The 65000-nt window shown below is 37.4% G+C and overlaps 2 protein-coding genes and 1 long non-coding RNA gene across 3 annotated transcripts; 1 reads left to right on the forward strand and 2 right to left on the reverse strand.

Annotated features, from left to right (window-relative positions):
- Window positions 1-15727: 15727 nt before the first annotated feature.
- LOC135211514 (probable glutamate receptor) lies at window positions 15728-38691 on the reverse strand. The gene is made up of 10 exons (XM_064244819.1): window positions 38638-38691; window positions 38238-38314; window positions 35949-36131; window positions 34113-34203; window positions 31932-32238; window positions 31006-31223; window positions 30289-30469; window positions 21501-21600; window positions 20005-20134; window positions 15728-15943 (listed from the first exon to the last, which is right to left on the reverse strand). The coding sequence occupies exons 1-10, from the start codon at window positions 38689-38691 to the stop codon at window positions 15728-15730; spliced, it is 1557 nt and encodes a 518-aa protein (XP_064100889.1).
- Window positions 26685-28081, forward strand: LOC135211741 (uncharacterized). The gene is made up of 2 exons (XR_010313741.1): window positions 26685-27367; window positions 27905-28081. It is a non-coding gene; the product is annotated as an uncharacterized LOC135211741 (long non-coding RNA).
- Window positions 38692-45960: 7269 nt separating the features above from the next.
- Window positions 45961-54398, reverse strand: LOC135211742 (integumentary mucin C.1-like). Its single transcript, XM_064244981.1, has 6 exons — window positions 54238-54398; window positions 53832-54060; window positions 51201-51263; window positions 50443-50583; window positions 47350-47478; window positions 45961-46636 (listed from the first exon to the last, which is right to left on the reverse strand). The coding sequence occupies exons 1-6, from the start codon at window positions 54301-54303 to the stop codon at window positions 46317-46319; spliced, it is 948 nt and encodes a 315-aa protein (XP_064101051.1). The 5' UTR covers window positions 54304-54398; the 3' UTR covers window positions 45961-46316.
- Window positions 54399-65000: the final 10602 nt, after the last annotated feature.

Raw genomic sequence — 65000 nt, forward strand, 5'->3', positions numbered from 1 at the left:
TTAGGGGTAATGTTAGTTTAATGTTCCTTTAAGTTCCGATTGTTTTCTCATCCTTGAATATTCCTATTGTGTATTCATTTTCCTTATGCTAGTTTTTTTTGGCATGGAAATTTTTGTCATTGATGGTGGAAAACCCATAATAGACATTGGTAATCATTGAAGTACTACTTTTAAAGTTGAGTTCATGATTAGCCATATTTCATAATTTAATGTTTTGCTAATACTTATTATGAAGTGTTTTTTTTTTTTTTATTAACTGTATGCTTACCCATCATTATTATGGATCTTAGTGATTTGATGGATAAGACTATTAAGCTTGGTATGAAAACTGCTGAAGCTGAGGAATTCATAGCAAAGCAACAGGATAGAGAGGATAGAGTAGCTGAGAGAGGAGAAAAGGTTTCAGTTAGAGTTGGCAGAAAAGGAGAAAAGGTTGCAGTTAGAGTTGGCAGAAAAGGAGGAAAGGTTGCAGTTAGAGTTGGCAGAAAGGAGAAAGATAGGATATTTAAATTGGAATGTCTTAAGAGAGAAAGGGAGGAGAAGGAGGAACACAGGAAACATGAGTTAGCCAAAGCAGAGTTGAGAAATAGTGGTGCTATAGTTGGTGTAGGTAGCGAGAATGTAATATCTTTGCCAAAAATTCCCCCCTTTGATGAGAAAACTGATGAAATTGATGTGTACATGAATAGATTTGAGAAATTAGCTGGATTTCATAAATGGGAGCAGGAAGACTATGGTATTATGTTAGGCAACAATTATTAACGGGAAGAAATTTAGAGGGATTTATTAAAACTAATGAAAGCTTTGTGCAGTATTCATATAGATTAAGACAGAATTTTGATAAGTGGTTGCAATTAGCTGATGTTAATAAATCTTATGATGATGTCTGTGATTTTATGATTATGGATCAATTGTTGGCTAACAGTTCAAGGGATTTGCGAACATTTCTTTTAGAAAGGGTTTGTAAACATTCTCATGAAATGGCGTTAGCTGCTGATAGGTATCTGATTGCTCACGGAATTAATAAATGTAGAAATTTTAAATTTCTGATAAATGTTCAAAGTTAGGAATGCAACCTAAATCTGATAAAGTAGTTGATAATCTTAAAACATTGCAGTGCCACCTATGTAAAGAAATTGGGCATATTAAACCCAATTGTCCAAATAATCCTGTTAATTTTGCTCAGTCTATATCTTCTAATAAAAATATTCCTAAGATCAGTATCGCTCTAGCTAGTGAAGAAAAACCCAAGAATGCTATTGTGGATGAGAAAGGAAGAGTTTTTAACAAAACAGTAGAGGTCTTGTTTGATACTGGGTGTAATACTGTTGTTCTTAACGAAACTTTGATTCCAACACCTTATCTCAGTAAGGCTAAAACTGTGAAGGTGAATAATTTCATGGGTGTTCCAATATATCTGCCCAAAATTAGACGTTACATTAGAAGTAAATTTTTTTCCGGTAGAGTAAATGCTATCGTAGCACCAATTAAATGTTCTGATGTTGGGTTAATACCTGGATTGAAACATCACATACAGGCAGGAATAGAATTGTTGAGTAAAATACCTGTGCCAGATAACGAATTAGATGTAAATAAGTTAAATGTTAATGTGGTTACAAGAGAACAGAGTCTTAGGAAAACTATATTAAAACCTTTGTCTGATGTCTTGTCTGAAGTTCAAGTAAATCCAGTAGATTTTAGTAATAAACAGTGGACATGTGATTCTCTGAAGTAAATTAGGAAAAGCTTGAAGGAGGAGGAAGAATTAACTTGCAAAGGGAGAGTTGTTAAGTATGTAGTAAATAATAACGTGATTTATCGTAAATGTGTGCAAAGTAAAAATCGGCTAGATGTTGGTAAAATGCAAATTGTAGTTCCTCTAAAGTATAGAGAGATAGTTATGAAACTTGCACATGAATCACTTATTTCTGGTCATTTTTCTTCTAGGGAAACTATTGACAAAGTGCTTGGTAAATTTTATTGGCTGAGGGCTAGTGCAGAGATTGATAGATATTGTAAGTCTTGTCATAAATGTCAGAAATTTGGGAAAAGAGTAAAGAAAGTGTCTTTGTGTAAAATGCCTATAGTTTCTGAACCATTCAGTAGAGTGGCTATTTATATTGTGGGTCAGATTGTTCCAGCCTCAAGTCGTGGTCACAAGTATATTCTTACAATAATTTATTTAGCTACACGCTACCCTGAAGCTGTACCTCTCAGAAATATTGATACTGTTACTATAGCTGAAAGTTTAGTGAAGTATTTTGTAGAGTTGGGGTACCAAAAGAAATACTAAGCGACAGGGGAACTCAGTTTAAGTCAGATCTCATGGCAGAAATACATAGATTATTATCAATTAGAGCTTTATTCACAAGCCCATATCATGCTGCATGTAATGAACTGTAGAACGGATGAATGGTGTACTTAAAAATATGTTAAAGAAAGTTTGTAGAGATCATCCAACAGAATGGGACCGGCATATTCCTGTTGTTCGTTTCGCTTATCGTGAAATTCCCAACGATACTCTAGTTTAGCCCATTTGAACTTTTGTATGGACGTAGTGTCCGTGGCCCTTTAACAATCCTTCATGAATTGGTTGCTGGTAACAATGCTGATGATGAAATCAAAACTACTTACCGGTATGTTTTAGATCTGCGTTCTCGATTGCAAGAGATAGCCCAGATTACAGTTAGTAATGCTGTAATAAAATCACGTAAATATAAAGAGTAATTTGATCGTAAAGCAATGCCAAGAAAGATTGTGGAGGGAGATGAAGTTCTAATTATGATGCCAAATAATACAAACAAATTTATAATGCAGTAGAAAGGACCGTATGTGATTAATCGTTGCCATAGTAATGGGGTTTACTATTTTGTAAAAGTAGGAAATAATCTTAAACTGTATCATGCCAATATGTTAAAGTACTTTAGAAGGAAGATTGTAAACGTTATTCAAAAACCAGTAGAAGAGGTCAAAACTTCAAATGGTTTGTTTGGTAATGTTAACCTTGAGGTTGTTAATGTTGGAGAACCTGTTTCAGATCTATGTGATATAGAATATCTGGAGGTTGATAAAACCAGTGATCAAATAAGTAAAGATCTTAAAAATTCTCAAACTGGTGAACTTGTTAATGTTTTTGATAAGTTTCATGATGGAATTAGTGATAGACCTGGAGTTACTAGATAGTATATGGAACATATTAAATTGACCTCTAATATTACAGTTCGTGCTAAACCTTATCCTGTTCCAATTAATTTAACTGATTAATTTAGCAATCAGGTTGATCAAATGCTCTAATTGGATATAATTGAACGATCTAATTCTCCATATTGTTCCCCAGTTGTCTTCGCTAAGAAGCAAGATGGATCTTTGAGATTGTGTGTTGACTTTCGAAGTCTTAATGAAATAACCGTATTTGATGCCGAACCACTGCCACGTATGAATGAATCTTTACATAAGCTTGCTAATAAAGTCTTATTTTACAGAGCTTGATTTGTCAAAAGGATACTGGCAGGTACCCTTAACTTTAGAAAGCAGAAAGTATACTGCATTTGCAACAAAGCATGGTTTGATGCAATTCAAGAAGATGCCGTTTGGACTTAGCACAGCTTGTTCAACTTTTGTTAGACTTATGAGAAAAGTCTTGGCTGGTTTGGAAAATACTACATGTTATTTTGATAATGTCTTTATTTATGGTAATAATTGGTCAGATCATATAGTTCATCTTAAAAATGTTTTGTTAAGATTAAGAGAACATGGATTAACAGTTGGCCCTAAGAAATGCTTTTTTGCTTATAAGAAAATTAAGTATTTAGGATATTCTCTTGGTAACAATTCTTTAACACCTCTTGATAATAGAATTGCCGATATAGTAAATCTTCCCCTTCCAGAAACAAAGAAACAATTAAGATCTTTTGTTGGACTTGTAGGATTTTATAAGTTCATTCCACATTTCTCTGTTCTTTCTGCACCATTAACAACTATGCTTAAGAAAGGGAGTTCCAATATTCTGAATTGGACTGATGAACAAATTAAAAGTTTGAATAATTTGAAAGCTTCTCTAACTAAATCTCCTATTTTGTTATTGCCAGATTTTAATAAGACCTTGTATCTTCGAACGGATGCATCCATGGATGGTATTGGTGCAGTTTTATTGCAAGAAAGTGATAATGTTCTTATGCCTGTGTCATATGCTGGAAAGAAATTTTCAGATGCAGAAAGAAGTTACTCTACAATTGATAAAGAGTGTTACGCTATTGTATGGTCTATTTTAAAATTTAAGGAATATCTGTATGGGAAAGAATTCATCCTGCAAAAAGATCATCTTCCATTAACTTACCTAAATTCCATGAGGAATAAGAATGATCGCTTAATGCGATGGGTTCTTAGCCTGCAACCTTATAATTTCCTGGTTGAGTATATCAAGGGGTCGGATAGTATCTGTTCCGACATGCATAGCCGATTTATATAATATTTTGAATATTTTAGTTTTATTTAGAGATTCTAGTTTTTCTTGGTATACATACATACATACATACATACATACATACATATACATATATACATACATACATACATACATGCATATATATAGTGTAAGAACGTATGAATACAGTTACGAATCAGTGGCTTTCTGTGCTTTTATAGGAATGGCCATTAATACACACAAGCAATATCTAAATCGGTGTTTGAATGCACTCATAAGAAATATTCTTCATCTGTTATGAGTGCTATTTTTATACTCTCTTTTCTTCTGTTTGCGTTGCGCACTTACGGGTTCTTTATTCTCTCTTCTTCTTCTGGTTCTTTTCGTGGCTACGGGTAATGGTTGGAAGGTTATTTGTTATATGGGCTAACTTCCAATTACCACTTGCGATGAGTTTCTATGCCCTTAGGAACATTGTAGAATAATTTCTTTTCTTCCATGTCTCTCAGGAGGTCTTTCTTTACATGAATACGTTTCTACGGATTCTGGGCAAGTTAAACACCACTTAATCAATTTGTTTATAATTAGAATAAAGTATAAGTTCACAACACAACACTACACTCCACTAGAACAGAGGGAGAAGGGACACAGCCTCCCCGTATAAGGTCTGGTTCTTAACTGATTTTCTCTAGGAGCTCAAATGAAGTCTGGACCTAGCTGATTCAATTAGCTCCTCCTTAACTACTCACTAAGACACATCCTACTCCTTCTTGATTGGCTTTCCTTACTTCCGGTGCCACCCCTAGATTAGTCTGATTAGTTTTGCTCCTAGAGGTTAACCACCCACTGAAGGTGTCAAAGTTCAGATATTCCACTGAGGTTTACATTTTTATGTTTTGGAAAGTGACTGCCAATGTTTTGGCTCGTTTTCGAAACTGCTATTCGTGCAGTCTTATGCTGCACACATCTACCACCTTCTACTACCTTAACTTCTGGTAGATCCTTTCATTACTCTACCTTCACTATATATATTTCTACTCGTTTGTTTTCCTAACTAATTGTCCCTATCTAACTTACAAGACAGACTTGTTGTTTCCTGACAACACTCGGCCACCTACTGGCAGTGACCACAATGCCTAAAATTAATTAAAATGATCACATATAAAAAATACAATGTTGAAAGTAATCAAAAATGGTTATATATACAACAATGCTAGTATATCAGTTACTTGAAGGCAAATTATTCAGTAAAGTCTTAATGGTGTTGAGCTTGTTAACAACCAACATTCTGACAATACATATAAAAGCAACTATGGTGAGCACTAACAAAACAATATTTATCATGGACATGATGAATGGACATGGAAATGTCAGTCTTGTACATATGGAAAAATTGATTAGCTGCTTCAAGTTTATCAAATGATTCTAACTCAAGTTTGGACAATTTGAAATCCTTGACATTATCAAAATGACTGATGTCTAGATAAATTTAAGGTGTAAGAAGCAAAAATGGTAGGCTTGTAGTACAAATAATTCAAAATAACTACTTCACAAGATGTCACAAAGGATTTGATGTTATTAAACATTATCTGAGATTGATTATTCCTACAAGTGACCTTAGCTGTTACTTGATGCTGTGAAAATACTACCATTTCATCATACAAAATTTGAGCTTTGAAATCAGGACTGTAAGGGATATGTAATAAATACATTTAAAAGAACAGATAATTACATATCTGTAAATAGAACCCATGACCTGAGGGGTTATTGGTGAATTAGGAGCGTCCTACGTGACAATCTCAAATCTAGATCACGCTGCGCAATGCTTGCAGTAGCCTGGTTTACGTTTGTTTGGAAACATCATCAATTCATGAATCTGTTAACTGATCACAACACCTTCCATGGAAGCGGTTGACCTGTTAACCTGCGCTGGAAACTTGTGACTTCCGAGCCAGCGGACTACTTATTTCTTTTTGTATAAATCGCTGAGATAGCTAGTGTTTCGCTATCGACACGATGCTTTGAATTGTTAGTTCTATTTCAGTTATCAAACGGAGCGGTCTTCTGACCAAACCATCTCTCTTGTGATGGAGTTGAGAAATAACGCTGTTTTAAGTTATCAACTTCCTCCGTTTGAATCATCTCCCTTATTCTAAGAAGAATCAACTTTACTAAGATACAACGTAGGAGAGAAGAAAAGTAGAACCAGCAATGCTTACGAACAACAGTCGTAGGAAAAGACAAACCATCTTTCGCCAAAGCAGAAGAACATAATAATGGTGGCAAGCGGAGACCAACTTACACAAGAACCATATAAGCCTACCGAAGAATTTAAATCATCGAAGCCCAGCTATAAGTCAATAATAAACTGAGGAAACGGGATCTTCAATCAACGCAACTGTAAACATCCTATGTAGATGAAGATATGTCCTTCATCAAGAAGAATTCAAGCATCAACATCGACGTTTGAGTGACTGTCATCACATATCTCCAAGAATCAAAACCAGACGCGAAGCAGCATCGAACATCAACGGAAAGAAGAAACAAACATAGGAAACAACGCGCGATCACAAGCAAGGACGTGGAGATTAGGCCAAGAGGTAGCGACGCGAGAGAAAGAGAGGGAGGCTGTGACGTCATCACGACATTGACTTCTTCTGACGCTAGAGAAAGAGAGAGAGGCTGTGACGTCATCGGAACGCCAACAATCTTTCCCCATATAAACCAGAGCTAAGTAGAACCTTTATCTATTCAGGTTTTTTCTCAGTGAAGTGTTGTTCATCAAGAGTCGACCGTCCAGTATTCTGGGGGTGAGTTACTCAGTCTTAATCTTCATTCATTACAGGAATCAATCTTCAACTACGAGTTCTCGCCCGCAGATTCTTTTTCTCGTTGTTGCTAATCGCTTTTTCTTCCAGGAGTTCTCCGAATAATATCTTTATCAAATTATCTGTATTAATATTATCTTTTTTGGGGGATTTTCCTATTATTTGCAACACATTTTTACTGTATATTGCATATGCGTTTACGTAGTGGTCGAGTGTACTCTTATAGATATTTTGATAGAATCGCAAGGAATAGGAGTGATAAGAAAAAAGCAAAAGTTAACATGGCAACTACTGCGGCTGGCAACCCGAATGTTGTGACGCTCGTCAGCGCGAGGTCAGCAATTGTCCCTTTTCAAGGTCGGGTCAATGGGTTCCTGCCTCAAAACGTTGAGGCATGGATCTCATCTGTAGACGCTCATTTAAATGCAAAAAGCATCACAGACCCATCTGTACAATTACAGGAAGCCAAAAGCTTCATAGACTTTGCTAAAGGAGACGCAAGTGCATATCTAAGAGGTGTTTCTTTCCAAGAGGCGGTTACATGGGACGAGTTCAAAGGTAGGTTACGTGCTGTGTATGGCGGTGAAGAGGCTTTAGACGTAGTACTAGCTTTAAGGAACATCCTTAACCAAGCCTCTATGACTCAGCTTAATGTTGTCGAGTGGGCGGCGCTAATTGCCGACCGGCTAAATGAATATCAAGTAAATTTAAGTAACTCCGGGTGGGTTACAAGTTCCAAAATCGCCGTGAAAGATTTTATACGTCTCATTTACCTCACGAGCATAACAGTCATGTTGCCTGAAGCTTTAGTGCGGTGTTTTGACAAAAAGCTGCAGCCCAACAATACAGAATTAGATGTGTATAAACAGATCAAAAAACACATGTCTAAATGTACTGACCTTGATCCCTCGCTTACTCAAGTTTTTGCAAAAAATGAGAATAAACCACAACAAGTAAACGTGGTCAATGATAATCAAGTTGCAGGGATGGTTTGTTATAACTGTAAACGACCAGGTCACATGATTTCAGACTGTCGGACGCGTTTATGTTCAATACACAATAGTTCCACTCATTCATATAATCGTTGCTTCTCGCGGAATCAACAGCAGAATCCTAAAAACACGCAAACAGTTGCCAATGAAAACAAAAAGAAGGGTCCTCAGTACTATAAGAAGAAACAAACGAACAGTAATGCTGCTCAACAGCAGAAACAAACAAATCGTGCTTCAAGTAACTCGGTTCCTGGGCCGTCTAACCAGAACTTGCAAGGTCAGGCGAATTTTCAAGGAGTGCAAAACAAAGCAAATACCACGTAGTAAGCTCCAGGGGAGGAGAGGACGATGTTGGGTCATTAACATCAACATTCTTTGTATCAAATAATCAATTTAATCATTTATCAAATCATTGTGAGGCAATCGATTTTCCTATGAAACACACGGCCGAATCCAAAAAATCTGTGCAGGTTCCCGTAGATTTGCAACAAATTCATGCAATTATAAGTCAAGATAAGTTACGCCCAACCTTACATGCAGTAAATTTGGACCAAAAGTCATTTACCTTATTCTTTGATTCTGGTAGTCCACGTAATATCATGGATTTGCGGACTCATCATTTGATTTTTTCGAACTTCCCTATAGAGAAGTCCGGAGTAAGACTCTCAGGTATAGGAAATAATGAATTAAATGTGGTAGGAGTAACTCATGTTCAGTACAAGGTCGGTAAGTGCACGTTTTCCGATACCTTTATCGTTGTACAAAACATTAATATGTATCCCGCTGTAATTATCGGATACCCATCTATGGGCACTCAAAACATTACCTTAGCCCCTGCAAAACACGGCGTGTATATCAAAGGAAAATTCTATAAGTCTTCTAATACCCTAAAATCAGTTTTAGATAATAAGGAGACAGAAAATAGAGTAGTAACATATATCAAAGAACCAATCACTTGTCTCATGAACCAAGAAATAATCCATGCGACCCAACAGAATTCTCGCTCACCCGTAATATCAGCTTGCACGCAAACTCTCGAGCCGAACGTAACATCGAACATATTAGTGCGTGTAAAGAAAACCTTGCCGGGATCTGAAATGTTAATCCTTTCCGACACTCTGAAAACACACGGATTATCCGTCACACAAGCCATTTATACAGTCGGCTCACAACAACAATGTAACATTGAAGTCTGTAATCATTTGAATACCACTTTAGTAATCCACTAAAATCAACATATCTTGAATGTGGAAGGTTATAAACATCGCATTCTTACCGTAGCTGAGATCAATCACGCTCAATCAGTTGCGGATGAACCCCTTTTGCAATCTATAAAAAATAAAATCAATAAAGGCATTCAAGAAGAAGAAATTCAGCAGAAATTTTTGAATCTTTTAACTGAATATCATCATGTTTTTTCCACTACGGATGGAACCTTAGGAAAAACAGATGTCATCGAGCATCAAATAAGGTTAAAAGACAAACAGAAAGTTATCTATGTACCTTCGTACAGACTTCCTATGAAATTCCAGAATGAGATAAATGAGGAAGTAGGTAAAATGCTAAAAGAAGGAGTCATTAGGAAATCAAACAGCCCTTATAATTTTCCGTTAATAGTTGTACCGAAAAAAGATCGAACTTGGAGGATATGCGTAGACTTTCGTCGCTTAAATGAGGAAACAATCCCTAACCGATTCCCAGTGCCATGTACTGACGATATTCTATCTTTACTAGGTCAGAACAAATATTTTACCAGTTTGGACTTACTCAAAGGCTTCCATCAGATTCCGTTGGAAAAAGAGAGTATCCCATACACTGCCTTCAGCACAGCCAGGGGACATTATGAATTTTTGCGTATGCCTTTTGGTTTACGTTGTGCTCCCATAACTTTTACTAGAATGATAAACATTGTGTTTGGAGACTTGTTAGGAGATATCCTACATGCCTATATGGACGACCTTGTAATCTTTTCTAATACCTTAGAAGAACATCTACGTAAATTAGAGTTAGTGCTACAAAGACTAAGGCAGCATAACCTAAGGGTAAAGATAAGTAAGTGTGAATTTTTTAAAAAACAGAACTAGTTAGTCTATTTAGGTTTCACGGTGTCTAGTCAAGGTCTTAAAGTAGTCCATGATAAGGTATCGGTTATCCGTAACTTTCCGATACCTACTAACGTCAAGGGATTACAGCAATTTCTAGGATGTAGCGGGTATTACAGGAGGTTCATTAGGAACTACTCCATCATAGCCGCTCCCCTAACCGATCTTATAAAGAAGGGCGTAGATTTCATATGGTCTGAAAAACATCAACAGGCGTTCGATACTTTGAAAGATGAACTGTGTAGTTCCCCTATCTTGAAATTTCCCTGACTTCGGTAAGGAATTCTTTATTGCAACAGACGCCTCAGTATAAGCAGCAGAATTATATAATCAAAGATAATATCCTGTGTAGATCCGTGACGAGGAAAACCCGCAACACACCACAGTTGAATAACGACCAGGTGGTGGTACCGATTTCACTCATACCCACTGTCTTAAGATGGTTGCATGCATATCCACTGCATGGACACCCGGGTTTTTCCATCATGTTACAGAAAGCCAAATCCTTATTTTATTGGCATACGATGCTTACAGATATAAAAAAGCACATAGCTAATTGTCGCATTTGTCAAGAATACAAAGGGCACACAAAGACACCTGTCAGCCTAGGGGCTTATCCCGTGCCAAATCAATCCTTTGAAAGAGTACACTTAGATTTATTAACAGGGTTTTACGAGTCAGACAGAGGAAATAAGCACCTCCTAGTAATCATAGATGCCTTGACTCGATATATTGAACTGATAGCGCTTAAAACAAAAACTGCAGTCGAGTGCGCTAGGAAGTTTTACGAGTGCTACATTTGTAAACATGGAATTCCACACGTGATCATATCAGACTCTGGCGGAGAATTCAATAATCACTTCCTTAACTCCTTGTGTGAATTCCTTTGCATAAAGAAAATCAATACCATGATCTATCACCCAGAGTCTAACGGGCTTTTGGAAAGGGCAAATCGTAAGGTTTTAAACATTTTAAGGGTCACCTTAGGGGGGATGGACCCCAACTGGGACATTGCTATACCTGCGGTACTAAGCACTCTTAATCACTCATATCATGTATCTATTAAAATGTCACCGCACGAGGCACTGTACGGTACCCCAGCTAGAACGCCTTTCCATGTGTTAACGCCTACAACCAATTTATCAAATCCTCTAAAGGATGTTATGGATGCAAGCATAAGTCGATATAATATACTTCGTAAGAATTTAGAAGAATCACAAATTATAATGAAAAGAAATCATGATAAAATAGCTAAGCCAACTAGAACATATGCCGTGGGCGATAAAGTATACATACAAGTATACGTACGTAAGGTTTTAAATTACAAACTGACACCTAAGTTTGAAGGCCCGTTTAACATTTTAGAAACATTAACGGCCAATAGATTTAGGGTTCAAAACGTATCCCAACCCACTGATATGAGAATCGTTCCATTGGCACATATCCGAAATTAAAAAGAAGGGTAGATGAAAGTGAGGGAAATTTTTGTATTTATGAAACTTGTATAATAACTTATATATATATATATATATATATATATATATATATATATATATATATATATATATATATATATATATATATCACATTTGTATGTAAACATATTCTTTAACATGAGTTATTACATATATTTTACTCATTACAGGTTTCCAAAATGAATCTGTTATTGTTAAGTGTGATATTGTTCGTTCAGACATCTTTGTCGTGTGGGAAGAGCGCTAAAACGAAAGAATTAGAGTTTAATCATGGCACTATTATAGAAAGAACAGAAGACGTTTTCATTACAGCAAGTAATATAGTCATAGAAGTAGACATGCAGGCGATATTCTTGCCTGAGGATGACGTCCTTAACCTAAAGAATGACCTGTTGAGGTTTGATGTTTCGATAAGGGAAATGCACCAACATTATTTTCATGCTAACTCAGAGATTTCGCTAGCTCAAACCCTAAGCGTCGCGGAAATGTTATCTTACGACTTGCAGAATAAAACCGCTGAGGCAGAGGAACTTGCTCGGGACCTGCTGATGTGGTCTGTGCGGCACAATACTCTCGAACGTCGCAACCTGCTTATTTTTGCTGGACTAAACATCTTGGGATCCGTTGCAAGTTTGGGCTTAGGAATTTCAAATTGCCTTAAGATAAATAATCAAAATAAAAGAATTGAGTTTTTGCAACACAAAACCGAATTAGCTTTGTCCGAACTGCGTAGCCAGTTATCCTCAATCAATCAAATAATGAGTTTGGTGAACGAACATTCTAGTAATATCGATCAGATTATGGAAGTTCAACACTTGCTGGCTACGTTAGCTTATTATAGTTCGAAAATAGATCATATCCGTACCAAAATATCACATTTTATTGAGAAATCAAAGGACTATGTAGAAGCTATTATGTTAGCAACAAAGGGTGTGTTATCTCCACACCTTATGCCTATTAAAGATCTGACTTTAACTTTGGAGAACGGACGGGAGAAATTAGGTATATTCCTTTATTAGACGCCCATAAAATAGAGTTTTATTATAGCTTAATATCGGTAAGCGTTGAAAATTACAGGATTATGATCACTATCCCCTTTGATTCTTCCGATGCCTGGCAATCATACAAAATAGCACCGTTTCCAACTTTCATGACGAATAACTCAAGTCCAGTAATATCCAATTTGACGGGACATGTTCTGATTTCCCCTGATAGGAAATCATATACAGTCATTAAAGACTTAGATAAATTCACTCACTGTTCAGAAGCCATGAATAATAAAGTTTGTACAGCTGACTCTTTTGAATTCCATCCTATATCAATGGATTCATGTGAGTTAGGTATAGTGCTAAACGGTTCTCTCTCCCATACACGCGAAGGTTGTCTGAAGAAACTTTATCCCTTTGACGGTAATAAGTTCAATTACAGAATGAACAACGGCTCCTGGATCCGATACGACAAGGAAGGTTTTCAAGTGTCATGTCCGGACGGGACCACCGCCCATTCCCAAGTCTTTGTCGCAGCTGATGGTTGTACAGGGACATTTACAAACTACACAGTCAGAGGGGTCAACACGATAATATGTGAGAGGACCTACTTCGCGAACTACACCTGGAAGACTACAATTATCCCATCACTACCTCTCCCATACAACGCGCGGGTGGCTCATCGTTTGATGCAACTGGCCGAGATGGACCACGCGTCACCGACTTATGGAGGAGGAGAAAATCTTCGTTACTACGTGCTGCTAGCCGTGTTTTGCGTTACGGCAATGTTTATTATCGCCGTTAACATCTTTGCTTGGCGTAGGATGAGGCAAACACAGAAGGATCTTCAAGGGAACGTTTTGCCGCGTCCAGACGACACTCCTGTTGCGTTAAAAGCGTATACGTTCAGGGCCATCTGAAACTGGCCATTTCACCTGGTTCCTAGGAAAATTGTCTGGAATTGTGTTGTGTGTGAAAAGCGGTCTGTACGCTGGCAATATGTAGGACAAGAAAGACTCCAAGCCTTTGCATTTTGAACAGTTAAAAGTATCTTTCGGGCACCTAATAGAATATTGTAGCCCAATATATATATATTAATATACATAAAAGTATTTCTCGGGCACCTAATAAAATATTGAAGCCCTATATATTAAACTATTGGTGCGTGTACGTACCAGGAATCTATATCTGTGCACAATTATATATTACAAAGAGTGACAAGTACTCTTTAACAATTATCCATGATCATGTTATGTATATTACTGGGTAACCGCTATTCTCAATCGGGTTACCTATTACTATAATCTTTATGTATACATGTTCACCTTTTAATTTATTTTTGGTACCTAATAATCATTATTATCAAACATGGATCTATATTTTCCATGCATTTTTCTTTATTTATGAATATGTCCAAACAGGATATGTAACAAAACCTTTTTATGCACTTAATCACTTATTATGGTTATGTCTAAATATATGTTACGAGCACACTCCTAAGAAACCATGTTTAAAGTAACTTTTGTTATTCAAGGCTTGAATGGTAGCTGTCCGAGCCTAATGTAATAAATACATTTAAAAGAACAGATAATTACATATCTGTAAATAGAACCCATGACCTGAGGGCTCATTGGTGAATTAGGAGCGTCCTACGTGACAATCTCAAATCTAGATCACGCTGCGCAATGCTTGCAGTAGCCTGGTTTACGTTTGTTTGAAAACATCATCAATTCATGAATCTGTTAACTGATCACAACACCTTCCATGGGAAGCGGTTGACCTGTTAACCTGCGCCGGAAACTTGTGACTTCCGAGCCAGCGGACTACTTATTTCTTTTTGTATAAATCGCTGAGATAGCTAGTGTTTCGCTATCGACACGATGCTTTGAATTGTTAGTTCTATTTCAGTTATCAAACGGAGCGGTCTTCTGACCAAACCATCTCTCTTGTGATGGAGTTGAGAAATAAAGCTGTTTTAAGTTATCAACTTCCTCCGTTTGAATCATCTCCCTTATTCTAAGAAGAATCAACTTTACTAAGATACAACGTAGGAGAGAAGAAAAGTAGAACCAGCAATGCTTACGAACAACAGTCGTAGGAAAAGACAAACAATCTTTCGCCAAAGCGGAAGAGCATAATAGATATACTCAGTTATTCTCACCATTTCTGTCCTTAATCAAATCATCTATGCAATACAATTTAAGTAGCTCATAAAAACTTTGTATATAACAAACAAACTTATTGGCTTCAAGCATGATACAATTATCAAAATCTTTGTCACTTAGTCTCACCAACAGAAGTGAATTTTGTTGCAACACAAAATGTACTATGTCTTGATTCAAAGCAATTGACTTGTTGTTTACTAGCATTGGAAAAGGGTAAATGGATATCAGGTTATTAACTTCATTATTGTTGAATGGTATCACCAACACAATGTGATCAGAAACTCTTTTCACAGTTATTAAACTATAGTAAGTAAGAACATCTCGCACAAGCGGTTTGAAGTGATGATCTAACATACATTTTTCAATTACAAGGTGTAACTCCCTAGGACTGATGAGGTATGGTGATAAAATGTTTTTAGCGGCTAACATTACTGCATTCAAAAGTTCCTTATGATTTAACATGAGGGTCTCAGTTTCGAACATTAACTGAGTCTCGAATTTCGACCTTTTCAATTCGTTTATCTCTGTTGTAATGTTCTGAGCCATACTGTTAACAAAGTCCTTTAGTTTAATAATCAAATCTTGGTTCTTGTTAGTTGCATCAATGACTTTAGTCATGATTGTACCTCGTTCTGCGGCCCACATTTCTAATTTTTCTATCCTAGCCCTATCTTTATCTACATCACCATCAGTAGCTACACCAAACAAAGTGTTTAAGGCTGTACCTATAAATGGCAAAAGTGAACGCTTCTTAATTCACTTGGATAACACCTGACTGATACCCTCTCTAAGCTTTAACAAAACAGAATTATTCTGGTTAGTAGTCATGACACTTTCGATTTTACTCATTAATTCTGTAAGTTCTTGTTGTTGTTGATCGACATTGGTGATATTAATAGTTACAACCGCTATGTCGTGTGCAAGAGGGAGATGCAGATATCGCTCACCATGAGCCATACTGAAATCCATTTCCTGCAAAATACATTCTAAGCAGTAAACCTTATACAGCAATGTTATTGACCTGTTGCACTTGGTCCTATCTTTTCCTTAAATTGTATCTCGGAGTCACTAATGCTGATGAAGTATGGGAATAATTTACGTTACTGTTTTCCTTACTACTTGACTCCTTTAAATCTTCAAAATTCTTTAAATGTTCTTCTGACCAAATGTCAGAATGTACTACTTTAATATGGATCCAATGTGCAACAGTTTCATTTAAAGTTTATTCATGCATTAGCTTAAATTTATTTAACTTTAATCTTTCTATTACTCTATATGGACCTTGGAATTTAGGACTTAAAGTACTTTAACATTAGGTCCTTCAACTTTGTGATTAAACACATATACTTGTTGTCCTATTTTTACCTCTGGGACTGTTGATTTCTGGTTGTAATACTTACTAGACTTTTGATGTAACTCCTTCAATCGAGCCCTTGTACCTTTTACTGTCTCGAAAGTCCGTCTTATTTTCCACGCAACGTAGTCTTCGTAATTATAAGTATGTCTGAGTGGAGCTGCATCGTCTAACAAGGTATTTGGCATTCTTTACTGATAACCATATAACAGAAAGTGTGGGGTTTCCCCAATAGATTCATTTACAGTGTTATTAATGGTGAAGTGTACGTCTTCAAGAATTAAGTCCCAATCTTCAGTCTGTAGAGTCACTAAAGTTTCCAGTACATCTTTATTTTACGATTTGTTCTCTCAACTGCTCCATTAGAGCTTGGTTTATAAGCTGTAACCTGACACTTGTTAATTTCATAAAACTCACACAATTTCTTTAAAATGTCACTAGTAAATTCTCCTGCATTATCAGATAATAATGTTTGAGGGCATTAATGTCTAGTAATTATTCTAGATTTCAGAGCTTCTGCTACAGTAGTTGCTTCTCTGTTTCTGACTGGAATGATCTAAACATATCTAGTCAAGTAATCTATGAAAACTAATATCTGACGGTTACCTCTAGTTTTGTTTGGAAATGGACCTACAAAATCCATTGAAACTACTTGAAACGGAGTTAATTCTAATGGATATTTCTCAAGCGGGGCTTTAGCATTTACGTTACCCTTGTGTGCGTTACAGATATGACAATTTTCGACAAATCGTTTAGCATCTTCATTGCAATTAGGCCAAAAATAGTTTCTAGTGACTGTTCTACATGTTTTCTTTATTCCAGGATGTCCTGACAACTTGTAAGAGTGTGTTAGTTCCAATACTTCTTTGGTTAGTGAGTTAGGTACATACAAACGTGAACAAGCATTCGGTTCATCTGATGTTTTATATAGAATTCCATTAATTAACTGAAATTCAGACTGCTCATCCTCATTTTGCATTAATTTACCCACTATTTTTCTAATGTTAGCATTTTTTTGCTGTTCGATCTGAACTCTTTCTAAATCTAGATCTATGATCTGACAACTAAAGCAGAAGGTATTAGTAGTGATTTGTTTCTCGTTTTCTTCCTGCGATCTCGACAAGGCATCTGCTATAGTGTTATATCTTCCTGGGATATATCTAAACTCTGGGGCAAATTCTAATACACTTATGACCATCTGTTAAACTTCATATTATTTGTGAAAGCTCTTTTCTTGAATAGGTCACAAATGGGTTTGTGATCTGTAAGGAGCCTCCTATGGTCACAGGATTACAGGGGGTTGGGGTGCCCCAATGCCCCTACGGACGGGCGCCCATGTTTAAAATATTATTTCATACCGGATTTTTTTTTTTCTCTCTCTCTCTATCTCTCTTTATCCTCTGAAATCGCCTTAACATGAACTTTACGAAATTCATGCTGAAATCTCCGCAAATATACTTGTACCTAAATAATTACCATCCTTCATTTATATTTTACCACTCATTCCACTGGGGCTGGATACCGAATATTGCGCTTATGGTAATATATAAAGCTTTACAGAGAAGGAAACGAACGCCAGAAACGTTTAAATTTCAAGTTAAAGTACTGGAAAAATTATATTTTCAAGTACAAAATGTGATAATGATTTAAAATAGAAATATCAAATATCAGTGACATTCAAAAACTGTAGTGTAACTCATTATACTCTATCAAAATTCTAAATTTCTGTAGATTCCAGTAAATACTGAGTATGTAGTACAATAGCAATAATTATACCTAACGTAGCGTTTAGATTAATTTATGCTTCATTGTAAAAGAAAACGATTCCTAAACGTGATAAGAAAATGAAATTTAATGGGTGACTAAGTTATTACGTTTATATTGAAAACTTAAATCTTATTTCATTTTCAAACTCTAACACGAGTTTTGTAACAAGGTATATAGGTTATTAATAGTGCAAGTATGCCTAATGTAATTCCATGTTTACATAACTAGATTATGTGCCTTATCACTTAGCTTCTATGACTGAACTAGCATGCGGAAAAAAGGGTTACCCAATTAAAAGAAAGGACGCAGTCTAAAGGGAACTATAATTATTTTTTCTTCTCTCATGGCAAAAGATTCCAACAGGATGGGAAAATACCAAAGGTAAGAAATAGTTAAAAACACAAATCATGAAATTTATTCACTTACAATACTTATATCAAATATTTATCATAAATTAACAAGAAAATCAACGAGACATGTTGACTAGATTCATTAATCTAAGGTGAAAATGTTCTTTCCTTGATTTAACATTTAGATATGGCTGATTCAAATTGAATGTTTACAACTTAGTTCCTAATACAGTGTAGGATATATCAAGAATTCTAAACGGAAATGGACCTTAGAACATCAAGCTAATATTGAAATTGCGGATTTCGTTTCTTACCTAATAATTTCCCAAAAGCACTTCACACACGAAAACTATCAGTGCTGGAAAATAGCCGATTCCCATCAATGTAAACATCCCCTGAAAGAAAACAAATCACAATGTATATTTGTATGCGTATCTGGTGTATGTATATATATATATATATATATATATATTATATATATATATATATATATATATATACATGTGTGTGTGTTTGTGTGTGTGTAGGTTTTATTTTAGGATAAATTTGAGTACCATTGGATCTGAAATTAAAACAAAAGCACCGAGAAATCAAATAAATAAATGTCAATTAAAGCTAAAAACTATAATTAAAATTGTGTACTGGTAATTTTCTACCATTTTATCACAGAGAACGCTTCTCCCATTCGCAATTCTTCTTATTCGCGATTTTGTAAGTCATACATCTCTCCTTATTTCTCTTTCAGTTACTTCCCTGTCTCTCCTACTCCTACTAATAGAACCTTGAAAAATTCCCCCTTATTTTAGTCTTAACTCTGAAGAAACAATCTTATTCATCAGAATTCTGTGTAGATTATGAAACTTCTCGTAAACAAAAGCTGTAAATAAAAACAGTTCGTTTAATCTACTTGGTAAACTTTCCAGTGCAACTGCACCAATACTTTTTTTTTTTTTTTTTCATTTGTCCATCCGCCTGTGGTGGTCGCGCATGGTAACACTGCGTTCTGGGCTTTAAATAGTTACGCTATGTGTAAGTTTTAGGTAAATAAAAGGATATCTTAGTGTACATTTACAACTGAAGAGTGTTTTAATAATTTACTGTATGCGAATTACACCGTTAATATTCGAAATAGGATGTTATTTAAAGCCCGGGACGCAGTGTTACCATGCGCAAACAGCACAGGCGGACGGACAGATGGAAAAAAACAGAGTATGGACAAGGTTCTTTGGACCTTGCTGTAGACCTATAATTTGTCACGTATACTAGACTGATAGATAATCATCATTGTGAAATTATTCTACATAAAAGATAATGAAAGTAATTAAATGTGTAAGTTAATTAGCTGAATAAATAGATTGAAAAGATACTAATATATCCTTATTCAATTGATTTATATAATTCAATTATAAGATTCGTTCTGTGATAACACTAGACAAAAATTGTATAACAGCCATCAAGAAAATGAACTAAGATCAGCGTGGCTCTAACTATTAAATAATGCTGGCAGTGGAATCACAACAATTATACCTGCTAAAATACCATGAGGCAAATGCAGATCTTACCCACAGATTTGAAAGAGCCAATGGTTCGTCGATGGTGATTTTCGATGGGGATTGTTTGCAAGCGTCAGCAAAAGGAATTGTTTTCTGCAACCAGTGTACGTACAAACCTGATTCCACTACCTGAGAAATCCTGTAACAACAAAAATGTCAGGTGAAATGTTTATATTTACAACGCTACAACGAAATACCCATACTAACAGAATTACTTTGCGTTTTATTATAATGCTTGTTCAGTAAGATGCACATACAGATGTCTTTATGCAGATGGTAGGTACAATCAGGCAGGGTAAATAAGAAACTAAGCTGTTCCGAACTGTTGCAGCATGTAACACGGGATTTAAAAGCACGCTTCATATCCCAGAACAACATACACTTTGCACATTATATAAACAACCCTATCTCTGTAAGCATGCGGATCCATAAATGTCTTTCAGAGATTAAATACCTAAAAGAAAGCAAGTCATACATCTAAAATGTCGAGATGTTAGCCTACAGGTTCCGAAAAATGGCATATGTTCATTCTATAGTGAAAGCCATAAGACAAAGCCGAGTCTTTGTATCTATGTCAATATACTGTTACATCCCATAGAGACACATCTTGGTAAAGTCACTTCGTCCTCCGAAGAAGGAGCTATAATTCACAACAAACATGACTTGAAGGAGGACTCAGAAGCTAATTGAACATAAAACTTGATTCTTTACGGAACTCGGTAGCCACAAACAATACATAACTCGATGGTGGGAACTTTAGAGATCAAATTCTTGTGCTTAGAGCAATTGCCATATCTGGTCAGTTAATAAAATGCCTCTGCTGTTTCATCTGAGAATATTTGAAAAATATTTCTGTGTATATGAATATTTAATTCTTATTGAAATGTGTAGCTAAGTTGTAGCACAAAAAATATCGGCAAATCATCCGTCATTATCAGAAGATACTTTTTTTCAATAGAGTAATAGAATTTCTTCAGTAGTGCAATTTTAACTGCACAATTATGAGGAGTAATTATATTTGGGTCTATATTTACTAGATAAGTCGGTCCTATTGGCAGCCCCATGTACATCTGGCAATTCCATATTTTCATCCGTTGCTGCCGATAGGCTACTCGACTAAAAATATAGAATGTAGCCTAGGCCTGGCAGTTTTATTTGTGAGGTTTCTAGGAAACGTCACTATACAGAGTCAGAGAGTTGTTGGAAATACACAACTGAGGCTACCACCTGCATGAACATTAGAGGGCCCACCGCTATTCTGAAGCAAAGAACTTCAAACTCGCTCCTCTATGAGGACTGAGGTTATTTCCTAGAGGAAGGAGGTGCTGTTAGTAAAAAGTAATGACAGAAAGACATAATACTAAATTACTTATTGAATTAGAGTCCTTTCGGTTCAGTGATCAAATATTTTGCTCTTCCATCGAGGGAGGGAGAAAACCAAATCCCTGCAAAAAGGTTGGAATATTTCTGTCTAAAGTAACGTCAAAGGATGGAAGATAACTCACTTTACGTTGATGAGTGGCATCAGAGGGCTGCCTTTCTGCGCAATCAAGCAATGGAGTGTTCCCAGTAATCTTTGCTTGGACTTGTAAAAATCACATCTCCCTTAGGGAGAAATAGAAGCATCAGATTGGGACACTGAAAGTGTATCATCATATAACTGTTAAGGAAAAGTAGAGTTGTTAAATAACGGTCACTTCCCTATAGGTAAGTTCTTCTTTTATAATCAATATTTAACTCAAACGGGTATGAAAAGCTACAGGGATGCACAAGGTAGCTCATTTTTTCTTTGTTTGCATGTTAGCCTACGTTATAATACTAATGTGAGTTCTGTTGCTACCTTACCATACGCTACAAGAAGCTCTAACATGTCAGTAAAGAATAAAACAATGCCTTTCTTATGAAGTTTTCTGAAATGTTATTTTTACCCATGATTATCTATAAGATTATGAGAGCCTCTACCCACAGAAACCTGTCTTTTTGTGTTTATTTTTCACACTTGAATTCTACAATGCTTATCTTATGCAGACATGTTTGAAAAATCACAAATTCTTGGTAATTTGTATTTTTCCTAGTGATACTTACCTCGAACCATTACAGTGGAGATTCCCGGATGTCGATCCGGGTCCGACCAGAAAAAACTGGTTATACGCCGCACCCAGGCCAGGCCTATGCCCTTAGGGGTTGAAGACCACGTTATCCTACTGACCTGAAGCCAGTCCTTCTTGCCAAACTCTGAGGTGCCTCCTCTAAGCTTCAGCGGGGCTGGAAGGGAGGGAATATACTTCCATGGTTCGAGGTAAGTATCGCTAGGAAAAATACAAATTACCAAGAATTTGTGATTTGTTCTAATGCGAGATACTTACCTCGAACCATTACAGTGGAGACTTACTCCTTAGGAGGAGGGCGAAGGTTAGGGGAGGAACGGCCCCAAAGGTGCTAGGTCAGAGGAGGGGCGACTGCTCCCCTTGGAACTCAACCCTGCTTCGTTATACTGGGGGTTGGTCCAGGGAGGTCCTAAAGCAAGCCGGTGCGGGTATAACCAAACCTTGACATGTAAAACTGTGGGTTGTACTGAATACCATACGCACTCCCGTGTATCTTACCTGGGTATCCTGGATTCCTCACTTCCTCTGAAAGCCCAGGGGGGACAAGGACAAGGATCAGGGGGGTATGAGGAAGAGTCACCCACACACACACACACACTTCATACACACTGGCTCGTCCACCCCAAGAAGGGTGAAGAGGGGTCCTAGACCTGTTGCTGGCCTGCCACCATGGGGCCAATCTCAAAGGCATCGAGCGACCTCCTTGTGCAGTCTTTTAGATAGTGGGCTGTGAACGTCGATTGCCTATTCCAGACTCCTGCCCTCAGGACCTGGTCCACTGCCATGTTCTTTGAGAACGAAAGGGAAGCCCCAATTCCCCTGATGTCATGGGGCCTGGCTCCCTTTGGGGGGGGGAAGGCCCCCCTTCTCATAGGCCCTCCTGATAGCTTCTCTCAGCCAGAAGGAGATGGTGTTCTTCAAGGCTGCCTTCTTCACTCTCCCCGTGGTGACAAAGAGGTTCCACCCCCTCGTGTGGGCCACTACGTACGACAGGCCGTGGAGCTCTCCCACCTTTTTCGTGGAGGCCAGAGCTAGCAGAAACACCATCTTGAGGGTCAGCTCCCTATCCAGGATGTCCTTGTGTGGCTTGAAAGGAGGCTTCCTCAGGGAGTCCAAGACTATCGCGACATCCCAGCAGAGAACCAAGCCGGCGCTGGGGGGACACTTCTGCTCAAAGCTCCTTATGAGCAAGGACAGGGGTTTCGAGTTCCCCAGATCCAACCCTTTTAGGGAGAAGACCTGGCTTAATGTGGCCCTGGCTCCTTCGACCACCAGAATTGACAGGCCTCTGTCCAACCTCAGGTAGGTCAAGAATTCTGCGATGTCTGGGATCTTTCTCGGAGGGGTTCCAGGTCCCTCTTCCTACACCAGGCCCCGAAAACCTTCCACTTTGCTTGGTAGATGTTAGAGGAGGACTCCCTCAAGTAATCGGACATGTGAGAGGCCACCCTCACCAAGAACCCTCTCCTATTCAACAGCCGCTCGATAGTCTCCAGCCGTGAAGAGAGAGGGCTGGAATGTTCCCGAGGAACCTCTCGAAGTGGGGCTGCCTTAACAGGTCTGGCCTGGGGGGCAGTTCCCAAGGCAGTAGAGAGGCCAAGGTCTGGGAACCACTCCCTGTCCAGCCACCATGGGGCCACCAACGTCAGCCATCCCACGGGTTTTGGAATGCATCCTCCCAAAACTGGCTGGGTCTGGCACCGGGGAGTAGTACACCGGCAGTTTGGCGTTTAGCCTTGTTGCAAACAGGTCAAGGTATAGGGATCCCCACTTCCCTATTAGCTCTCTCGCTACCTCGGGGTGAAAGGACCATACGGACCCCACCACCTGACCCCATCTGCTGAGGCCGTCAGCAATTACGTTCTTCTTGCTGGGAATGAACCTTGCCGTCAAGGAGGTTCCAAGGGCTTTGACCCGGCTCAAGATCTCTTCCATCAATCTGCAGAGATCCCGTGATCTCAGGCCCCCCTGCTTCTTGACGTAGGTGACAAGCGTGGCATTGTTGCACATCAGAGACACAGAGTGTCCTCCCACTGCCTCCTTGAAAGCTTCCAGGGCACGCTTCACTCCCAAGAACTCCAGCCTGTTTATGTGGAAGGTGCTCTCCTCTTGTGACCATATCCCTCCCTACCTTTGACACGTCCATAAACAGGAGCATCTCCGGGGGCACTGACCCGAGGGGCACACCCCGACGAGAGTTTGCAGGATCCAGCCACCAACCGAGGGCCTTCCTTGCTGCCAGTGAGATGGGAACCGGCTTTTGAGGTGTTTCCACCTTCTGGGACCACCCTACTTTCAGGTCCCATTGTAAGGGCCTTAATCTCAGCCTTCCCTCGGGGACTAGTTTTTCCAGGGAGACCAGGTGGCCTAATAGCCTTTGCCACTCCTTTGCCAGTCTTGGGGAGTGGCTCAGGAAGTTGCAGGAGATTCTTCGGAGGTTTGCCAGTCTGTCCTCTGATGGGAAAGCTCGCCCCACCTCTGTATCCAACTCCATCCCCAGGTACACCATTCTGGTGGAGGGGACCAGCTGGGACTTCTCCCAGTTCACACGACTCCCAGGGTCTTGCAAAAGGCCAGGAAGGCGTCTCTCTGCTCTACCAAGCGCTTCTTTGAGGAGAAAAGGAGTAGCCAGTCATCTAGGTACCTGAGAAGGCGTATACCTCTTTTGTGGGCCCAAGACGAAACCAGGGAGAACACTCTCGTGAACACTTCCGGAGCCGTTGCCAGCCCGAAGCAGAGCGACTTGAACTGCAAGCTCTGGTCCTCCCACCTTATGCGCAGGTACTTCCTGGAGGATGGGTTTACCAGGATCTGGAAGTAGCCGTCCTTGAGATCCAGGGACATCATGAATTCCCCTACGCTCACGGAAGCCAGCACCGAGCGTGGCGTTTCCATTTTGAAGGGAGTCTTTAGGACGTACGAGTTGAGGACCGAAAGATCTATGACCAGTTGCCAACCCCCCGACGACTTCTCCACCAGGAAAAGGCGACTGAAGAACCCGGGTGAGTGATCTACCACCTGCAGGAGGGCTCCCTTCTCCAGCAGTGCTTGAACTTCTAGCCTTAGGGCCTCCCTGTGACCGGTCTAGAAAGGGGATTCAGTAACAGTCCCTGAGGACCTAGACTGTCCAGGGCTCGGCTCCATGATCCTCCCAGCTCTGCCAACAGCTCGAGAGGCAACCCCCCACCGGTGGCAAAAGACACGGTAGGGAGCCTCGACTTCTACTTCCTCCTAAGGAAGTGGTTGTTACGACCCCTTCTGGAAGTAGTGGGATGTCTGGACCTGAAGGGTGCCTGGGAGGCGGGAGGGTCCTGGGGGAGGGCTGAGTCCCCTGGTCTCCCCAGTTCCGAGGGGCTGACTCTGTGGAGGGAGCGGAGAGGGTCCTATTCTGAGGCTTCGTTCTTTCGTTAGGTCTTTTCTGCACTGACTGACATAGGGGAGGGGCCCTATATACAATGGAGCCTTGGCTGGCCTTCCTCCACCGTTCCACAGACTCCTCCACCAGCTTCTCCGGAAAGAGCAGTCCCCTCCACTGGGGCGTTCCGAAGGGTCCTGAGCTCCCTCTCTGGAATGTTCCTAGGGAGCTTGGCTAGCACGGAATCCCTCCGCCTCAAGACCCAGTTTGCCCATGACGAGACCAGTTGGGTCGTGGGGAAGCCCAGGGACTTACCCTCAGACAAAATCAGTTCCTTGAATTGGGCAAGAGAGGCTTTGTCCCTCAAGTCATGGAGGGTGGGGAACCTGGCTACCGCTCCGGACCACAGATCTAACCATGAAGCCACGTGAATAGAGGTCCAAGCTGTGACTTCCATGACCATAGCCTCCTGGTGGGAGAAGGAGACTATCCCTGACGTGAGCCTCTCTTCCGAGAGTCCGGGTGCCAGGGTCGCCAAGTTACCCTCCACGGATTTGGGAAGAAGAGGGACACATACCTTGGCATATAGCCTTCTCTGACTCGGCTTAGATGCTGGAAGTAGCCTAGCCGAGGAGTGCAATCGCAGGGAGTTACTCGACCCCGCTATGAGTTACTCCACCACCGTCAGGGCCTTCTTCATGTTGGTGGACCTAGGGAGGCTGAGAGAGGGCTTGGGTTCCTCTGGGTCCCTGAACAGAATGTCCACAGCCAAGGACCTGTTTTCCTCTAATGTCAGAGCTGGCTCCTCTAGCCGGTTCATGGACCTAATAAGAGAGAGGACCCTCCTAAAAGTTGAACTCTCATCCACTAGGCCTAGTTCCTCCAGGGCATTCTGGAGTTCTTCTTGGATGAAGGTCTCCTCCTCAGCGTCCCACGATGGAGGCGAGACCCCAGACCTTGGACGGGGGGAAGCTGGAGAAGCTCCCCGGAGAGGGACACTTAAACCTGATTGTAAACCGGTCTCCTGCAAGGGCGGATGCAACGAACGCCCGGACCGCCCCGAGGAGGAGCTCAATCCTGAGCGGTGGAGGTGCTCTGAACCCCCTAAAAAGGTATTGGCCCCAGGCTCCGTCCGTGAAGGCAACAAGTGTGTGGGAACACAGAAGAAGGGAGCCCGCTCGGTCATGGAGGCCGACCCTATGGCTGATGAGACCGTGTTTGGAAAGTTATGTTTATCCTTAGTTTTTCCTTCTCATTAATTGAAGAGATTTTCATTATCTTGAGTAATATTATTAGTTAGTCTTGTATTCTTCATGTAGTTTGCTTTTATTGCTTCCTTGTGCTCTAAAATAAGCATTAATTATTATTAGTTATATCTTGCTGTTGGGTGTCCTTGTTCTTCTATTGTAATTGCTTGGTAAATATATGCATTTCCGTCATCATTTAAATAAATGTTTGATAAATTGATTTTCCTTTAACTTAACTATACCAAGCATCAAGCAAACAGCAACAAAGGTAGTTAATTACGTTAACCCTGTAACTAGTTACTGCCTAGTTTGGTTATCTTCCAGCTTCGACTCCATTCCCAAAATACCTTGGAGCAGCAGTAGCTCGGAAGGAGAGGGACAGTGAAGACGTGACCACTACCTAGCACAGCGCGACTTTGAGATCGTTATTACGATCATACCAATCTTTCGTGCAGTGCATTATAAAGGAACTATGAAGAGCTAAAATGTATTTGTGACCTGGCCCATGTACCGAGGGTGGGGAGGAGAATAATGCTGCCTATTATCCACCTTAGGCCACCACCATTTTCCACGAAGAACAACTTGCCGACCGATGTCATCTAGTTGCCAATACAACTATTCGGCTTAATTTGGACCTAGAAAGGATAGCTGAAAACTTGAAGGTTCGTTGCAAATTTCGTTTGGTGCTTGTCATTTGCGATTTCAATTTCAGTAATTATTGTTGAACAATAATGTCCTAACAGAATTTCCCCATGGAATATATCAGAGAATCATATTTGATTGGTACCCATGTATGTAATTATATTTACCAAGTAGGCCTATTTTATAACCGTCTTTTGGGCCTTCATTTAAAGGCAACTTTAATATTTCTTGAGCTAGCATAGTACTTTTACTTATATTTACCAGGTAGTAATTTATATTTTTCAAACCCTAATATTCTATTTATGGTCTGCCGGGTTAACCCAGTAACTACTTGTTTATCCCAGATAGTTTTGCTTAGCCTCTCAATCTCGTGTTTCGTTGCCAAATTGTTTTTGAATGGACAATGCCCATATATTTGCATTGATCTTGAGCATTTAGAGGTTTACTTTATAAATATATATATTTTACTTAAGTCAATTTCTTAAGTTTTACATGAAATTTTATGAAGTTAATTTGATTAGGAGTCCCTTCTTACATTAGGATTTCCCTCATTTCAGATTCTCATGATTTATTCTGAAACTGTGAGTTGGCAGCAGGGCCAGCACCATCCCTCTACCTCGTATGGTTTGGGATTACCTGTTGCAAACCAGGAAGCAAGGATATTCACAGAAGATTGATAAAAAATTAATTTATAAATTAAACTGTAGAATTTATTATTAAATTTTTTAGTTTTTTTTCTTGGTTTATTATTCACAGTAAATAATTCAGAATAGACCGAGGCGGGATCCACAGGGACCGAGGAAGGAGCAGGGAGAATGCCGGCTGGGAATCCCCCATGAGGAACTGTCCTGGGGGCCACTGGGGCGGGGGCCTCCCTCGGCAAAGGGGGCATAGGAGAACGCCACCGCCTCTGGCGGGAGTTGTCCCGGCGCCTGTCACTCCCTCTACTTCCCTTACGATCCTTGTTACGACGAGGAGAGGGGGAAGAGCCGCTCAAGGACGAGGAGTAGTTGCGCCTCCTACCTCTCCCATGACGGCGTCTCTTCTTGTAGGAGCTTTTTTTCTTACGGGAGGATATCTCCCTCGAGGAGGAACTCGAAGAACACACATCCTCGGACGAGTCCCGCCGTCTCTTGCCTCTTCTCCGGCGACTCCCGTCGCGGGGAGAGGCCGGGGAGCGTTTTGGCCATTTTGGGACACCCCCACCACAGCGGGACCACCCCGGAAGGCCGCTCCCAAGGCCACCCCTGGCTCCTCCTGCTCCCTAGACAGGAAGCGCCAGGATGGGAAAGCATCGTCCTTCATCAGGGATCAATTAGAAGGGGCAAAAGAAAAGCTCCACAAGCCAGGCCTTCAGGACCGGGGCAACGATGTTGAGGCTCTGAAGCCAACATCACACATACGCTCGACACACATACACAAAGCACACACGAGGACAAAGAAAATGGGCCGGACACCGGACGAGCAGGGGCGTATGCACGCTCCTGCGACCAGAGAAGGACTGGCGTCAGGTCAGTAGGATAACGTGGTCTTCAACCCCTAAGGGCATAGGCCTGGCCTGGGTGCGGCGTATAACCAGTTTTTTCTGGTCGGGCCCGGATCGACATCCGGGAATCTGCACTGTAATAGTTTGAGGTAAGTATCTCACATCGGAACAAACAGCCCTTTGAAATCAAAGCAAGAAGTACAATCTCTGATTACAATACTATATCACCCACCTTGAAATAACAAGCCTATTTTCTGCTAAGGATATCATTTTATGGACAAAAACTAAATTTTTAGCAACATTAAGCAACTTCAGCTTTTCACCATTACCAAGAAGTCTGGCAATTCTTTCTGAAAAAATTTGAGGGACATTCACTGAATAATCTTTAACATCCGAGAGAACTGCCATATTCTTTTAACTCCTACCACAAGTTCTGGGCTTCTTCGTCAGGAGTCAGAAATGACGATAGCGTTTCATTACAATCCAACTCAGTTTAACAAACCATGCTACCAAAAAATAAATAAAAGATAAAATGCAAATCCAGATTTCCTGACTAAAGACAACCAACAGTCTAATTGGCTCAATGCCATTTTGAATAACTTAATTTTCAAGCCCAACTGTATTACAGACAAGATACACAAAAATAGGAAAAAAGGATCTGGGGAGTTTCATAACATATTAGCAAGAATGAAATAAGAATTTGGTCTGAAATGGTTTCGATAAATAGAACAGGCGGCTTCCCTTGTGCCTCACAAAGACTTATTTCAGCACAGTTTCATTTTCCATTGACATTTTGTGATAAAATTTCCAAAATTTGTGAAAAAAATTAGCTATGGGTCTAAGGTAACGACAATATTGTCATATACAGTATTGAGAACTGCAAGCAAAATATTACAAATAGTACATAGGGACAATATTGTCATATACAGTATTGAGAACTGTAAGCAAAATTTTACAAAGGGAACTGTTATGATATGAGATCAACTGAACAGGCCTCAAGCTGGTGTAATTATACTTTTTGTAGTCTGCACTAGATTTGTATTAAAACTGGTTACTTTTTTGTCACACGAGGTAAAATAAATCAATGTGAAAGTTGCTTTATCACTTATATGCTTTTGCGACTCATTTTCAAGCTCAGAAATAATGTTACAAGTAGGCTTAAAGAAAAATAATAGCAGCAATCACTGCAGAGTGCCCTGCAGAACACAAGACAAGACAGGTCTAAGGTCACTGAAAACAGCATTACCAAGAAGTCTGCCAATTCTTTCTGAAAAAAAATGTGAGGGACATTCACTGAATAATCTCTAAAATCTAGTAGAACAAGCCTTAGAGACTACTAACTAACAAAAAATTGCATAACAGTATTGTCTGACTCTCCCTAAATCATATAAGATATGAATTCCAACTGTGAGATGTCTGTTACATAAAAAAAAAAAAAATTAAATAAGATTTTACCTGTTTTTGCAAAGTCACTAGCCAACAATAGGTCAGATTCCAGACTGGTCACAAACAACACATGATCGCCTCTCCTTACTAAAGTGTCCAGTCGCTCCGGAAATGCCTCAGCTGCAGTATACTTGAAAAGGCCCACGTCATTTAGTTTGTTGAGTTCTGCCAGTTCCCCTGATTCTGCTTGCTATTAAATGAAAATATCAAAGTGTTTTTTTGTTACATAAAAAAGAAAGAGCCATTCCAGTACGAGTATATTCCCTTGAAGGGGGATTGCTTGTGCGTCAGAGGTTAGCAAATCTACCAGCATTTTCAAATCTGTTCTCCAATAGTAGAATTAAAGAGGTATACCCCGACCATAGTAATCTGATTCCATATACTGGGTTCATCTTTGACACCTACTCATGCTTTTCTGATGTTCTCTTTGTGACGTATTTGTGATTAGCTAGGGATTCAGGACACAAAAGATGACTCAAGTATATGTCCAGCCTCGGAATACTTCAAGACGTATTGTCATCTTGGAAACTTTCACTTTTTATCCTTTAGTAATTATTTTCCTGGGAAGATAAGTATGCTAAGCCATTTATGTATATATCTACCTGAAAGTATTTGATAGAAGTTCTCCCAGGATCATCACAGGAAAATTGATTAAGAAAAAGAAAGGTGCAGGAATTCGTATTTTGGCCAAAAATCATGAAACTCATAAACAGAAGAATGAATTACCGTGATAGCAGTAGTGATAATAGTATTTGGCTTCATGATAATGCCATTTCCACTACTGATCAGCTTTCTGATGCTCTGAATGGGCTGAGGAATGTACCTCACAGCCAGCTGGGAGACGAGGTTCCCTGAGTAACTCCACAACACCATAATCACGACAATTGTCCAACTGCCCAGAATCAGACGTTGATAAATATTCCTGGTGAATCTGTCAGAGGCGCCTGCGAGTAAATAGTTCTGAAGTATCTCACATTAGCGATTCACCAAAAGAAAAAAATTTCAGAGAACTTGCACAATACAGTCACTTTCATGGCTACTGAATTTGAACATATCAGCATTTGTAAAACTGGTTTTCTCAAGTTGGAAAGTGTTTAGTCACGATTATCTTGCAATATTGATAATTTCAGTGTTCAGTTGCTAATTTTCGAGCTGAAAAATGCTACAGTAGATTCACATCAACCATGCATTTGATGTCTAGGCCAGTCCCTTACGACGCTCCTGATTGGCTGTTGATAAGCCAATCACAGGGCTGGAAACTCTCAGTCTCTCGAGAGAGTTTACATAGGTAGGATGTATGTTCCACCTCTCCTGAGGGATACGTCTTTCCAAAGTATCCCTCAGGAGAGGTGGAACATACATCCTGCTTATGTGAACTCTCGAGAGAGACTGAGAGTTTCCAGCTCTGTGATTGGCTTATTAACAGCCAATCAGGAGCGTCTTTTCATTGTAAGATTTTGTAAAGTTCTTTGTGTTTTACATAGCTTCTGTCATGAGGTTACGTTAAATTTTGTCACTTTTTTTACCAGTTTCATTTTCTTCATATTATAGATTATCTACCAGTTATAGTTAATTGAATATATTTAGCAAACATTTGCGTCACATCCATAAATAGACGGGTAAGTAACTGGCAAGAAATGCATATGGCTTACCTTGATTCAAGAGAACCCTTACATGCTGGAAAAAGAGAGTAGGAGCCCCGTCCTTTTCGGCGGCCATGCCATTCCCCACAGACAAGGAGGTGAAAAATACCATGGCCACCCAACCCACGATCAGCGCCCCTACGATTCCCGCCCAGACTTCAGGTGAGAGGGGCAGAAGGAATCCCCAGGGGTCGATTTCAGGGCGACCCTTCCTGGCTGTGATGCATCGGTCGTCGTAGTAAAACGACATGGTGAAGTCGACCACTTTGGCTCGACTTGAGCTGTGGCCAAAGGGTCCCAAGGCCAGATCAGTCTCCTGTAGTTGTGTCCATAATCAGTTTGGCTTTGGCATCGTCAGTTTCCTTTAACGTAGTGCTTCAAGGAGCTAAGAATAGCTAAGACTGGGAAAAACTGTCTATCACGAGAGTAATACAGTGTTCTAAGGGGTCCACAATAATAAAAATGTTGAAAGTTCGTGTATAATTCACAAACACTTTGCAAAAGCTTTCCAACCCTTCCATGGGTTCGAAAGATTTTACAGTGTTTATAAATTAAGCACGAACTTTCAACATTTTTATTATTGTATAGAAGTGTTAAAAGTTCGTGTATAATTTTAAACACTTTGTAAAAGCTTTTGCACCTATGGGAGGGTTCGAACGCTTTTACAAAGTGTTTATAAATTATACACGAACTTTCAACATTTTTATTATTGTGGACCCTTAAAACAAAATAGCTAAGATATTGGATAACGGACTTCCAATCTCGCAGTATGTTGGACTAATCAGCAAGTTGACCCAATAAGCTGACTTGGTGTGAAAAAACTAGGACATAAAAAAAATTGGATTCATTTAAAAGAAAGTTATTGGAGAAAATTTTACGTTGTAAACAGTATATAAACTGGACCTGCCTGGTGAGCCGACAGCTAGTCTAAGGGTCTATTGAGTATATTTGGAGACATTGATGATCATGTTAATTATAGGGGACGGTGGCTTTCTTTTCGCACAAATTTACTTCCTTTACAAATTTGTGCGCGCAGTATCTAAAATAACATTACTAACTGACTTTGGCAAGTATTTATCGCCTCGGCACGTCAGTAACAACAGTTGTACATATTTTATGCAATGAACAATAAAAGCCTTCTTATAATTCAATCGTGCAAGGGCATTTCAGTTTCGAACTTACCCCTGCATAATTATGTAGATTTACGGCATATTCATGTATGCATGTGTGCATTTATTTATGACAATGTCTATAAAAAAATTACCTTGCTTTATTGATTTTATTTCATTGCTGTTTGCATTTTACATAACGTTCGTGTGTTATTATCGTTATTGCAATTTTTATTACTAATTTAACATCTGACCACTTTTGTGTTGAATGATATATATCTCTTCACCTTTTTTTAATTTTACCACCCACCAAATTCTGCTTACTTTGTGGTAAATGATTTGTCATGACATAAAAAATACTGTTCAACAGCCACCTTTGGTTATGGTTTACAATACATTATTATTATTATTATTATTATTATTATTATTATTATTATTATTATTATTATTATTATTATTATTATTATTATTATTATTATTATTATTATTATTATTATTATTAACTTTTGGTTCCCTAGCAATGTAATGACGCCACACTGGGTTGAAATAGCTTTAATTAATATAAACAAACACCTTTATGACAATTCAACGATTTACTAAACATGCAGATACAAATGTACAGGTGTAATTGTACAAATGCTATCTCCATATAGCATTTATTATTCCTTGGGTCATTGTCTAAAAATTGGCGAACATTCCCAGTTAAAAGTCTCGGAGGTCACCGACATACTAATATAGTTTTCTTAGAACAGAATTGATATATGTAAAAAAAAAAAAAATAAAAATAAAAGATAGCATAAAATGTTAAATAAGAATAAAAGCCAGCTTACTGAATGGGTATCTTCATATGGTTTAGGATTATTGAGTATATTTTTCACCTAACAGGTTCCTGGGCGCTGAATGATCCATCTTAACGAACATTACGCTTAATTCTAAGCGAAACTCAGCATAAGATAGGGTAGAAACTGCCGACTGGCTGACTGAGAAAAAGAAGCCATGACCAGCGAAAGAAACAATGGACAGACCCACCTGTCATTACAACTTTTTGGTGAAGACAGCTTAAAGTTGATCTTGTACTCACCTTTCTGTGAACTTGTCCGACCATTCCTGACCAAGTACCGTTAGGAAGTACAGCTCCCCACGTGAGGTCATCAGGCTGAGTTAGAGCATATCTGCAAAGAAAATCATTTTAATTACATTCAAAGGGAATAGCAATGGATCTGACATTAAGTATGTGGAGAGTCAAATTTTCCTGGAACTTGAAAAATAAACAATCAAGAATTTCAGCACAATTGATCATGGAAATAATTCTCTCTTCTCTCTCTCTCTCTCTCTCTCTCTCTCGTCATCTCTCTCTTCTCTCATCTCTCTCTCTTCTCCTCTCATCTCCTCTCTGTCTTGCCTTTCATACCTAAGTTTACACTAAGCACAGAATTTCAGTGGAAGACATAATGAATTTTAGCCATTAACTCTAAGTAGTACAACTACTACTTAACACATGGTTTTATCATTACTAAAAAAGTAATCTTTACATCTTTAACAGCCAATGACAGTTATTATAATGGCAAAGCATTTCAAATTAGACCAACCATATATTATGAATTTTCTCTTTCTTGTATGAAACATACTACATCACATGAAATTTATTAGTGTTTAAAACACCGACATTTATTAACTCAATATCTTAACTACTATGGTTATAAATGCACAGTTGCATATATATATATATATATATAGATATATATATATATCTTTATATATATATATATATATATATATATATTAGTGTGTGTCTGTTGTGTCTGTGTCTGTGTATAAATATATATGATATGCAGTGCAGATAGATTTGTAGAGGAACAAATTTATATATCACTCAAAAAACAAATTCCCTAACACCCTTTTTTGTGTTAACGTAAGTCACTGTTGTTCAAAAGTGTTAACTTCGGTCATTTACAGATTTCTTTGCTGTCATGAACTCAGTAAGTGAAGGATGTAATAAAAGATTTACTTGCCTTAAGCTTAAAACGTGACTTAAACCGAAAATAATCTTGCCAACGTAACTTACTTGATAACACCTAGTGCCTTAAATACTCGAGCAATAAGTGGCACTGACTAAAGCTCTCGAAGGAGAATACCGTTAAGTCTCTGTGAATTGAATTGAATACAGAGAAAGGTGTAACCGGAGGAAAGCGCCGCAGTTGCCCTATGAATTAATTGTCAGGAGAGGGTGGAAAGTAAGATGGAAGAAATAGAACATGAAAGGAGGTACAGTAAAGGGAACGAAAGGGGTTGCAGCTGGGGGCCGAAGGCACCCTGCAAAGAACTTTAAGTAAGGCATACAGTGCACCGAATGAGGTGCACTGGCAACACCACCCCAAACCCCCTACGAGGTTTTAATGTCTGTGGTATAACCAAAAATATGATCGTCAAAAAACTATTTGTGGACATATTGAAGAGTATAAAGATTTTGGAAGCTGCTTGATATCAAGACAGTTTCCACTGGAATATGAAAAATGAAAGATATTATTTATATCTACTGCAGTATCCATGATAATTGCTATCAGATTGTAGTCGCAATGAAGCTATTAAAAAATCTAACACTCCCATTACGAAATCTGCACCTTTCATATTTTCGTCATTATAATCTAATAATATATATGACACCTTTAAGGATATCAGTTCTAGATTGTCTCAATTGTACATCATTAGGAACAAACTCTAATGTGGTATTCTGTCTTCAAAGAGATTCCCGGTGCCCTGGTCTAGATGAAATAACCTGTGGTTGGTGTTTTCCTTCAATCGTTTAATTGAGGATCATTTTGGAAAATGATGACGTCAGTGGCACTTAAACTACGTTAGATTAAGTTTTGACGTTCAATGACGTCGCAGATTTAATGTGGAATGTCCTGAGGCTTACGTAAAGTTGTATCCTTCTGCCAAGATGTCGAGCAAGTTTCCTACGGGTCCTGTAACGTAAAACTTCTCTCCCACGTCCCTACTTCCGCCATAAGTATGCGTTGCCTCCGGTGTCCTCTCCAGTACCGTTGTATGCGGTGGCCAATGAACAGCACCCACTAACAGTTTCGGAGCTTCCTTGAACCTGGAAAAAACAGTGTAAAATTAATATTCCTGTCGGTTTTTGAAATACAGGGAATATGCTTTTTTCTACACTTTTATTGACACATTAGAAATAGCTAATACTGGCACATAGGCTTCCTACCTCGTACAGACCAAGTCTGTAGTCAAACCAAAATGGCTACGAACATGGTTGTTGCCATGTTGCCAAACTTCTTCCTGACTTATGACTTCACCCCTCAATTTGGGGTTCTTCAATCCGATCATGAAGTCCTACTTATCCCTCCCGTGGGCTGTCCAGAAGAATGAGACCGTCCCAGAACAAGGTCGACTTCAATAACAATCTTCCATCACTTGAGGAGTCCATAATAGTAATTTTTTTATCACATTCTATCATTGTGTTTTCATAAGTGAGCCTGGGCTAGATTTTTGGCACTTGTATTATTCATTTAGATTATTAGAAGCTAAATCTTCTTTATCCTACCCTGTGATATGATATTAATTCTTCATTTATTGTAATCTTTTTACTATAAATCATCCTTTACTCGTCGTCAAATTTCATTTATTTCGCTCATTTTATGTCTTCGCGCATTGACCTAGTATGCAGAGATGGCAACATTTCCGCCACATCTACACGATACTCCAATTTAAGTCAAATTTCAGATCAGGGAAAAGTGGCAACGTCTAAAACGTACTAAATGCCCGTAGTCAATTTGGTTTGACTATAATCAAACAGCAGTTCTTTTATTTCATTTGAATAAATGAATGAATCATGAAATTTAGGCTCTGAAGTCAAGCACTGGGGCAGTTTCAGTGCCGAAGACTATTAAATAAGAGAATATGCAATTATTGTGCCTCGCAATCGAGTTTCTCAGTTTCATTCTAGAGGTCCTTTATTCCTCACATCGTTGGACAGTGGAACAGCCTTCGCTGAAGTTGAAACGAAGGAGCAATACATTACTACTCTAATTCTATGCTCCTTGCGTTTTGATATGTTTTTGTTGATTAATTTTATTTTTCCTTTTCAATAAGTGGAGGCTCTTCTTTTGTGTATTTCGTTCTACCTCGTTTTACTTCTTCCTACTGAACACCAAATTCTTTGGAAGCCTGAATTTCTAGTCAATGGCCCCTATGGGTTTGTGTCGTATGAATAGATTTCATCTTCTGAATAATAATATTAATAATAATAATAAAGAGACTCAGAAATTAATGAAGATTAAGTACTAGTATCTAAAGGTGAAACTGGGAGAAAACCCCACGATTGCACTGAGAAGTAGTATTTACAGAGGTTGGGCAGCAAGACTGAAGAAAGGAAGGGGGAATGGAGGTTATGTAAAATGCTGCGAAGTGTCTGCAAATTGGGGCCGGAGGGACATGCAACCACTCTTTAATAATCTTTAATAATGCCTACAGTGCACCACATGACGGCCACTTGGACGGACAAAGGAATACTTTATCTCATTCAATAATCAAGGAAACAGAGAGGTGAAAGGAGGACAGAAAATGGAGCCTGATACCACAGATAGAAACAGAGCCTTGGTTCCCAAATGGTGCGAAGAATTTCAGTCTGAGTCATGCAACCAGTGAAGGAACTGAGGCAAAAGTGTAATGGAAAATCTTCTAAATTGAATGTTTGATTATTCATTTCTTCTTTCTTTCATTAAACTAAAAAAAAAGTATGAGTTACGAATGACGATAACTGTGATATCAGCAACTAAATCCATAAAACAAATATCAATTCAAATTCTGAATGATAATCGTTATGAACAGATTACAAACGAGGAAAAAAACTTTAGAAGTCAGCTCAGCCCTGGTGAACCAACTCCTCCTGTAAGGTTGTAGAGTTAACCTTTTTACTTTAGGAGTCTTCCCCCTTAAAACTTTTTCCATTGTCAGTATATTATATATATATATATAATATATTAATATATAATTATATATATATATATAGATATATATATATATATATTTATATATCGGATGCACACTTAACTAAATCACCAAATTCTAAATCAGAAGGAAACGCATATACCCTTTCACGTGAAGATATTCCCGAAAACCGAACTTCAAACAATATACTTCGCATGCTTTCTGAAATCCAATTGAGGCCACAATGCTAAGATAAGTTTACCTGAACTTGTTGATGTCTTCTTTCATTGCTTCTATAATGCCCGGTTCCTTGAGCGTTTCCATCAATGTCTTCATTTTCTGAAAAGAAGAAAAAACTGAGTATTGAGTCATATTGGGTTAAAGTGAACACCTTTATGGCTGGTAAATTCTGCTAAGATTGTGTATTTTGCAATTACTTCAAAAATCATTTGAGTAAATTCAATAACTATGAGAGCAGAATTACGTATCTAAAGCCCATAGGTACAGACACAGTATATATATATATCTATATATATATATATATATATATATATATATATATATATATATAGATATATATATATATTATATATATATATATAATATATATATATATTTAATATATAGTATATATATATAAATATATATATATATTATTTTACATTCCACAAAATACCATTAATATCCAGTTCAGGGTACATGTCCGTCACGGCCATGATTCGAAGTGATTGTCAGCCGGCCTTGATCATTTGGCTGTCAAGAATTGATATCGACACTGCTTTCGCAAATGCCTGTCAAATTCATTTAGATTTTGTAACTAGAATCGATATCAACACATCTCCGCAATGACAGCTGACTGGTAAGTTTGTAGCTGTTGGGTAATCATTAATTTTTGTCATTAACACCAACCTATCTTTTATATCCACAAAAATAATCTTATATTGAATTCACTATATTTTGGGAATAACAATCAAGGGAAGTTATTAGTGATAATTATTTTTTTATGAAATAGCTGTGTGTATTTTAAACATTTGCATGAAGACTTGTAAGCGGCATGTTACAAGGACTTAGATGAGGCCTATGACACAATCAATAGATGCAATTTGGCGGTTGTTGAGGATGTATGCACTACAAGATAAGTTACGGCTAGTGATTTAGTTGAGATTTAGTTGAGAAAGTAACTGGTTTGGTGTAAAAGTCTCGGATGCGTGGCCGTGGAGTGGTGTGAAAAGTCAGAGAAAAATCAATAGTTTCAGGAGTAAAGTTGTGGTATTAGAAAAAGAATAGCGAATAGGCCGTAAAATGATTGATCCTGATGGAAGCCAGGATCAATGCTGACTTAGAATAATGAAGAGAAATAGCCAAATCTAGGAAAACTGCTTGAAAGAGTTTGCAAGAATGATAAGTTGAGAGTGATGGCGAGCAAAAGTAAGGTCCTGCGGGGATATGGAAGTCGGGAAGATGGAACAATTAATGTTGATCTGGACGGTGAAGGAATGGAAGCGGATTGACTTCATAACTACTTGAGAGCGATCGTAATCGATGATGGCGGGATGAGAGCAGAGGAGAGGAGTCTCAGAATAGATGAAGTAAGGAAAGCAGTGCAGTGTATGAATGCGGGTATATTAATTATGATGTGTTAGTAACAAAAGGGTTGAGTGGGTGGTTTGAAGAGACAGGTATTAGAGAGGAAGAGCCTTGACATCCGGAAAGTTCGAGAGTGGATGAATTGCTCAGGGTGACTCTGTGACTCTTCTGTGCAGGTGTTTGGAAGGTCTCGTAGTGCATAAGTGTTGTGGCAAACTTTCATTCATGAATGAGGCAGAGACCATTGCATTTTTTGTTTTATGACACAACCCTTTGTTAAGCTAAACACACACACACACACACACACATATATATATATATGTGTGTGTGTGTATACATGTATAACTGAATCACGAAAGTTTGGAACGTGATAAATCCATAAATAAAGGTATAAGCCACGAAGGAAAAATAAACAACGGAGATTCTGCAAGATCTTTCGACGTTCAACGTCCTTTACTCTGCTGAGTAAAGGACGTTGAACGTCGAAAGATCTTGCAGAAACGCCGTTGTTTATTTTTTCTTTCGTGGCTTATACCTTTATTTATGTATATATATATACATATATATGTACATGTATATGCGTGTACGTAATATATATATATATATATATATATATATATATATATATATATATATGTATAATATATATGTTAAGTGACGTTCGTGAGCAAATATATCTTAAATAAATTCCTATTAACATATTAATAAAAAAAAATCCCAAACAACATACTCTACTGTCTTTGTTTCCATCAACAACAACGCACCAACAGACGAGCAGCATTGAATTCAAGGCTGTTGTATTCGTTACTGTAGCTAAACCTAATAACGAATGCAAGAGTCTAATCAACTGCACTAAAGGAAAAATGCTGTCGCTCAGTGCTTACTTGTCATCAAGGTTATACTACTCATTAGTCCCTTAGATATTGCTGGAATGAGAGTAACGAAGGTAATTTAGATAATCTAAGGATCTAAGGAAAGGGGTTATAGTTATCTTTAAGCGTAGAGGAAGTCATTGGAAAACGTACGCAAGGAAGAAAAGAGATTGTAGAATATGCAAATTACAGAATTAATCATCCGGTAGGGGAGGACATTCATTCGTCTCTCCCGCAGGTTATTATGACCCAGAAGACTGACGAGAAACTGGATGGCGATGTTTCTTTGTGTTACACTAGTTTTGTTCGTCCTTCTCTCTCTCTCCTCGAGTGTCGTATGAGTTCCTGTGGGATTGCGACCTCATCAAATGACAACACCAGCTGTAAAGAAGGGAGTTCTCCTCCTCTTGGAAACATCCCGGCCAAGGTAATGGTAAAGGAAAACAATATTCCTTTTACACAACGAATCCACAAGCCAGAGGTGGTTACAAAGGAGTGACTGGAGCAAGGCATAGTTCTGAGTGTCAACTCTTGTCACTCCATACTTACAGGTTATTTCACCCCGGCTGAGAAGACTCTCAAGTCCAAAAGAAATATCTTATTCTTTATAAAATTAGACACTCATAAAATCTAGTTTACTTTAAAAGGATATGACACACAAGATCTAATGATCAAGGCAAGGAAAATTTTTAAAAATACAAGATTTATGATGACGCCTCTCCGTCACAATCTCTGTCACTTCAGGTGGGTCCTGGTCAGTTCTACAATCAGCGGGCCACGAAACGTCAGGCACGGTTCTGAACTGTTGTTTTATCTCCCAAATGAAAATCATCTCGATAAAACAAAAATAAAATAAAGCCAACCTTAAAAAAAAAAAAAAAAAAAAAAAAAAAAAAAAGAACTTACGCCCTCCGTGAAATTGAGTGTGTTCCAAGAAAGTTGAAGGAAGCCAATAATAATTCATATAATTATTTGCAAGTTAATTTAAAAGTTAGGGGAAGGCAGCAGAAGAGTACGTACAAAGAATTAGATAGAGGAATCTTGGAAAAAAGGGCCTTAATTTCCAGGAACGAGCGAGAACACGGAAGATAATAAGGTCTAATACCCAATTCACCATACCTGGGGAGCAACATACACTTAAGGTAATTACAATTGACTAGTGCTTCGTCACAGCACTTGTCAGTAATAATTCCCTTGGGTGTGAGTTATTCCCGAGGTAAAGAGAATTGGATATCAAACGATATTTGTGGCTTAATATTTGTTAATATAAAAAAAACGTCACGGTGTATGTGACAAAAAATACTACATACACGTACATAAGTGTATACACACACACACGCACACACACACACACACACACACACACACATATATAACCACTCTTCTTACTCACTAAAGATAGAGGATCCTCTCGAGTCTGGAGCTACCTGAAGAATGTTGCGTACAGTGTTCAATGGCGAGACGAACTGCTTTCAAGATTCTGATCATGCGCACTGAAGTTATACGCGCATGTGCAGATACGTCAGTAATTACAATGTTTTCAGTCTTTGATAATTGGTGTGGTTAATTGATTATTAATGAAAAGTCGAATAGTTGCTTGAAGTTTCAAGTTTTGTGGCTTTAAAAGGAATTACTAAAGGTCTAGGATGTCTTTTCACGTAACAAGATAAAGTGAACAGTTCGCCGTCAGTTAATATAAAGAATGAAAGAAAATAAAGAATTATTCACAGTACGACCAGATAGTATCTCGTCTTAGTTAACAAAGACACAGAGAAGTATACTATTCGTTGAACAATCTTTAAGACACAAAAATAGAACTAGCAGAAAAGTATGTTGCCTGCAAATATACAAGACTGGATGACCTGAAGGATTTAGTGACTAGGCCTTACGGTTTCTGAACTGTCAACAAGCTTCCTTTGCGACACTAACACCATCTAAAATATCAGGGAAAATTGCTATTGAAAGAGAAGAGGAAGCAGAATTCAATTTTGCTTTCATTCATCAATTCATTCATTCACTGAATGACTCACTCATCCCTGTGGGTTTTAGCCTTGATTGTTACACAACGTAGATCATCCCAGACCACTTGAAGTCTGTTGCATGTTTTAGTCTTAGTTTCTTTCAAGGAAAGATTTACGTTCGACCCTTTTTCCTTCATTGCTATACGTGGATGACTCCCCTCCCTGTCCCAGCAAAGACAGAAGCCGCTCACAGGAGCGTCATTTGTCGGGAGGCTGGGGCGGCACTTGCCTATGACCCTCCATGACTTGGTTTGCAACCCCCAGCCTTTAAAATAATAATAATACCTGTAAAATTCACTCCTATGAACTCTATGCAGCTCTTAGATGGCTTCAAAACGCTCCAAAATAAGCACCAATTTCCACAAATTTCACGGGGTGCCCTTACTGCACTCCCCTACCCCTAGCTGGTAGGGCTCGCTTCGTTCCCCACCCCACCCATGCAGTAAGTTCCGACCCTTCGCCCGCCATTCTCAATCACTAACCCCCCTCCAACGGAAATCTGAAATGGCGCCATAGGCTACTCAGTGAACGATTTGGCTTGCTTCCTCGGACTCGAACTTGCCTCCCTGGGGAATCGGACTAAGTCATCCTCTCTGCCTGGGATCTCGAAGTTGCTAGGGACATTTCGAACTTCATTCTCTCCCTGGGTACTAGGACTGTTGCTCTCCTAGCGCTACAGGGGAATCAAACTGATGCGAACTCGAATCACAACGTTACCATCTTAACCAAAAGGGCCACCTAACAAGGTACGAGACTGATTTTAACTATTAGTATTATTATTCTGAAGTTTAACCCTATTCATATGGAACAAGCCCACAGGGGCCAGTGACTTGAAATTCTAGCTTCCAAAGAATATGGTGTTCATTCGAAAGAAGCAACAAAAGGTAAAAGGAAATAGAGAAGGAGGAGGAGATCAGTTAGTAGAAAAATAGAAAAATTAACAAATTAGAAAATTAACAGAAATGTAAGTAAAATATCAAAACAAAAGTTGAGTTCTATTAGAGTAATAATGCATTGTATCTAAATTCTCCCCGTTGAACGCAGTTTAATTATCGGGTAGAAATGACCTTGAATCTATAAGTCATTTGCTTAAAGTTCGCCCTAAATAAGACAGAGGACCAATTAACTAAATAACCTCAAAAAGTTAGAAGGCTTTAATGCGAGGAGTGCTTCTAATTTTGGTCATTTTCCAAGAAATACTTTTTTTCGAACTGGTTGCATTTCAAAATTTATTTTTCACTCTCTCTCTGTCTCTCTCTCTCTCTGTCTCTCTCTCATATCGTAAATATATATATATATATATATATATTATATATATATATATATATATATACATATACATATATATATATATATATATATATATATATATATATATATATATATATATATATATATATGAATCATGAAAGCTTGGAATAAATGGATATTGTGTCATCTGCTTCGGAATTCCTGCCCTTGATTTGGATGTGAAAATATATATATATATATATATAATATATATATATATATATATATATATATATATATACTATATACATATATATACATATATACATATATATAAATGAGTATATTTCTTTTTTATATCTCTCTCTCTCTCTCTCTCTCTCTCTCTCTCTCTCTCTCTCTCTCTCTATATATATATATATATATATATATATATTATATATATATAATATATGTATATACATATATATATGACTATTTCTCTTTCTCCCTCTCTCTCTCTCTCATATATAGTATATATATATATATATATATATATATATATATATATATATATATATATATATATATATATGTGTGTGTGTGTGTGTGTGTGTGTGTGTGTGTGTGAGTGATGTGTGTGTGTGTGTGCGATCGAGTTAAAATTCTCAATGTAATTAAAGAATGCATTATTTTCATCCAATTCCTCAAAAGGGACAGGTAATTAGCTCAGCCACCAACATCCGACAGGTTAATTGAGCTGGATTAATTTACGACGTCCATCACACTTGTTAGGTACAGAATATCTGACGACATTTGTAAATTACTTCTTTTAGCTTTTAAACCTTTCGGTTCTCGACATTTCCAATTTCACAACAGGGGTAAAACGATTTGTATAGCAGTCATATCAAGTAAATACAGGAATATAATTCCCTCGTGCGCTTTCTTAATACGTATCCGTGGATGCAATGTTTCATTAAATGTTGCGTAGAAGTACAAAGATATGTCAAAATCGAAATAAATTTTCGCTTTTAAAATCCTTATTGGCTGTATATGACAGGATCCTCATAAGTAATAAGGCTAGGAATTATTAATCTAATGTAATATACGAGTATATATTATATATATATATATATATATATATATATATATATATATATATATATATATATATATGAATACTTATCACATCACCGTGATTCATATAAATCATTCGAGCCACAAATGTCCTTTAATATCTAATTCGCTACCTCGGAATTGATATATTTTCATATATGTACCGAAGGGAAATTTTTAGTAGATAATAATTTCGTACCCCCATGGGGGACATTTGTGGCTTGAATGATTTATATGAATCACGATGTGATTAGTATTCATAACAAGGCTACGTTGGTCAAACGCTCGAATCGGCTAGCATGGTTGAGGGGGTTTCATATCGATTCTAATTACGAAAACATCGAGATCGACGATGATTTGTAATGGTCAGAATCGATATAACCTTATAGCCTCTCTGCTGGCCGAGTCGATAGCGTCACTGTCCGTTTCTGATTTCGTTTCCCGTCCACTGGACGGTGGTTCGATCCCATGGGGGGACGAAATTATTATCAACTAAAAATTCCCCTTCGGTACAGTTATGAAAATATATCAATTCCGAGGTAGAGTGAATTAGATATTAAAGGACATTTGTGGCTCGAATGATATATATATATATATATATATATATATATATATATATATATATAATACATGAAATTGTAATAGCCACAACAATGACCTCTTATCTTCTCAGATTCTTTGCTCTTTTTTGGATACGCTTGTAACTACTACAAAGCCTTGCGCTCCAATTTCATGATGTCCGGTAGCGACTTTTTCTCGGTCAGGTCGGCAAGGTGACCTTGTCGTGATTATGGTATTACGGGTTCGTTTCCCGGTACCTGACATCATGATTTCTTCAAATTTCGTTGAAGTTGAGAGCACAAGGCTTTGTACTTACAAGCTTATCTAAAAAAGAGAAAAGAATTTGAGAAGTTAAGAGGGCATTGTGGCTATTACAATTTCACATGTATCTGGTAAAAATGGCCAGTAGATTCTGCATATATATCATTTATTTATGAAGTTTACTTTAATATTTTCATGAAGTGATCCGTGACTTCAACGTTCTTTTAGGAAAATATTACTGGAACGCTCTTAATAACGATCTGGAAAGATCGTTGACAGGTGTTCGACCTATCGATAGTCCATATTGACTGGTCCTCGTTGTTGACATATATAGGAATTGGAAAAAAAAAACGCCAAATTTGGGGATGCTTATTTATTCACACAACAAAGGACAACGTTTATGCGCATGCGCAAACACACACACGCGCACAGACGTACATAACCCCTTCAGGTTTTCGGAAAATATTAAGAAGTGACTGCTAGTCCCATGCCTTGTTCAAGGGCTTATGCACAGACGGCACCTAGCATTTATGGATGGTTACCCATCCAAGTCGCAGCCACACTCAAACTTGCTTACCTGGAGTTTGTGTGTGTGTATGTATGGGTTATTTTGTTGGCATATAATGCAGGAATCCAACAAACAAACAAATAAACGAACTCAGTGAAACCTCCATTGATTTTCTTCTGGTGAAATACAGTTCCTTTCCGTCCTTCTCAAGCCGCCGCTGTTGTTGTAGGGCTCTTAGTTGTTGTTATAGCCTTAGTTGTTGTTTTAGTTGTTGCCGCTGCTGTTGTCGTAGTTGTGGGCGCTTTTGTAGTTGTGGTCGGAGCTTTCGTCGTGGTTGTTGGCACAGGCGTTGTTGTCACTGTTGTGGTCTTTGCGATGGTTGTGGTTGTTGTAGGAACAGGTGTTGTTGTAGTTGTGGTGGGAGAAGGCGTCGTTGTTGTTGCTTCGGTGGTTGTTGGCGGCTCGGTTGTTGTTGTCGGAGGCTTTTTTGTGGTTGTAATAGATGCTGTAGTTGTTTTCACTTGAGCTGTAGAATACAGAACGAGAGCATTGACAGAATGTCTAAAATTCACATTTTTATTTGTTACCGACTTAAATATCTCCGTCCCAAATCATCTTTGTATTTTACTGATGTCAGAAAATGACTCGGTAATGATTTGTAAGTAAACTGAAAGCAAGAGCACTTATTAATTAAAAAAAAAAAGTATAAAGAAAATCACACTTCAAAGTCCACGAAAATAGCACAGGTAAAGTGGCAAAGTGGGTTTCTTTCCATCACATATTAATAATTCACACAAAAAAAAAAAAAAATATTACCGAAAGATGCAACGTTACTGAAAACTGTAAAATAAAATGTTGAATAATTCAGAGAAAATTAAAGACGGGTTCTTGGACGTACTGGAACAATGTTTGATGTTAGCCAGAGACGAATGATGCAGAAAATGCAAGGGCATTCAACGTGCTGCAAATGAGACCCCTTTGGGGAGACTTAGTACGTGAGGTTCTTTTAAACAGCAGCTTCCATTTATAATCAACAGTTTGAGCTTAATCCTAACACTGGATGTTGTGTGTCAGTATTATATATATATATATATATATATATATATATATATATATATATATATATATATATATATATATATATATATGCATTTATGCATATTCCGTGATTCCAAAAAGTGCGGATTGCATGACTCCAAATTATTTACTTTTCGAATTTCCCAAACTCAAATAACTTACGGAGGCAACAGACGCAATGGCGACTTCCTTTGGCCCAGTTCTTCTTCTTCTTTCCTTTGCATTTATCCCACTTGAACTGGACTTTGCCTTTCGCCTTTTTACACTTCTTCTTCGTTTTACATTTTTGCTCTGAGGGAGAGAAAGCCAATCATGGAGTGAGCAATATATTAGTAATTTTAGCAATCAATTACATAGATTAGGTTGTTATCAATAGTTTTCAGGCGGTGAATTGTAAAAATCAGTTTGGGTACGTATGCCAATCATACATATTATTATTATTATTATTATTATTATTATTATTATTATTATTATTATTATTATTATTATTATTATTATTATTATTGGAAAAGTAAATTCACAATAGTATGTCTGTTTGATTTTGTTATTTAAAGTATAAGGCAGAAAGTTTTCGATAACCTGCAGGGTCCTCCTTTCTGCTTTATATTTTAAATAACAAAATAAACAGACATACTATTGTCGATTTATTTTTCCATTTGATTGACTCATGTGATTATGAGTGTTCTTTGAATAATAATAATAATAATAATATTATTATTATTAAGAAATTCACAGTCTCGTAAAAACAAATTGTTAAAAAATATCCACAATTACGTATATAATAAAAATATATTTCTATGTAAAAATAGAACAAAGACTTTCGAACACTTGAACGGTGTTCCTCATCAGCGATGAGGAACACCGTTCAGGTGTGCGAAAGTCTTTACTATTCTATTTTTACATAGAAATATATTTTTAATATATAATTTTGTGGATATTTTTAAAACATTATTATCATTGTTATTATCATTATTATTATTATTATTTTGTCTATCACAGTCCTCCAATTCGACTGGGTAGTATTTATAATGTGGGGTTCCGGGTTGCATCCTGCCTCCTTAGGAGTCCATCACTTTCCTTACTATGTGTGCCGTTCCTAGCTACTTCAGCCTCTAGTTTTTCCAGATTCCTTTTCAGGGATCTTGGGATCGTGCCTAGTGTTTCTATGATTATGGGTACAATTTCCACTGGCATATCCCACATCCTTCTTATTTCTATTTTCAGGTCGTGATACTTATCCGTTTTATCCCTCTCTTTCTCTTAAAATCTGGTGTCCCATGGTATTGCGACAACAATGAGTGATGCTTTCTTCCTGATTTTGTCAATCAACGTCACGTCTGGTCTTTTTGCACGTATCACCCTATCTGTTCTGATACCATAGTCCCAAAGGATCTTTGCCTGATCGTTTTCTATCACTCCTTCAGGTTGGTGCTCGTACCACTTATTACTGCAAGGTAGCTGGTGTTTCTTGCACAGGCTCCAGTGTAGGGCTTTTGCTACTGAATCATGCCTCTTTTTGTACTGGTTCACTGCAAGTGCCGGACATTCGCTTGCTATGTGGTTTATGGTTTCATTTTTCGTATTGCACTTCCTACATATGAGAGAGATATTATTCCCATCTATCGTTCTTTGAACATATCTGGTTCTTAGGGCCTGATCCTGTGCCGCTGTTATCATTCCTTCAGTTTCCTTCTTGAGCTCTCCCCTTAGTAGCCATTGCCAAGTGTCATCGCTGGCTAGTTCTTTAGTCTGTCTCATGTATTGTCCGTGCATTGGTTTGTTGTGCCATTCCTCTGTTCTGCTTGTCATTCTCCTGCCTCTGTATATTTGTGGGTCTTCGTCTACTTTTATCAGTCCTTCTTCCCATGCACTCTTGAGCCACTGTCTTCACTGGTTTTCAGATATTGCCCAGTGCTCTGTTGTCGATGTTGACGCAGTCCTCTATGCTTAATAGTCCCCTCCCTCCTTTCTTTCGTGTTATGTATAGTCTGTCCGTATTTGCTCTTGGGTGTAGTTCTTTGTGTATTGTCATATGTTTCCTGGTTTTCTGATCTATGCTGCGAAGTTCTGCCTTCGTCCATTCCACTACTCCTGCGCTGTATCTGATTACTGGCACTGCCCATGTGTTTATGGCTTTTATCATATCTCCGGCGTTGAATTTTGACTTGAGTATCGCCTTGAGTCTCTGCATATATTCTTTCCTGATCGTGTCCTTCATCTCTTGGTGTTTTATATCCCTTCCTTCCATTATTCCCAGGTATTTGTATCCCGTTTCATCTGTGTTTGATGTTGTTCCCATCTGGTAGCTTTATCCCTTCAGTCCTTGTTACTTTATTATTATTATTATTATTATTATTATTATTATTATTATTATTATTATTATTATTATTATTATTATTATTATTATTATTCAGATGAAACAAGCCAACAGGGCCAATGACTCGAAATTCAAGCTTCCAAATTATTTGGTGATCATTAGCAAGAAGTAACAGAAGTTAATAAGAAATACAGACAGAAGAGGTCATTTATTAAAAAAGAAAAAGTAAGTTAACAAATGAATAAATAAATAGATAAAATGTCAGTAAATAATTGAAATAAAAAGATCATTCTTTTAGGGAAATCCAGGTAAATGTGTCACATATAAAAACGTCACAGGAAAGAAAGTCATAATAATCTTTCCTAGATAGTGACCCGCAAGAGTTTTAACCCGGTATATATCCACGTACCCAACTTTGAGGCCTGTTTAGTTCAAGCCCGAATTGGGGATTTCAGTATAAACATAAATAAAAGGCTTTGAATGTCATAAAGTCTATGAACCCCAAGAAATATTGTCCATTTTTCCTCTGTGACTTTATTCCCGACCATCATTAACGAGTACTCACTGACAACGAACCTCAGTATTCATTCGTATATCTTACCTTCTATTTTCTCAAGTACTTTTCATAAACACATCTTCGTGGCTCTGCATGACTTTAAGAACATATGTTAGAGGCTGTTGGCTTTTTGTTTCATCAGATATCTTCTCTAAATCCTGATTCCACCAGACTTTATTGCCTCTCATTTAGTCTTCCAAATATCGTCAAAGTTTGGTATAACAGTAATGACTCTCTCTCTCTCTCTCTCGCTCTCTCTCTCTCTCTCTCTCTCTCACACACACACACACACACACACATACAAGCACACAAACACTTTCACACATGCGTACACAGACGATTAGCATCTCCTTTCAGTTCCAATTGTTCTGTTAATACTCACTCTTTGGTATGCAGCAAAAGCAACTCCTTCCTTTGCAGTATCCTTTCTTGGCCTTAATTTTGACTTCCTTCTTCTGACAACCGGTATTTTTTTTCTGACAATTGCCTCCAAGTTTAGTGCATTTAGACTTCGTCTTACAAACTGTCAGGAGAGTGGAGAAGTGCAGTAGTAATATAATAAACAAATAATAAGAGAGAAAGCTTTACGAATAAATCTCGTTAAGATCAAACAAGTTCGTCCAAATCTTTTTTCTTTCTACTTTGAGCTTTTCAAATTTGACCTTTCCACTGCTAGTTTCTCTCTCTCTCTCTCTCTCTCTCTCTCTCTCTCTCTCTCTCTCTCTCTCTCTCTCTCTCTCTCTCTCAGTTGGTTTGTGAATGTTAACCTCTGTCGTCATTTAGATAATCTGATATAAACTCTAATTCCAGCTCTTTCACCTCAAGAGAGTTTGGAGTTTTTAGGTACGAATTAATGAAGTCAAATTAGAAGGTGAAATCGTAACTTTAGTAATAACGAAACATTACTGAGCTCTCTTGATATAACTGATGACTGTCACTAGTTTTTAAAAATGTTCAAAGAAATTTTCGTTTACTGACGCTAAAAGATGTGTAACGGACATTCAAACGACGAAAAGAAAGTTAAGCCTGGTGCTTCGGTAATTAGTTAAAAAGATATCTATTAAAAATTGATTTGTCTTTAATCAGGAGGGTCATCTATAGTAGAATAAAGTAAAGTATAAAACTAAAAAGCAAACTCACCACGTTTGACCGCTACGCTGCCACCTTTTCTCGCCTGAACAGCAGAGGGCTTAAAAGGCTTATCTGAAAAGGATTCATTATTCATTATCTAGAGAACGTTTTAATTCACATAATTTCCCATACGGTCCACACAATGCTTTATACAGCTCTGGTAAATGATGGCAAAAAAATGTATTCGTGAAACACAATGCTTTACTATAAAGTCCTGTTTAACCTTTGACCTGTATGACCTGTAAGCATCACCTTAGTCTATCCTCACTCTGCAAGTTCCTGATTTTGTTAGTCATGCATGACAAATATGTAGAGCTAAGAAATCGCGTTTGGCCATAGTTTTAGACGTGTCTCTGATTAGAGAGAGAGAGAGAGAGAGAGAGAGAGAGAACGGGCAGACAAGCGTTGAAGAACGAATATATATATATATATATATGCATTAAGCTACAAACATCTTTTAATATCCAGTTCGCTCTACCTCGGAATTAATATATTTTCATATATATTAACCGAAGAGAATTTTTTAGTTGATAATAATTTCGTCCTCTGTGGATTCGAACCAGTACACAGGGAAGAAATAACCGACTCGGTATCGTGACTGAAGTTCTGATTTCTCCTCTGTGTGCTGGTTCGAATCCACGAGAGGACGACATTATTATCAACTAAAAAATTCTCCTTCGGTTAACTATATAAAAATATATTAATTTCGAGGTAGGGCGAACTGGATACAGGGTGATGTGATAAAAAACTGTATATATATATATATATATATATATATATATATATATATATATATATATATATATATATCGAGCTACAAATGTCCTTTAATATCTAATTCGCTCTACCTCGGAATTAATATATTGTCATATATGTTTAGCCGAAGAGAAATTTTTTTTTTTTTTTTCGATCATAGAATTGCCGGCCGACGGGCACGAACCATCGACATCTTCAATTCCAGGACTGGCAGTGAAGCCTTAGCCGTCGGCCGGCAATTATATTACCGAAAAAAAATAAAAATCCCTTTCGGTTAAACATATATGAAAATATATTAATTCCGAGGTAGAGCGAACTAGATATTAAAGGACATTTGTTGCTCGATATATGTATATGAGTCACGGTAATGTGATATGACTTATATATAATATATATATATATATATATATATATATATATATATATATATATATATATAGTATATATATATATATATTTGTGTGTGTGTTTGAGCGTTCTATTTTACGTTAAGTAAGAATGTCTATACACTTTGCAGATCGTTTTCACAAAAGCTCAAGTAGAATTTGAAATAAAAAAAAATTTTTAAGATCGATTGTAATCATTTATCATGAATCTTATGAAAAAATATTTATGGCATACATGTAAAGGTTAAGCCAGCGTTGTTATAAATGATATTGTAACATATTCTCTACAGAAACTTCGGTGACGAAGCAAAATACCGAACTATCGAAAATATATGCTTTGTCCTTTAATGACCCGACCTGCTTTCCCCTGTGGGACCCATTAGGCTTATGGGGACCTTGACCCTCTGCGTCCCCTGAGTGAGGATTAGAACTGATGCTCATCCTTGCCCAGAAAAGGAGAGAGAGAGAGAGAGAGAGAGAGAGAGAGAGAGAGAGAGAGAGAGAGAGAGAGAGAGAGAGAGAGAGAGAGAGAGAGAGAGTTTATAAACTCGATACGTATCTCATTTACACGTACTGGATTCATTCAGTCCAGAATAAAATCAGAGAGTGAGAGAGAGAGAGAGAGAGACAGAGACAGAGACAGAGAGAGATAGTTCATAAAAGCCATATCCCATTTCCACGTACTGGATTCATTCAGTCCAGTGTAAAATTCATAGAGAGAGAGAGAGAGAGAGAGAGAGAGAGAGAGAGAGAGAGAGAGAGAGAGAGTTCATGAAAGCGATATCTCATTTTCACGCACTGGATTCATTCAGTCCAGTATAAAATCAGAGAGAGAGAGAGAGAGAGAGAGAGAGAGAGAGAGAGAGAGATAGCGCGGAATTCTGGCCAAGGAGATTCACGCCTTTGTTTCCGCAATCAGTAATGATAATGATGAGGATTATCTGGACCCTCAGAAAAAGGTAAAGAACAGTGAATACTTTCCGCATATAATCTGAGATATAAACTGTATGGACACATGTTAATACGATCAGCATTTCAATAAACTTTGAGTACCTCTTAAATGTGATATCTCTAGAAAGGGCTTCTGAAAGAGAAATTGATTTACAGCAAAAATGTGATCATCGGCTAGAAATGAAAAATCTATAATATAAAACACTAGAAAAAAAAACAAAAAAAAAACACCGCGTACATAGATGCACATATAAAAAGTAGTTTGTAATCGATTTTACATGTGATATTCTTAGACTTTCAAATATCACAACCACAAATATCCCGTTAAATTACTTAAAAGTAACTCAGACGCAAAGGTAATTATAGGCTGATTATGACCTGGAATACAGCCTCCGTCATTTTGCAATTAGTACTAAGGAGACTGACTTATCCAATCAGCCATTGTTCTTTATAGCCAAATAGTAAGTCACTGTCACTACTGTACCAGTACTGATTAAAATCGAATCTTGGCTGAAGTTTCTTTGAAGAAAAAATAACACCCACTTACCCTTCTTCACCTTAGCAGGTGTTTTTTGAGGTCTTTTCGCGTTCTTCTTTATTATACCATTCTTTCGTTTTGGACTTTTTGCAGACTTCGCCGAATCCTTAGAGCCTCCTTTGACTCCCTCCCTGCAACAGACTTCTCCTTCTCGTTTACAGGTCATCTCTGTCAGGGTCTTCCCTTGACACAGAGTCACGCACCGACCTCCGTTCTTGGCGCATTTTTCCGATATTTTCTGAATGAGTATTCAACTATTTAACCATAAATACTAACTATGAATATTATCATCTAACTATGAATATTATCATTATTTTATCATATATTATTTACATACACATATGTGTATATATAAGATTTTATTATCGTGTCAACTTGATAAAGAGCTTCAAGTCAGAACTATACGGAAACTCACCTCAGCTGAAGCCGTTATGGCCAACAAACTTATAGTAAGGAGAAGAAGAACAGCAATCCACCGCATTGTCAACACCTCTTCCACCACGGCGAGTCGTCACAAAGGCCAATCCCTTCTGTAGACTACTACCACCAAGACCGGGAAGAGAATTAACCTTTGTGGAAAAAGAATAGCCTTTATACTGAATGTGCATCGGCCTTTTATATATGGTATTCCAGGGTATGTGTGTCACGTGTGTGTGGTACAAACACTTGTGCTGGACAATCTGTGCAAGTGGCCAGCCCACATACAAACTTACAATCACCAAAAACCTAGTTTAACAATGCTGTTCGATGTTTATTCTGAATTTCCGCAACTTATATTTAATTTGAGTATAAATAGTAAATTACTGTAGAATGACAGTGGCAATAAACAAGACAGACTTTTTGGATATGCCTTTTCAGTAAGCATTTAATTCTAACAGGAAATATATATGAAGAGACAATAGTCATTACAGATTCAATGATATACAGTAGAAAGCTTATCGACAAGGTGAAGGAGATCAAGAAGTAAAGAGGTCTTCGTAGGGTAATAAAAACAACACAAGAATCACGTGAATGTGGTTAAAAGACTTCAGTAATAACATCAATAATAATATTAATAATATGATGATTAAAAAAAAGAAATCCAATCGCGTATAAGTTTTTCGACGTCAAAACACTTCACTCGTTGGGCAATCTCGAACCTTCTTGCTCCTGTCGTGTAACTGTCAATTCTTGACCCAAAACTAGACAAGGGACCGGAAATGGACGAACCCTTGTCGCGAATTGTATCCCAAACTTCGATAAGAGGTGAATTCTGTCGTTGTTTCATCGCATTTCTACAAAGGTCTGTACGTGAAGCTTTTTTCCTGTAGAACAGTTTGCAGTTAATCGATGAACACCCGATACGTCGCTTGTTGATAGCGCGATGTTTGTTAGATGCTGAACTTATCTTCAACTCTCTCTCTCTCTCTCTCTCAGTTCTTTGTCTTTTATTTCCGATTTAATTCTTTATATTTGATTGCGAACTAAACCATGTGTCCTTGGTACTCACTATTACTCATATACATGATGATTCTCTCTCTCTCTCTCTCTGTACTGTTTTCAGTTTTCGTTTAACTTTTTTTTTCCTGATTCAGATTCTAAACTGTGTCCCTGCTATTCTCCATTACTCATATATCTACAGAATAATCGCGGCCCTAACCCCCCACCCCCCTTCTCTCTCTCTCTCATTACCTTACCTAAAGGAAATAAAATATAATTATTTCTTGGCCCTCTTCCTTCATTACAGAGTTTTCTCAAATTTTATGTATGGGGTTTATTGAACGTGAAATTCATATATTGTCGATGTCAACGTGAATTATGGGGAAGGGAATTAAAGTAGGAAAACCGTAGACTAAACCCATAATTTGTCCCCGTAGCGCGCGAGGGAGGTGCCGTCAGTGGCCCTCCTGCGGTGCACTGTAGGCATTACTTAAGGTTCTTTGCAGCGTCCCTTGGCCCCTAGCTGCAACCACCTTTCATTCCTCTTACTGTCCCTCCATTTATATTCTATTCCTTACATGACCTCACTGGACCCAGCGCTTGGGAGGATTCTGTTTCGACTTATTAAGCAAAAGCTCTGCATCCATAATAAGGAATGTTAGGAACCGGGAAATTTTTTGGTATTGAAAAATAAAGGCAGGAAGGATGATGAGACATTAACTAATTATTTATTTATTTATTTATTCATCTAGCCTGAGCTATATTATATATATATAAAATATAATAATATAAAATATAATTATATATTGTGTGTGTGTGTGTTGTGTGTTGTGGCGTATGTATATATAATTATATAAGTTTATATATATAATATACATATATATCTATATATATTAATATATGTGTGTATATATTATATATATATGGTTTGCTGTGGTGGTGTTTGTGCCGTATGTATATAATAATTATATTTATTTATCTATATGTATAATACTATGTATATATATATTATATATATATATATATCATTTATTTATATAAATATAATAATATATAATATAATATAATATATCATATATATGTATATATATTTGTTATATATATTTTATATATAGTAAATATATTTGTGTGTGTTGGTTTTAATATATAAATATATGTTGTTTGTTTGTTTTTTGTGTTTATATTATATTATATATATTATAATATAATACGTATATACTCATATATATAGTATATATGAGTATGTGTTTGTTTTGTTTGTACTATGCACGGATGTATGTATGTATGCACGTGTGAGAGAGAGAGAGAGAGAGAGTATGATTGATTGCTGTACGTAAACACCTTGTAAACAGGCCCAGGATATCAGCGAAAGACACGTGTTCTTGGTACTACCCACTTGTTTGTTTGCCTCTCTGGGTCAGGTGTTTACAGACTCTTACTCCGACGAGCTGTCAGTACAACCTGATAAGTGAGTGGCTTTTGGTCGACAAAACAGAGCAACAAAACCCTATCACTAAATTTTTCATTGTTAATGCATTTGGAGTATGAAACCGAGTATTATTTTAAGTTAATGTCAACCTACAATATATGCTTCGTAACTCGTTGAAAACATAATTCAGCAAAGCGTGTCTTTCTTCCACATAATGTTGCCTTAATCATTCATCCAGAGAGCGAGATCATCAAAAAGTTACAATTTCTGTACTCCCAATACAAAAGCAATTTAAATGTTTTTTATTTCAACATTTTTTAGCTTTTAGTAAATTTTAATTGCAATTTTTTTTTATTTCGACATTGTTTAAGCTTTTGATCAATTGTGATGGTAAATACTAAAATACTATGACATTGTTCAGTTACTTATCAGTGCGTGAGCATCATGGATTACCGATGAATCTCTTTCATTTCTTTTAACCCCAAAAGTAGCTTAGTAGTTAGCTTGTTATTTTTATTGGCAAATTATACAACTATTAGTACAAATTTGTCCAAAAAGAGACATAATACAAAAATACAAAGTAGGCAGTAATCTCTTTTGTTCTTGCAAGTACATGACTTAACAAAGAAATATACAACAGGAAGTGCAAATAACATAAGCATATAACACTATACAAAACGAGAAAGTAACTTACTATAGAAAAAAAAGTAATCACATAACTATCATTTTTCTGAAAATCATTCATTCACAAACATCGAATTATCAGTGTCAAATCCTAACACACATAATACTTGAAAAATAATGTTTATTTGAAGAAAGCCATACAACAGAAGACAAAGCAGCACATTACCTATAAATATGCAGAACTTCATAAACATTGTTATGTATCCGAATCAACAATAAACACACGGTGGTTCCTTCTGTGGTTTCCGCCTCGTGTGAAACGGGCCCTAAAAAAGAGTAGATCGATTCCTTTAATCCTCCTTCTCTTCTCCTCCCCCTCCCTGTCTCCTCCTCTTCCTCTTCCTCCTCCTCCTGTTTTCCACCCTTTCCTCTCCTTACGAAATTCCATTTTATTTCTTAATTTATTACTGGGGATAGATAGATACAGTCAACTTGTACCAATGTGAAGAAACGGCATTGAACGAGGTCGTTATTGCTAGAAATGCAAGCATATCTTGTTAAAGTTAACAGTAGAGTCTACATTATATATATATATATACATATATATATATATATATATATATATATATATATCTATATATATATATATATGTATATAAATATTATATGAAATATTTATACTTATATATATATATGTATATATAAATGTGTGTCAGATACATACATACATACATACATACATGCATATATATATATATATATATATATATATATATATATATATATATATATATATGTGTGTGTGTGTGTGTGTGTGCGTGTGTGTACACACACATATATATATATATATATTTATATATGTGTGTGTGTGTGTGTCTAACAACTTACGCCTTTATTGCGGTTTTATCTAAACTAAACGTTATATCTAATATTGTTTTACCCTTATGAGGGTAATACAATATTTCGAAGTTGAGTTAAGACTGCAAAACGAGAGCCTTTGAACTGAAATAGATCTAGTTACATAGGATACCATATTTACAAACATTTGCTATGCGATTTTCGATCGTCATCCCCACACCGGATGTTTTTTCTTTTCATAGCTGCTATGACATGATTAATCATCACTGTTAAGCAGTGTCAATCGGTTGACTTATTTTCTCCGCTAATATTAGAATAAGCTGGCCTTATGTCATCAGCAAGGATACTGATTCCTCAAGATCGGAGTTGTTATGACTCGAGTGGTGTTGCCGTGAGGAAGGCCATTATCTGCTTCGCAAACAGGGAACAGGATGTAGCAGTGATGTCCACTTCCTGTCGTAATGATTTTGTAAATATGTAAACATTCCTATTTTAAATGACTGGGCACCGAGTAAACGCAGCAATGCTGCATGTCACTTGAAAACTGTAATTCATTTTAGTCATTACAAGGGAACTATGAGAATGTTATATTACTTAAGAGGGATACATACGGTTGGTAGTTTACCAAACAATGCATTTGTTCTTATTTTACAGACTGGGTGGTTTATCATGTCAGAGCAGTTTAACAACAAGAGGTTAATTCATTTCGTTTGCTATTCTGAAGGGAAGGTGCGTCGAAAATCGTACATTAGGGAGTTAAGGAAGAAAAACCATTCATCTTATGAAAACTCTACTAACTTTGCAAAATCCTTGCAATGGTTTACAAATATTTCTCTAATGGTATGACATTGTCCGTGAAACACTTATTCGCCCTTAATAAGAAATGTTTTCTTTTATTATTCCTGTTTGAAAGACGCTGTAGTAGAGGAAACTGTGCTGAATTGTGGATTAATAAATAAACACCAAGAGTACTGCATTGTAATTTACTTTATTAACTTATCAAAACAGATAAAGGTATTCGAAAAATAGTTCTTCTTTTAAGTCTAATATTAAAACTAACACAGCAGATGCCACATCTTACGATAATCACACCACCCCAACAAAATGGCAGATTGGAATCCACTGTTATTAACAACAAGTTCAAATAACAAGATGAAATTCCAAACAAATCACTATCACTTTAGTTTTCCAACATTGTACGATGTACGCTTTGCTTATTACAAGTGTGCAGATTGTACAATGCACAGAGAGAGACAAAGAAGTATGAAGGGATGTAAGTGTCAACAATCACGTTCACACCCAGAAAAAAAATGAGCTACCGAAATTTGAGCTAAGTCAACTCGACCCCCACCCCCCTACCCCCAACCAAACCCCTAGGCAGACTCCATCAATCAACAAAGCCCCAGCTCCTCCCACGCCAATTTCGAGCAAGTTGTCCTTTAGATTTCAATTTCATTTTAGTAACAACAAACACTCAATAATATAAAGACAATTTCGGTAGTTTGTAAGTTTAATATGAAATGGGAAGCGACATGCAAGATAATGTACATAACAAATCGAAGCAAATAAACAAGAAGACAACGCTGGAAACAGCAGAGAAATAAAATTGATCTTAAGCAAATGTAAATTCACATAAAAATCAAGTATTGACTACGAAATAGAGAAAACTGTTTACAATTTAAGGAAAAAAATCATATTAGCACTGGAATGTAAATTCACATAAAAATCCAGTAATGACTACGCAATAGAGAAAACTGTTTACAATTTAAGGAAAAAATCATAATAGCATTGGGGTGATGTCATGAATTAACAGAATGAATTTCAAAATGGTGTAGTACGTCGACAAACGAACAAAATTAAGGCAACTCAGGAGTGTTCAAATTCCAAAAACAAAAATCAGCTGAGGTAGAAAATAAAACCGAAAAGAACATCAACTTCTGTTAAATATAATAGCAGGAAGTGAAAATGTACATGTTTTCGATTCTCATCAACTTCTGTGAAATATAATAGCAGGAAACTGTAAAATATAATGGCAGGAAATGAAAATGTACATAATTACGATTCTGATCAACTTCTGTAAAATATGTAAATGTACATGTTTTCGATTCTAATCAACTTCTGTAAAATATAATAACAGGAAATGAAAATGTACGTATTTACGATTCTAATCAACTTCTGTAAAATTATAATAGCAGGATATGAAAATGTACATGTTTTCGATTTTAATCAACTTCTGTAAAATATAATAGAAGGTAACTGTAAAATATAATGGCAGGAAATGAAAATGTACATAATTACGATTCTAATCAACTTCTGTAAAATATAATAGCAGGAAATGAAAATGTACATGTTTTCGATTCTAATCAACTTCTGTAAATTATGAAAATGTACGTTTTCAATTCTAATCAACTTCTATAAAATATAACAACAGGAAATGAAAATGTACATGTTTACGATTCTAAAATAAACACCTAGCGGTATCCTATAAGTAGAAAATTCTGCACACAATGATGGAAAGAACGGATACAGTTATTATAATAGCAGTATCCTTATCCTCTGCTACCTCTGTTGGAAGGGGTCCAGGTGGGGAGGAGTAAGCCCAGGGCGGAATCCTGAGGCGACAGGATCCCCCCGAGTGTATGGATTCAGAGGACAGTACTTCAGGGTGTGGGCCTTCGGTCCCGTGGCTCCACAGAGGCGACATCTGTAGGCCCTCAGTACTGGGCAGACGACCTCATTCAGATCGTTCTGGGAAAAAAAGATTGGTATAAAATAGTGTTCAAGAAACTTGCGAAATAACAATAACAACGACGATGAAATAGGAAAATGAAAGCGATGATAATCTTAAATGAAAGCGTTAGCGAATATCTGATGGCGATTTAATGTTTTTCGTTTTTTGACACGTTCATTCATCTAAACAGGTGACTGATCTTTTTGCTGCACACGCAAGAGAGCACGCGCACACACACACACACGCACACACACACATTATATATATATATATATATATATATATATATATATATATATATATATATATATATATATATATATATATATATATATACCTCGAGCAACAAATGTCCTTTAATATCTAATTCACTCTACCTCAGAATTAATGTATTTTCATATATGCTTAACCGAAGGGGAATTTTATTAGGCGTTAATAGAATTGTCGGCGCCCAGGCGTGAACCTAGGACACCATACAAATCCAGGAACGTCAGTGAAGCTTTTATCTACTCCACCACCGCGGTGGTGGAGTGGGTAAAAGCTTCACTGACGTTCCTGGATTTGTATGGTGTCCTAGGTTCGCGCCTGGGCGTCAACAATTCTATTATCGCCTAATAAGATTCCCCTTCGGTTAAGCATATGTGAAAATATATTAATTCCGAGGTAGAGTGAATTAGATATTAAAGGACATTTGTAGCTCGATATATGTATATGAATCACGGTAATGTGATATGACTTATATATATCTAAATATACATAGATCTAATATTTATATATACCTACATATTATATATATATATATATATATATATATATATATATATATATATATATATATATGAATAACTTGATCACGAAGTATATAAAACGTGATACTATGTATAAATAAAGGTTTTTTTTGCCACGAAGGAAAGGGTCCGAATAGGACCGAAAGTACTCGGCCAACTCGTTTTTTCATTTTTTTCCTTCGTGGCAAAAAAACCTTTATTTATATTATATATCATATATATATATATATATATATTATATATATATATATATATATATATAATATATATATATATGATACCGTCATATATATATGATATATTATATCTATATATATATATCATATTGATACCGATCAAATAATCAGAAGTAAAATAAATCAGCAGTTACGTTTTCACATATAGAAGGATTAAAAGATTATTTCAGGCTTTTTTCCAGCCATGCACAATTTCGAAGGGTGATGCAGACTCAGGAAAAAAAAAAAAGTGCAGACAGTGAAGTTCCAAGCCGAGCTGTCAGTATAATGATTGTGACAACAGACTAACTGATAAGGAAACCCGAGTTTATAAACAGAGAGAGAGAGAGAGAGAGAGAGAGAGAGAATCTGTGTACCTGGGTATGTCTGCGTACGTGTATTTCTATGTGCTTACGTGTCAGATTTTCATATAAGTTCTGTTTAAGCTGTCAAACTTTTGTCGGTAGAAAACGGAAGAAGTGTCATAGCCTAATTTGTTTTCCCCCTTTCCCTGAATTTAATTTGTACTACATTTACGCAGTTGACAACAAGCGTTAACCAGGGATATGTCATAATTTCTCTTATAACGTTTATTTCAAAAGACAAAATCTAGTCATTGTTGCTTATGTCACAAAATGATGAATGTTTCATTCCTTTTTCCACTTCATTTGAATAGAACATTAATATTCATCTGTTTTCATACTCACCCTCATTGCGTGGAAATAATCTTCTTCTCCATTCTGACGACAAAAAGGACAGTATAAATTGCTTCTGTTGTGCCAAGTTGTTTGACGTCCTCGATAGCTGGTTTTACTTCCCCTATTCAGAGGAAGCCTATCGCGAAGGTAGGAATCAGATTTGCACTGCTCCTCGACAGGTTTCGGAGGAGATCGTAAGCCAGAACTGGCTGAGCTAGGCAGAGGCAGAGGTAAGGAAGCAACGGTGGAAGTCGAGGCAGTGCTGCTTGGGCCTATGCTTAGCTTAGAAAACGAATTGGAAGTTTCTTCCAAAGGTGGAAAAAGTTCATTACTGGAAGACAGGGAAGACTGCAGAGAGTGCGCGTTGAGTGAAGGATTCCATAGGCCTAACATAGGCTTTACTGTAGCAGACAAATTTGGACTCCAAAGAGAAGCACTACTCTGCTGAACTGGATCCCACTGATTCATAAATGATGTTTGGTAGGGTGGGATCCATTGGCCAATGGATGCTTGATTCCACTGACTTGTAGGTGCTTCCTGTGGTGGATTCCACTGAGCCATGAATGATTGTTGCGTTAGATTACAATGACTCAAAGGTGGTAGTTGGGGTAGAGTCCAGTAACTCATAGGGCCTTGTTGAGGTGCATTCCACATATTCAGAAATCCCATAGAGCTTTGTTGTGGTGTATTCCATACACTCAGAGAGCCCATAGAGCCTTGGTGAGGCTTATTCCACAGAGTTTCATGAGAAGCAGTGGAGAGACTTTCGACACTTCTCGAAGGTTTACGAGGTTCAGATACAGAACTGGAAAAATGGGTATAATTAGTTCTAAACTACCGAGGAAATAATGCATTGCAAGAATTTAAGACACTTTCAGTTGTGAAAAGCTGATTGAAAAATGATAAAATGATAAAAGCAAAGATAATTAAGTTGACTGAATACCAACAGCTATAAATAGCTTCCTTAACTCTTTTTTTAACTCCAGTTGAAAAGAACTGTTCTCTTCACTCAGATGAAGCGGAAAGACAGAAAAATAAAAGAGAAAGCAGAGTAATAATTAGAACAATTATTTACCTAGGGATAGCTGCTGCTGTACGAGTAGCAGTTCCTTCTCCTGTTGTAACCATAGTTTTGCTGTCGCTTTCGTTGTCTGGGTGAGAGAGACTTATCAAAAGCAATGAACACTACAACTACTACTAATAATGATAATATTAATAATAACTATTATTATTATTAATATATAATGAACCAAAGAACCCCTGTAAAGAGGCTATATTATCAAGATTCAAAAGCCACAGAAGTGTTAAGAATATTTATACATATAAATATTTTCGACACTATACTATGGGTTTTAATTCTCAATAATAATAATAACGTGATAATAGTACTTGCCCGTTGCATGGAAAATCATAGAACCAGCAATGATATAATAATAATAACTAAGTATGAAAACCAGCTTCACGCCAGAAACCGTCAAGTAACAACCTATTTCACCCCGTAGGAGGTTAGTGCAGTCAGTGCACCTCGTGTGGTGCACTGCAGGCATTACTTATAGTTCTTTGCAGAGGTGCCTTCGCCCGCTAGCTACAACCCCTCTCGTTCCCCTTATTGTACCTCCTTTCATATTCTCTTTCTCCCATCTTACTGTCCAGCCTCTCCTGACAATTGATTCATAGTGCAACTGCGAGGTTTTACTCCTGTTCCACCTTTCAGCGCTGATTGACCTCATAGATGCCAGTGCTTGGCCTGAATCCTATACAAATTACTGCTCAAGATACAGAGGATATTCAAGTAAACGCCCCCAGCTATTTTTTTCCTTGCACGGTTTGGAATTTAAAACGCGGGCTTTCCGGATAAAAAAAAAAAAAAAAAAAAAAAAAAAAAAATCGTTCTAAAAGTTTTTCAGGAGTCAATGCTGAGTTGGGTGGTAAGTGTGTTTTTTGTTGAAAATGGCCACAAGACTTAATACATCCCGAGCAGATATTCCCTTTACATAATTTAGGTTTGGATGTAATGAATCTTTTGGCAACTTTTAGCATACATTTATATTCAACCCCTTCTGCAGCGGCTCTTGCAAAAGTTAGAATTCACAGTACGACCTTATCATTTTTTTTTTTTTTTTTTTTTTTTTTTTTTTTTCATGGGTGGACTGGGTCTTCGCCCTTCTTATTCTATAAAGATTGTCGATGTTTTCGGGCGTTTCTGAGATAATTACACCCCAAATCTGAAGCCACCCTATTTAAAAATATGTTTTCTCGTAATTTTTCAACAGTATTGTTTGCAATCATTATTAGGTAGGTTAGGGTAAGCGTAAATGAAAATGATAGACACCGCCTTTAGTTTTATGTTTACTTTCATGATATTTAGCGTCTTTTAGCTATGTTTCTACGTTCACCGTCAAGGGCTGGTACTAAA

The sequence above is a fragment of the Macrobrachium nipponense genome, chromosome 4 (genome assembly GCF_015104395.2).
Source record: "Macrobrachium nipponense isolate FS-2020 chromosome 4, ASM1510439v2, whole genome shotgun sequence".
Taxonomy (NCBI): domain Eukaryota; kingdom Metazoa; phylum Arthropoda; class Malacostraca; order Decapoda; family Palaemonidae; genus Macrobrachium; species Macrobrachium nipponense.

What these genes read in the sequence shown, in the direction of transcription:
- LOC135211514 (XM_064244819.1), bottom strand. Translation starts at nt 38,691, where the DNA reads ATGGCCGTGACGGACATGTACCCTGAACTGGATATTAATGGTATTTTG. An exon ending in AAGGGTTCTCTTGAATCAAG is followed by an intron (nt 31,224 to 31,931) that starts GTAAGCCATATG and finishes ATTTACTCGCAG; the next exon opens with GCGCCTCTGACAGATTCACC. An exon ending in ATGCCACTCATCAACGTAAA is followed by an intron (nt 20,135 to 21,500) that starts GTGAGTTATCTT and finishes TTGTTGTTACAG; the next exon opens with GATTTCTCAGGTAGTGGAAT.
- LOC135211742 (XM_064244981.1), bottom strand. Translation starts at nt 54,303, where the DNA reads ATGCGGTGGATTGCTGTTCTTCTTCTCCTTACTATAAGTTTGTTGGCC. An exon ending in ACCTGCTAAGGTGAAGAAGG is followed by an intron (nt 51,264 to 53,831) that starts GTAAGTGGGTGT and finishes AATCCTTTTCAG; the next exon opens with ATAAGCCTTTTAAGCCCTCT. An exon ending in CAGCGTAGCGGTCAAACGTG is followed by an intron (nt 50,584 to 51,200) that starts GTGAGTTTGCTT and finishes CTCTCCTGACAG; the next exon opens with TTTGTAAGACGAAGTCTAAA.